The 60,349-nt window shown below is 39.3% G+C and overlaps 8 protein-coding genes across 11 annotated transcripts; 3 read left to right on the top strand and 5 right to left on the bottom strand.

Annotated features, from left to right (window-relative positions):
* Positions 1-272: 272 nt before the first annotated feature.
* LOC5522306 (echinoderm microtubule-associated protein-like 4) lies at positions 273-11,294 on the top strand. 2 transcript variants are annotated; one of them, XM_048725189.1, is made up of 19 exons: positions 273-1,630; positions 3,362-3,681; positions 4,074-4,217; positions 4,512-4,587; positions 4,822-4,923; positions 5,178-5,276; positions 5,795-5,929; positions 6,521-6,617; positions 6,730-6,770; positions 6,855-6,977; positions 7,151-7,291; positions 7,421-7,552; positions 7,860-7,927; positions 8,229-8,317; positions 8,382-8,479; positions 8,827-8,914; positions 9,212-9,307; positions 9,633-9,766; positions 10,113-11,294. In XM_048725189.1, the coding sequence occupies exons 1-19, from the start codon at positions 725-727 to the stop codon at positions 11,250-11,252; spliced, it is 4,029 nt and encodes a 1,342-aa protein (XP_048581146.1). In that variant the 5' UTR covers positions 273-724; the 3' UTR covers positions 11,253-11,294. The 2 variants fall into 2 exon arrangements, with proteins under 2 accessions (XP_048581146.1, XP_032223479.2); XM_032367588.2 differs by having other exon boundaries at positions 274-1,630; positions 6,518-6,617.
* Positions 11,295-11,787: 493 nt separating this feature from the next.
* LOC5522307 lies at positions 11,788-18,355 on the bottom strand. The gene is made up of 3 exons (XM_032367589.2): positions 18,204-18,355; positions 13,785-13,907; positions 11,788-13,530 (listed from the first exon to the last, which is right to left on the bottom strand). The coding sequence occupies exons 1-3, from the start codon at positions 18,274-18,276 to the stop codon at positions 12,290-12,292; spliced, it is 1,437 nt and encodes a 478-aa protein (XP_032223480.2). The 5' UTR covers positions 18,277-18,355; the 3' UTR covers positions 11,788-12,289.
* Positions 18,356-19,484: 1,129 nt separating this feature from the next.
* LOC5522189 (claudin domain-containing protein 2) lies at positions 19,485-24,507 on the bottom strand. Of its 2 annotated transcripts, none has more exons than XM_032367458.2 (3): positions 24,187-24,507; positions 21,212-21,352; positions 19,485-20,940 (listed from the first exon to the last, which is right to left on the bottom strand). In XM_032367458.2, the coding sequence occupies exons 1-3, from the start codon at positions 24,407-24,409 to the stop codon at positions 20,798-20,800; spliced, it is 507 nt and encodes a 168-aa protein (XP_032223349.2). In that variant the 5' UTR covers positions 24,410-24,507; the 3' UTR covers positions 19,485-20,797. The 2 variants fall into 2 exon arrangements, with proteins under 2 accessions (XP_032223349.2, XP_001642058.2); XM_001642008.3 differs by lacking the exon at positions 24,187-24,507 and adding an exon at positions 23,480-24,095.
* A 661-nt stretch (positions 24,508-25,168) lies between these two features.
* Positions 25,169-29,139, bottom strand: LOC116604715. The gene is made up of 3 exons (XM_032367456.2): positions 29,003-29,139; positions 26,895-27,283; positions 25,169-26,042 (listed from the first exon to the last, which is right to left on the bottom strand). The coding sequence occupies exons 1-3, from the start codon at positions 29,070-29,072 to the stop codon at positions 25,440-25,442; spliced, it is 1,062 nt and encodes a 353-aa protein (XP_032223347.2). The 5' UTR covers positions 29,073-29,139; the 3' UTR covers positions 25,169-25,439.
* Positions 29,140-29,542: 403 nt separating this feature from the next.
* LOC5522190 (membrane progestin receptor gamma-A) lies at positions 29,543-31,590 on the bottom strand. Its single transcript, XM_001642009.3, has 2 exons — positions 31,405-31,590; positions 29,543-30,892 (listed from the first exon to the last, which is right to left on the bottom strand). Exon 2 carries the CDS (start codon positions 30,866-30,868, stop codon positions 29,789-29,791), a length of 1,080 nt encoding a protein of 359 aa, XP_001642059.3. The 5' UTR covers positions 30,869-30,892; positions 31,405-31,590; the 3' UTR covers positions 29,543-29,788.
* A 134-nt stretch (positions 31,591-31,724) lies between these two features.
* On the top strand, positions 31,725-47,382 carry LOC5522191 (ubiquitin carboxyl-terminal hydrolase 5). 2 transcript variants are annotated; one of them, XR_004291204.2, is made up of 26 exons: positions 31,725-31,915; positions 32,316-32,441; positions 32,679-32,739; positions 32,817-32,848; positions 32,930-33,019; positions 33,369-33,463; positions 33,946-33,996; positions 34,468-34,559; positions 34,634-34,726; positions 35,302-35,396; positions 35,558-35,626; positions 35,751-35,818; positions 36,195-36,251; positions 36,735-36,806; positions 37,107-37,194; positions 37,636-37,770; positions 38,193-38,346; positions 38,722-38,779; positions 39,146-39,268; positions 40,020-40,108; positions 40,848-40,946; positions 42,473-42,619; positions 45,616-45,749; positions 46,312-46,426; positions 46,878-47,048; positions 47,132-47,382. XR_004291204.2 is itself a non-coding variant. In XM_032367455.2 (26 exons), the coding sequence occupies exons 1-26, from the start codon at positions 31,826-31,828 to the stop codon at positions 47,217-47,219; spliced, it is 2,406 nt and encodes an 801-aa protein (XP_032223346.2). In that variant the 5' UTR covers positions 31,726-31,825; the 3' UTR covers positions 47,220-47,382. The 2 variants fall into 2 exon arrangements, 1 of the variants encoding a protein (XP_032223346.2); XM_032367455.2 differs by having other exon boundaries at positions 31,726-31,915; positions 46,878-46,962.
* LOC116604716 (neuropeptide FF receptor 2) lies at positions 42,660-45,275 on the top strand. The gene has a single exon (XM_032367457.2). It carries the CDS (start codon positions 43,843-43,845, stop codon positions 44,797-44,799), a length of 957 nt encoding a protein of 318 aa, XP_032223348.2. The 5' UTR covers positions 42,660-43,842; the 3' UTR covers positions 44,800-45,275.
* Positions 47,383-51,475: 4,093 nt separating the features above from the next.
* LOC5522192 lies at positions 51,476-58,274 on the bottom strand. Its single transcript, XM_048725470.1, has 9 exons — positions 58,113-58,274; positions 57,624-58,034; positions 56,529-56,780; positions 55,487-55,672; positions 55,052-55,177; positions 54,633-54,787; positions 53,502-53,843; positions 52,630-52,794; positions 51,476-51,831 (listed from the first exon to the last, which is right to left on the bottom strand). The coding sequence occupies exons 1-9, from the start codon at positions 58,150-58,152 to the stop codon at positions 51,613-51,615; spliced, it is 1,896 nt and encodes a 631-aa protein (XP_048581427.1). The 5' UTR covers positions 58,153-58,274; the 3' UTR covers positions 51,476-51,612.
* Between the last annotated feature and the right edge of the window lie 2,075 nt (positions 58,275-60,349).

The raw sequence follows: 60,349 nt of genomic DNA, 5'->3' as shown, positions 1-60,349 counted from the left end.
TTTTTCGAGAAAAAAATATTTGCCCCTGTTTTTAATGCTTATTTTTATCTTTAAGGCTCGTTTCCATGATGGCAGCGAAAATTAAGAATTTCGAAATCGAAATATTATACATAAAGCTACCGATTCAGGATGGCTTTCATAACTTTTTCACATGGTATATTCTACAAATTGCACTAATTAAAATTTGTCCGCTCAAAGAGATAGTAAAAAATCGTTCGGCCCGTACTGCCGCCAAATGGAAACGGGAAGCCTGTGGTCTGACAACTACTTTTCAAAAACAAAGATGGCGGAGAGACTCGGCGCAAAATTTACAATTTAGATTTTCTCTCGTGAATCACCTGCTTAACGACAATCACGCTTAACGACCGGTCTATTGAATGAGTCTCGTGCTTATACCTGAAATATCTCATCCGATTGTCAGCAGCAAAACAATGAGTTAGCAGAGAAGAGTCTAAACGCCGAGAGATCATGGTTGGAAACGGATCCAAATGACATGGAAAACTCTTTGTTTACTATGGGCAACGTGAAATACTTAACCAGTTGCAGTATGCTGATGTAAATGGAGCAGCAAATAAAAGTTACTTGTGCCGCTGCTACTCATCGTGAAAATGGTACTTGAAAAGGATTTTAACATGCACTTTATCAACTTTATCAAATCGTCATTTGGTAAAAAGTCGTTTCGGCGTTGTTCACATTTGGTCAAATAGATTATTGGAATAATCTCATGATGTCATATCGAAGCAAAAGGTATGCGGGAAGTCAGGGACCCAAGCAAAAACAAAATAAAGAACCATTTCAGGATTTCAACTACAACGGTGCGTCCACTGACGACACTGAGCATGAAATGCCGAAAGACGAACTACCGCGAATAAATGGAGCCAGGGCAAACGACAAAAGAAATATAGAAAACAGGAGAGTTGATGAACCGTATAAAAGCAAGATTCCTGTAGGGCCTAGACGCATCCCTAATGCAAATAGAGAGTCCAAAAACGAAGAAGAAGTAAGATCTACTAGCCCGGTCAGGGATCGGGTTGGAGGGCGTAAACAGAATAGCTATGAAGTTAGCCCGCGGAAAAACGCAGCAAAATCGCGAAATATTTCCAAGAAAGTGTTTTTTTATCGTAATGGAGATAAGCACTTTAAAGGGAGTACATTAATTGTCACTAAACAGAAGTATGGGTCATTTGAAAGTCTTGAGGAAGATTTGTCTGCGAGGATACCTCTACCATATGGCGTGCGGTATGTGTTTGACATGGAGGGCCACTTGGTTACCGATATAAACCAACTTGAAGACGGAGGAGTGTACGTTTGTTCGTCTGGTGATCGACTGATACAAAATATAAATTACGGAGAAGAGAAACTAAGACAAGAGCAAACTATTGACACAAAACCAACTATGCCTTCTGATCACTCATCTAGTTCTGAAAGCCCTATGTCTAAGAGCAATGAAACGACAAAACCACGCGTGATTACCATTTATAATAGTAAGGAAAAGACATCAAAGTGTAAAATATTACTAAACAGTAAAACAACTAAGAGTTATGAAGATATTCTGAAAGACATATCAGAAATGATGAAGTTGAAGAGCCATACACGCATCAAAGATTTATTCACGAAAGATGGAACTAAGGTAAAAAAAATGATTATATAAGCCCATAAAAAAATCCCCTTTTTAATATTTTACGCACGCAATTTTGATGATTTTAAAATCAGCAATTATTACCTAAGATATATGATTCTTATCTTAATAATTGTGAAAGTTATATACATAGTATAAAAATATTACAGAAAAGTTTAAATGAAATAAAAAACAATGCATAAAAATATTTATCTTTATATTGATTGGCTAGTTTTCAAATACTAGTCTATCCCAGTCACATCAGTTGTCTCTAAAAAAGGTGGCCAACCTTGATGACTAAAGCTTGTTGGGACGATTGATATGAAGAAGCTGTTGGTTGTTTGACAGTCCTCTTAGAGAAAGTAAAAAGGTCGTCCTTTTTTACATATAGAATTAATACTGCAGAGGTGACTTAAACAACGTATATATGACTGGCTTAAATTTAGAAACTATAACTGCTGTAGTATCATGTTGCATAGTAATTATTTGGAAAGCTGTTTTAATAGCATCTTATGCAGTGCAAATATCAATGACATATGGAAGCAGAAAGAAACACATTTCTACAGAACCTTTTGGCAGTCTTCTTCACAGTGTCAACATGCTATGCACATCTGGGATTAAAACAAGTCTGATTGGGCCATTGTTGTATATTCTAAATTTTTAGTTTGTATACACATTGATATTCAAAGTAAACTAATTTTTTCATATCAAGAAAAAACGTCTACAACAGGAAACTGCAATTAAGACCTAATACACTTTAAAAAAAACCCCTAAAAAACTGGAATTAATGAATAACAATTTCGAAACTGGATCTATGCATAATTTTTATATTTTTAATAATTAATGAGTATAATTAGAATGACTCATCTGGTCTGATTTCATAGTTGCTCATCAACTACAACTTGTCTATTATTAAGATTAAACTAATGAAATATTATCTTTTTATGTTATCTTTATCGGGGTAAAGGTAAACAATTACAGAAATGAAAAAAAACGGTAGCGTTTTTGTTGTTCTTGGTTGCCGTAGTAACATTATAAGAAGCAATGGTCAGATGTGATCATTTTTACCTGGAGTCATGCTATGGATAAGAACAATATTTTCATATTTGCTTTCTGTGATGGTTTTACAGTTCAGAATCTCACTCTGTTGTGAAGTAGTGTCAACAATATTTTTTGTAAAGAATGTGTTGTTGATAGAAGAACACTGTCATACGCTTGTAAAATTCTGAATTTCTTTCTCAAATTTAATTGGATTTATTTTTCCTATGTTTTGTAAATGTCCTATAACTTTTAAAAGCTATGGAAAATCAACTACCCATCAAAAAGAGCTGACTTGCTAATTGTAATCCAACCAAAAAGTAATAGTCTAAAGGGGAGGTAGTATTAGTTCTTAAAGCTGCAATCACATCAGTTTATTTCCTGTCAATTACGTAACGATCTTCTATGACTTGTATGGAAAACGTGAACGTAACAATTTCCTATGACTATGGAAAACGCGAACAATATTTAAAAATTATAAAAGCAATGTTGGAAGTTTCTTTGAGGATTTGACTGATGATTAAGTGTGGATGACCTGTTAAATTGGGCAGATTCTTGAATATCCTTTTGTCAATTAAGTTTTTCATCAGCCTGCTAGAAAAAAAACTGGTGCGATTGCCACTTGAATAACCAGGGTTGTGTAGGTTGATGCAAACCTTCACATGCTAAGGGAGGGAAAATGATATCATTATTTTTTTCCACCAGGTTGGAGGAATGTCAGAATTGTTTCATGGCCCTCAGACATATTTTGCTGTGGTTGCTCCTGAGACTGTCCCCAAAAGGAACTTGTCCAACCCGTCATTGCAGAGTAGTGAAGGATTATCACCATCTCAAAGTAGAAAGATTCAGAGATCAAGAAAAAAACAGCGCAGAGACCAGCAGGGCAATCAACAGTCTATTACTGTCAGAGTCAAGGGCAAAAAGCTTACATATTACTCTCCTACAAACAATGACCGGCTAACAGTAGATGAAGATGATGATGAAGCATTTTCCCCTCCAGATGCAAAACCACAGCTAGATTGGGTGTATCCTCTTAAAAGATCACTCCCAGTTTGGTCCATTTATAGGTCCTTGACAAACTCCTTGTTTAAGCTTCATCTAGCTATTTAGTGTTCCAAGCGAAGGTTGCAACAGTAAACCTTTTTCGAGAAGGTAGAATTGTGTGGATGTGTTGTGTTTATAAAAAAAGGCTGTACCCACCAGGTACCCTGGAAGAATTTATAGCCACAGTGTTCAAAATCTACCAACAAAAGTACATTTTGCAATATTCAGACAATATGTACTTATCCTGACATTATCCCAATTCCAAAACAACTAAAAAATGCTTGGGTTGCTGTTTTTTCAATTTTGTCACATTTCTTTCTTGTGCAGATTTACTGGACTATGCCTGGGCATGTTCCTTGACATGTGTTTTTAGGTATGGCTACCAGGGAACACAGCACAATCTACATGTGCTGCCGTCAGGGGAAATCCTCTACTTCATTTCAAGAATAGTGGTGATCTACAACAAGAAAAGCAATATACAGCGGCATTACACTGGACATGCTGATGACATCAAATGGTACAACTAATAATAACATGATATGGATAATATCACAAATGTGGTTTAAGGCTAAAACATATTGCAGAAGGTGAATTCATGGACTTCAGCTCATATATATTTCTCTAAAGCATACAGCCAAATCTAGAACAAACAAACTTTACCTTTGGGGTAGATCTTACCCCCACCCAGGGTGAAAAGGAAATAAGCAAACTTAGTGAAAAGAGGGGGGGGGGGGGGAGCCAGTCATAATGCATTTATAGATTATTGTCCCTGTTAGTATAAAAAACTCATTATAACTATTCTTTTGTCTAGTATGGCTGTTCATCCCAACCAATGGTATATTGCAACAGGCCAAGCATCTGGACTGTCTTTAGACCAGAATGAAATGGTAGGTAAAAGGGGCATAGCCAGGATTTACTGGGGGGAGGGGTACAAGTCATATATATTATAATGTAAAAAGTAAGAGATATTATGATGCTTTGATAAAAACAGCAAGACAGCTTTTTTTCTGACTGGGAGGGGTCACCCCTAGCAATGCCCAGGTAAAGTTTCAGTGGGTGTTCAATTTTGAACATGTCGGGTGGATATGATAAGCTAAATGCCATGTATCCTTGTACTGTAGAGCCACATACGTCTGTGGGATGCAGAGACACTCATCACTCTCGTTGTGCTTCCACTAGATGACTACAGTCTCAGTGTTGAGACTTTGGCATTCTCAGTAGAGGTCAGTTTGGCTAAACCTTCTCCAAAGACCATATCTCCAGTGCTCCGACAAAGGACTCACACTTGACACATCAGAAAATCGACTTTGTTTTCACTGAGGCGTAAAAACATAGTAATTGAACCTTATGTTTAACTTTTTTGTCTAAATTTGATCAACCCTAGTGTTGTATTTATATGAGTATAGTATGGAGCTCTGACCTGCAATTCCAGACCCGGACCAGTGGTGGGCAATATTAACTTAATTTTCATTTATAGGACAATGGCAAACAGTTGGTGTGCATTGACAGCAATGATGATTCCTTCAGACTAAACCTTTGGGAATGGGAAGACAGAAGTCTGTTGACACAAAGCAAGGTAGGTATCCAAAGTATTAGAAACCACAAGTGCCTTCCCACCCCAACCCCTTGGTACCACCATCCATGGTGCTATCATCTACAGGTAACCCTAGTAATTTCCTGCGACCATTGAGGACAACTGTGACTCCCCTATTTGCTCATATGAGGATGCTAAGCCTTTAATTATCCTCTTTATTAGCCTCTTATTGTCCTTGGAAACCCAGGGGGTATTTTTCCCTAAAATTTCACTTTTTCTTTAGAATGAAACGTTAAAGAAAAATACCCTTTTTTTTCGTGGACGTTCCTTACTGATCCCAAAGCGTTATTTTTCTCGTAAGTGAAACGTTAGAGGGAAATACCCTAGAGTTACCGAGTATAGTCTCCTTTTCTATTTGTTAACCTGTTGGCCTCTGTTAACTGCCTGCAGTTATCCGTATCAATTCTGCTGATTTTGGATCAGTGCATGTGAAGTACTATCACTGTTAAATTGCGTTATACAAATTTTTAACATTTCATTACCACATTCCTGTGTTACAGGAGCTCTCAGCTCCTGTGCTGGACATAGCATTTGATCCTGATGATAGCAAGACGATCGTGTCATGCGGCAAAGAACATATCTACTTTTGGCGGTGGCACAATGGCAAGTTGGAGAGAAAGAATGGATACTTTGAGGTAAGGGCCAGTAGCTTTCTTAAGGGAGCGGTACCACCGTGCAACTGATTGAGTTTATTGACTTTTTTGTTAAAATGCAACCAAGTATGTGAAATGCATTATCCCAGAGAGAGCACGGGTGGCCTAGTGTGTTAGCGCGTCGGCCTCTCACCGCTGTGGCCCAGGTTCGAATCCTGGCTCAAACTGTTTTTTTCCGGGTTCCTGCCTTGATTCGAATTTGTGTCACAAGTGAGTTGAAGTTATTCTCCCGTGTTTCCAGTCTTATCGGATAAGGACACTAAACCAGAGGTCCCGTCTCTTCAAGCTGCACTACATTAATCTGAACCGAAGGGACGTAAAAGAACCACTCCACCCCCAGTGACAGTGCTTACTAACCGAGGGGCCATATGTATATTCGGTTAAATATGCTACCCTCGATAAACTAAGATTACAGCAACAACAACCACAACTCTGTGGAATAAAAAATAGGATTCTGCACGGTGCTAAATCCCACTCTTGACCGTCTTTTGACTGTGGATTCCCCAAGTCCTTACAGAAGTAAAGTGTGTTTTTATTCACAAATTTTAACATAGTGGAATTGTTTGTTAGAAGTACCCTGTACCTCAGTACTTGACATGCATGGACTTTGCACCAAATGGAGACATCTGTACTGGAGACTCTAGTGGGACTGTTACCGTCTGGGGTAAAGGTAAGTCGGGTCTATACGTCTGTCTGCCTTTCCGATAGTATTTTGGTCAGCAAGTAATCTATCCATCTTTATCTGGGCAGTTTATATGAACATCTTCTTTTATTTGTTATAGTGTCAAAAAAGATCAAGTTTGTTGTAAGAAATGCCCATGAGGTAAGCAGAATAAGGCATTTTGGATTCACAGGGTGTCCGTGTTTGGCAAAGTGTATTTACCTGGCGTGCATTATTCTTTTGTAGAAAAGCATTCTTTGTTTGCGCGTGCTCCCCAATGGTACACTGCTGACAGCGGGCGGAGTCGATGGCAGAGTCTGCGCATGGGACTCCAATAAATATTTCACTACCCCACTACACGAGGCACAGGTTAGACAACTCACTCAACAAATACGTCTTAAATTCCGTTTGGGCGTTGTCACGCACGTCAACCTTCTTGGATGCAAGCTGTAACCGGAAACGTTTGCCAACTTCGGCTCACTAACTTTTTTTTATTTGTATCTGATTGTTGGTGACTAAGCCTTTATTATACTTGTTTTTAGCTTACCGACGATATGACCGGTATAAATGCACTGGAGCCACTGCTAGTCGAAGACAGTGATGATGTGACGCTCTTGGTTGGGACGACGGCTAACAAAATACTCGAAGGTTCATTTACATCTGACTTCATCCCACTTGTCAAGGTATGTTCCTATTGTATAACAAACAGTTGATTGTTTATCACTAATTTGTTTGGGCAGTTATAATAGGTACTTTTTAACGTCTTTTTTATCACAGTGTATTATCACACTTTAATTCATTTCTGCCCCCAGGGCCACAGTGACGAGGTCCCGGCCCTTGCTGTTCATCCAAGTAAAGACTTGTTTATCTCCGCCTCCATGGACAAGTTCGCTTACTTGTGGTCCGCTAAAGATCACAAGACAGCCTGGAGCACTGATGTCGGGGTAGGGCTGTTTATGTTATGACCGGGTCTTAGAGTTGTATTGGGTGAGGCGATGAGTGTGGGAAAGTAGAGTTGTATTCGGTGAGGCGATGAGAGTGGGAAAGTAGAGATGAGGGAATGAAGGTGAGAGGAGCAAGTATAAACAACATAGGCGCATTCAAAATATAATCAGCCTAGTCAAGGGAGCCCTCCTCCCTCCCCCTAAAAGAATGGAGTGGTGTAGAAAGGATTTAACATAGAAGGTGGTCACTGATAACATGACATTTTGTATAAAATCCCCCCACAACTGTCTCTTTTTCGCGTCCTAGTTCTCCATCAAATGTGCCGCGTTTTACAACACCGGTAGCGTCGTAGCGCTTGGGTCTACAAAAGGAAGGTAGGCATGTCAAAAAGAGAGTATCTGACGGGCTTATTACGAAATCCCCCCCCCTAAAAAAAAAAAAAAACGGGAAAGCAAACCGTGGGTGAAGAATCATCAACATCCTGCCCCTTCCCCAGACATCAAGTTTCCGTTTACAAACTTCACGGCGCTTCTTTTTAAAAAACGGTTTTAACATAAGTGTAGATTCCGAATGTGCCGAAGCGACAACGTCCAGGATTCAATGCGCAGTATAGTCGGTAGTAGTATACAAGGCGCATGTAATATGGTACACAAATTCTGCTCTTTTAACTTTCAGGTGGATTGTTCTTGACGGGCAGACGGGAATGCATGTGTGCTCATTCCAAGATGGAACAGAACCCCTGACCGACATTGAATACTCACCAGGTAACCGGAATAATTTACTGGGAACGTGATTCCTCTCTTGTCTCTAATGCTGTGCTGTTATTAGAGGGTGAGCACGTGGCGATCGCGTCTAAGGACGGCAATATCTACGTACACTCGGTGTACGATGACGGGATGACGTACAGACGGGTTGGCTGCTGTTCGGTAAGTGACTTATAAGCATATGTGTTATATTATTAACTCCGCAGTTAAGCAGTTTATTTTATCACTATCAACGTCTTCATTTTTGTCGTTAAACTTCTTATTTTACCATTAAACCAGCTTACCATCGTCTTCGTTTTCATTATCGTTGCTTTCATTTTCGTCGACATCATCGTATTGCCATGATGAAGAGGGTTAAGGTGTATAGCAAATCGTTTGAAGGAAAACAGAAATCACTTCGAGGTAGCGGGCAAAAAGTGCGGTAGAGTTAGCGAGGGTTTGTGCTATTATCTACAGCAACAACAAGAACATGATATTAATATGTTAACTTTTTTTTATTCGCACGGTAGAACCACACGGCTCCCGTGATGTTTCTAGACTGGTCTGTTGACGGCTGTTTTATCCAAAGCATCTCCACCGAGTACGAGCACATCACTTGTAAGTAACCAAAAGCATGAGACCACTAAATACACCTTGGGCGCCTTTCTCTTCTAATCCCCTTTCACCACATATTCCTTATTCCCCGAAACTCAAGACATAAGTGGTCAACTTTACAGCCTCGCTCCCCTGCACAAACAAATCTTTAGAGAGGAAGCCAGCTTTTTGTCTCAATGTTAAAGAAAAGTCAGCTGAAGACTAGAAGGTAATATGTAGCCCTCCATCATCCCATCAAAACGTACCAGGTCACCTCTATACTACTTACCGTCATCCTTTCGTTTATGTTGTGGGTTGCAGGGGAGATCGGCGCCTTTCAGAGAGAGGAATCACAGAATGTGATCCGAGACACGGAGTGGAATACTCGTAACGTAGTGCTGGGCTACGACGTGGCAGGTATGAAGCTTTTATTTTTAGTCAACTCTCTCGCTTTCTCGTAAGCGGGCCTCTCAGTAGGAAATAAAAAGGTGACCGTAAAGGGAAGCTGCCCTTGCTGCTCGCTAAACTGTCTCGCCATCTAGAAATGGCCCATTCTCGTGTATTGCGAAACACTCGAAAATGTTTATAGAAGTTACACTATAACCGTAAACGTATCTGGGATTTTTAAAACCGTTTTGAATGCGGCATGCCGTCAGTGTAAATAAAATATATTCTCGCCTGAATAAGGTTTAGGGTTTAGGGTTATAAACGTAATCGATAACGTGATAGTTTACATCATAAGGGGTCTGGCAGTCCACGCCGACAGAGGAGAACCTGGTGACTAGTTCTGACCTGTCATGGTCACATGACCTCTTGGCCGTCGGAGATGAGCTTGGCTACATTCGCCTCTTCCGTTACCCATGCTGCATTGAGGGGGTAAGTTGGTTAACATAGTAATATCTATCAGTGCCTTGACTTCGATTTTACCTTATCTTTGTGTTGAGTGTGGCCTCACTTAGGGCGACTTTAGTCATCCTTGTTTGTGTTGGGGTTGTCAGTCGCCTCATCCGACTTTGGCTAGACCTTGACCTGGTTTAACTTCGGCTTTAACTAATCTGACTTTGGTAGGCCTTGACCTGGTCTACCTCAGGATAGACCTTGACCTGGTCTAACCTCGGGTTTAACTAATCTCACTTGGGCTGGCCTTCACGTTGTCTAGCTTCGGGTTTAACTCGTCTGACTTGGACAGGCCTTTACGTTGTCTCTACCTGTTCTTCCGCAGGCACAGTATCACCAAGTGCGTGCACATAGCATGTCCGTGGCACGTGTTCTGTTCCTCGCCTCGGATAAGTTTCTTTTGAGCACCGCTGGTCAAGATCGAGCCGTCCTACAGTGGATCATGGAGGGTAAAATGGCGCCGCTCGCTGAAGAGCGGGAAGACGAGCCAACAGACGAACAAACACCTGAACAGTCGGAACCGGACGATTATACATCAACGGAGGAGCGACAGAAAATTTCTTCCGAAAACTCGGACCATGATCGGCATTATTCCGATTACTCGGACGACTCTGAGTATATGTCACAGGAAGAGGAACTCCCAACAAGAGCCTTGCATGTAGGAGACAGTAGGCGACGTACTGACAAAGACAAGACTCCCCGAGTGCATTCTGAAGGCAACGTTCGTCAAGACACGAGAAAGACCCGTAACCCGACTTCGTACTCGGAAGGAGACGAACGGACACCCCGAAGGAAAAGGGAAGTAGACACAGATGAAGGGAGACGCAGAGATCGGGCTCCGAGGCCAAGGAAATCTTTTGAGGACATGTTCAGAAAGGAGAAAGATAAGAAGGAGAAACCTCTAGGGCGTGGTGAAGGTAGAGACTCCCCTCCTCGTCGACGCTCGGACTCGCAAGACGAGTACACAGACGATGAAGTGATGATTATCCCACCAAGGCGGCTGGTCCGCAAACAGGACTTGGCTGCTCAGAAAGGTGGCTATGCCTCGCAAATAGGGAGACGAAACGAGCCCGACCGTGAGCAGCCTAAGCAGAGGGTAGGTAGAAGAGACGAAAGGGACCCTGATGATGAGGGTACAGGAAGGCGTAGACGTGGAAGAGGACGGGATGACATTGATAGAGGAAGAGATGATGTTAATATAGGAAGAGTTGATAGAGGAAGGGATGGTGCTAATAGAGGTAGGGTTGATGCTGGTAGAGGTAGGGGTGATGCCGACAGTGGGAGGGGTGATGCCGACAGAGGGAGGGGTGATGTTGTCAGAGGGAGGGGTGATGCCGACAGAGGGAGGGGTGATGCCGACAGAGGGAGGGGTGATGTTGTCAGAGGTAGAGAGAATGGTAACACACATAGGGGTAATAGGGATGGGTATGCAACAAGACGGGGAGGTGGCTACGCCCGTAAATAAAGCAAATAGTAATGAGATATAAAATTAGATATATCCATGGACGACATTCTGTTTAATAAGATTGCAAACACATACAACACTTATATATAACACATAACACATACAACACTCATATATAACACATTACACATACAACACTTATATATAACACATTACACATACAACACTCATATATAACACATTACACATACAACACTCATATATAACACATTACACATACAACACTCATATATAACACATAACACATACAACACTTATATATAACACATTACACATACAACACTCATATATAACACATAACACATACAACACTTATATATGTTGTGGTTTGAAATGCTTCTTGGTTTGAAATTGTTAAAACCAGTTTGAAAAAAATTCAAACCAAGAAGCATTTCAAACCACAACAAATGTGGCATGGTTTGAATTTTTTTCAAACTGGTTTTAACAATTTCAAACCAAGAAGCATTTCAAACCACAACATATATAACACATAACACATACAACACTTATATATAAAATATACTTGGAGTCTAGCTTCAGATCCATTATATATAATACATAAGAAACACGTACTCAAATAACGTAAACCATCCCTAAATCAACCATAAATGAAATACAACCATTTCTCATCATGTGCTGTAGAAATAGCTTCAATATTTATGTTAAAAGTTGTAAAAAATACGTAAAAATATTTCTATTAAAATATATAAAATTATACCAATATTACTTGTTCAATGCTACTCGCTTTTAGAAGGGTTTGATGCTTTAGAAGGGTTTGAATGCTGACTTTTACACATATCTGTGATGCTATTTACATCACACATATCTCAATTATAAAACAATTATAAAACATGCACAAACCGAACTGTTATTAGCACGAAATTCCCAATCAAGCATACCCCTGATTAAATGGCTTTTAGGTCTCAACTACAGTATACAGGGCCCGTTTTGCTACGTAGTGGTACGCCAATATTCCAGTATGAACCTCTCCCAATAAAACAATGAAAATCTAGTGGTTCTCTTCAAGAACAATCCGATTAAAACTGTCCTCTGAGCTGTGATAGCAATTCCAATGTATCGTTCCCCTTTATAAACACGCTAATAACCTGGTTATTGGTCCAGAGTCTAAACTGAATTGCGGAGAATATAGCTATAGTTGAGAGCACGAATGCAAGCACGGCTTGCCAGGGGCGGTTACCAGGTTTCTGCTCCTGTAAGAACTGCATCACTTTGTTCCAAGACTCCTCCTCAGCGGTAATGCGTTCTCGGCTAATCTTGCGCAGGAGACGGTTCCATATGTAGTCACAGTCGACGTTGCCTATCGCCATGATAGGCATGAGTAAGAAGAAGATGAGCAGAACAGTGTGTTCGTACTGGAAAGGCGCAAGGGGCTCAGTATGCACGATCCATACGTGTAGCTCCAGTAAGATACAGACTGTACAGACTATTAAATACAACGCGATAAACCCTGAAGAAAACTCGCGGAAGGCATGGAAAGCGTCGAACGTCTCTGCAAGTCGTGCCCGGCATACATCAACATCATCGATATTCTGTCTTAAGAACTTTACGACGAGTTTCACTTCGGATTCATAACTACAACGTAATAGATAGACTATGTAAACGAGCCCCCCAAAGTTGATGTAGCCCTCAATGGTTAGAAACACGTCGAAGCAGAAAATAGCGGTGTTTGCCTTATGCGTGCAGTTAACTTGAATATCAGAGACAAGCGATTTGTCAAAGAATGGCGCAGCGAGTCGGACACACTCCACTGTCAAAAGGATGAGACTGATTGTGAAGATGAAGATGCCTGAATACATCTTACGCTTCATGTTGACACATCGCAGCCGTCCAATGATAAAATCAATGTCCACCGCATTAGCCCAGTTTCCTGGTAGTCCACGCGGCCACATGCTATGCAAGACGGATATGAAGCATGTCAGCGGTGCAATGAATAACAGAAGTTTTGAGCCAATCAGAGACAGGGTTGTCACGATGTCATTCGAAGAGTCTCTGTAGCGATGTGAGATGTATGCTATATCTAGGGCGGTGATGACTGTGATAATTAATAGCCAGAGTAAGGAGACAGGCCGACTCCCACACTGGTTGAACCATGAAGATGCTATATCAGAATCATGGATTTCAGTTGAAACTCCTAAGTGGTTCCAGCGTAAACTGTCACAGACTTTGCAGGGCTCTGTCTGAACATACATCAGGTGGCGTGAGCGGTGCTTGTGGGCGTAGGCACATCTACTGCATTTAGCAGGCTGGACAAGTACACCTATGGAGGCATTTAACAATTGTATCAACAAGACCAATTCAAATGAGAAATGTGTGAATCCAGAAAAAAAAATAGAACCCACAATCTCCAGAAAACGGTCCCATGAAAATTAGCAAAAAAAAAAAGCAGTGTTTGTATAAAACAATGGGTCCTCCCCCATACAAGATAATAATTTTTGGCTGTCAAGTATTTTAAAACTTTGCTCTACTTTCAAACAAGAATATTTTTGGAAATACAGCAGAGAGGAAGCTTACCTGAATTGAAAAGTCCAAGACTCTTTAAATAGAACCAAAATATGTATGGCCAATCTGAAGAATGTTTGGGAAGGATAGGTATTTTGATTGAATCATACATCCTGGGCATAATGCCAAGAAAACCTGAAAAATAAGTCAAGAATTAACATGATTCCAGAAAAAATAATCCACCCCCACCACCAACACTTCACATTGAAAGGGGGATTTATTTTTTTAAACGGCAACTTGCACAAAGAAGTCTTGTGACCTTTTTATGATAAATTCAAGCCAAAATAAAATGGAAATGGCTGCCTCCATTTTACCAGGGAGTGACAAAAAATATATCTTAATGAAAATATACCCTTTCTGACAAAGAAACTTCCTGGCTGATTTGCAAGTGCTATAAAATAAGTGACTTTTATGTTGTTATTTTTAAGCTAAAAGCAGGAGTGCACACAAATTTTCCAGCTAAAATCTCACATGATCTGTTAGTGCAAGTCATCTATTACCTGATATCTTATCAACATAAAAAAGACAATCAGGAATGAATCTAGCTTTTTGCTTAGGGGTGTCTCCTTATTTTGACACTTTGGCATACAAACCAAATAAAGCAGTCCATTATTGTGTATTCTTCTTTGTATCAACTATTTTGTGTAAGGAATAAAGGGTCGTTAAGGTAACGGAACAGTTTCGTATGGACAGAAATACCGCAAATACGATTTTTACATTAACTGAATCCCTAAATTAAGTAATACCATATAGTTCTGGAATAATATTAACGGCAGAAAATATAAGGGAAAAACATTTTTAGGAGTATTACAAGCATGACACATTTAGCGTTTTAATGTTTTAATCCTGTTATCATTAGCGAACGTTCATCGGGGAACTTACTCGAATTTGCCCATTACCGAGCAACGCGTCATGAGTGTTGTGATTTGTTTCATCGGCGCTCGCGCTCACACTTTGGTTACTCTGTTTTACAATTTTCGATCATTTTTAGTATTTTTAGTATATATAACAAGGAAAAAACATGCCTCGCAAAAAGAAGAATCCTTGGGAAGGTAGAAAAGCCAAGACTGGACCAAAGAAACGGATAAAAGAGAAGTCCCCAAGCCCCTAAAACAAACTTGTTGCCCGTGTTATAATCAAAAGAACGTGAAAGACGGAGTTTCTGTGAGTACGAGAAAGATACTCCGTGCAATGCTTGCTATGATAGCGATAGCGAAGATTACCCAGAGAAGTCTTAGTCTGAGTCTTCCCGCATGTTTGGCATTTTTCTTTGCCCATGTCTACGATTTCCTAGTTTGTTGCTCTTGTCAAAAGCGCATGTAACACTTGATAAGCGTTTGTTTTCTTCGGAAACGCAACACAGCAGCGGTCGAACCCTATTGGCTAACGTGCGTGTCCCGATAAGGTGTAACAAAAAACCGACCGAAACACGCTAAACTTTTGAATTTATGTACCATATAGATTACTCGGAATTGCATAAAATTTGGAAGGTCGGTAGAGCAATACCGCGCTAACAAAAGTGTGTTTACAGCCATAAAAATTCTAAATCCATCGAAAGTTATCGGAATTTGATCGCCGGATATGGCTGAAATTTGCATACTGTAACTTTGAAATATAATTACTTTTGAATTAAACTAGATATTTAAAATCGAAGACACACTATTGTTAACAAGCATGTGCTGATTGAAATAAGACATTTGGCGTCAGTTTTTACTCACGGGGTATGGTACCTAAATTCTTCCAAAGACACCTATATCGTTTTAGGTTCTACTGCCATTTTTAAAAAAATGTTTCCTTTAAAGCAATAAATAACAAACATAGGTAGATTCTTCATTTTATAATGATTAATTTGATACCTCGTTTGTATAGTTTGGATAAATTGTGCGCGCGTAACCATTTTTTCCGGGACCATGTCGCGAAACAGTTCCGTAACCTTAAGTTTATTCATCTGAAATTAGTTATGATGATATTCTCTTTATACTTTTCAGGAAGATAACCATTATGGGCTGAAGGAAGGGGGGGGGGGGTCACAGTCATTAGGTATTATATGGAAAAAGCATAGTATTTGAGGATTCCTTAATAAGAAATGACCCAACTTTTTGGCCGCCAAGGGGGATGCTCACGCTCAATCATATTGAAATATGTGTAAATAGTGTGACTAGCTATAGGCCTATGTTGAGGCCTTAAATGGCCATAGTCAAACCTTTTTAAATAAATTTCCCTACAAGTGATAACGAGAATCTTTTGAGAGTTTTATAGCTAGTGAAGAAATGATATGAACAACATTTGGAAATAAGAAATAGGGGTACCCAGATATTTTAATTCCCTAGTAATGCATGTGTATTAGACTTGAGCAAATAGAGTGTGCACTCATGTGCAGAACCTGGTGCACAATGAAATTCAGAGGAATAATTAATAATCTTGAAAGATGATGAAGCTGAGAAATGTGAAACTGCGCCTGTAAAGGAGATTGATCCAGGAGGACTATGATTCCTTTTTGGAAAATTTTGGAAATATAGAAGCACCAATTTGCTGGAAATCGCTACTTTTACTGCATTCAACATTATTCAGGGACATCTAGCCCTTTTCTTTTCTACACAATCAGTGCAATTCACAGTTATTTTGTTAGTCTAATTTTTCACTACAACAATTTATGTGTCAACATCTGTAATTTGACAAATTCCGCTCACCCCCTCCCCTGACTTGCTTGAGATAAAAGATTTATTGTATTTGACATATCAGTTTTGGATTTGCTGATTTCAGAAAACATCCTTTAAATGCAGACAATTTGACTTTGAAGGGTGGGGGGTAGACGTTTTTTTTTACTGAAGCAAGGTATTTATTTTATCAAATGGTCTGCCCCTGACAAAAAAAAACCTCCTAGTACTGGCGTTTTTCAAAATCCATTTTAGATGGCTGCTAAGTTGAATGTTTTCTGGTTCAAAAACTGCGACCATCCCCCAATCTAAAGCACAAAAATGGTGTGTAATAAAATATTATATAGGGGAATCTGGAGGCATGCTCCCCCGTGAAAATTTTGCCATTTTCAAATATATGAAATGCTAGTTATTATTAAAACTTAAATAGAAAACTGCATCATCAGCTCTCTCCCAACTAAAGCCAAAATGCAATGACGAGCGAAGCAAGGAGGCTCTGTGTGGGCAAGTAGCTTTTTCAGTTCCAGAAATACAGATTTTGTATTCTGCAGCTTATTAGTCAACGAGATTGTCATAGTAACACAATATAAAAATATACCTATATTAGCTTGTAAAAAGTTCAGCTGTTCGATCGCATTGTTGGTTTCCTTACACACACAAGTTTACATGGATATTAACACTAGTTTCGACAATAGACCTTGATTCTACTTATTGTTTTTGGGCTGGAGCTGCATGGATCTTGCAGTTTGTAAAGAAGGCAAAGTTGAAGATGGAGCTAAGCCTGCCCGCATTGGGGCAAGAACAGTGACTTTCCAAAGCTTTTCCAACCTATCGTTCTCGATTGCTCACATGTCCTTGCGTTTTTTCATTTGAATTTTGTTTGTTTCATTCGTTTGTTGATTTAAATTGAGTTCTCTATCAATGATTCCTTATATTCTCTAGCTTTTGAAGCTGCCTTACGCAGGCAGTTTCTTATTGTAATGTTTGCTAGTAAAAAATAATAAACAAACATTCTAAAAATCGCCCCTTCTTTGTATTAGAGCCATTAAACAAATTAAACTTCCCTAGAAGTTTAAGAAGTGCTGTTGCAGATATGACAGAAATTAGTGTAGGAAAATTTCTCCATGGGCCATTTGGCGATACCTTTAATTGCTCGAGTATAAAAGTGACAACAAAACGCTGAAAGCGTACAGCTCTTGTGTTGTGTGAGTGCATTATACATGCAAAACCGGTTTATGTATGTAATTCGTGACTGGAACTGAAAAAAGCTACTTGCTTGAACGTGAACGTGACACAGGAGTTAAGTATTATTCTCATTGGAATCAGCTCAATACAATGATCAAGATTCATAAGTAAAGTTCGACGCTCACGTTCAAATACATGCTAAGTATAAATAAACATGGAGAGTTATAGAGGCTTAGTTATCGTAATAAAGCGCCTTGGCAACACGGTTACGATTGTGCAAGAAAGTAAACTAGTAAAGCTTTTTTTAATAATCTTTGAAGGATATCATCACATACATAAGAATAACGCAAATCGTAATAAAAAAGTTTGAGTTGCATATAGTACTTAGATCTAAAAGCTCGAACTAGTAGGACATAAACATATAATAGATCCCAGACTGTGAGGTCAAATAGGGGAAAATATATAACTCATAAAGCTCATCTCCTTCGCGAGCAGTGAAGAAAGAGCTCCATGAAAATTATCCAAAGTGAATCACGAAAAATGACGACGTAGTGCAGTAATGCAAATGTTTAAAAATACTACAACCCACCTGGCGAAAAACAAACTCTTGCAGAAAAAGTCCCTTGAGTCCTTGCTTTTAATCTCCAAGACACTTTGAACATATGATTGCACAAGCAAAGTCTACGTGCGTCTTCTATGCTAAATCAATACCCACAGATAACAATGACCACGTGACTCTACTGCGCAACAACACTAAGAAGATGACGTATCTGTTCGAGATTTGTCACGCAATATGGGACTTGGTACTCGCGCTAAGAGATCACGTGACTGTTTGGGTGGCAAACTAGCGCGCGATCAGCCTTTTAGCGGCAAAATAACAGCCAAAAACAGCAACTTACTCGGCGCTTACGAAAATAAACCAGATATTTTTGGTGTAACGGGCGAAGTCATTTCTGATTATTTTGTTTGATAATTTTGTTTTGAATTTGCCGCATCAAAAAAGGTCACGTGATCTTCTAGCGCAAGTCCCCTATCAAGTAGCAGGCGACTTCACCCCCCGCCCCCCCACTTTTCTGAGCGGATGTTTCTTTATAAGCCAACGAGTTAACAGCGGTACATATATAATTTTAATGACAACATTTTACAAAAAAAAACAAAAACAAAAACGCTTTACTCGTCCCCTCTCAGAACAGCCGAATTCCGAGCCCGAACAAGCAACCATTGCCTGGGCTACCTGTGGCTTTTCGAATTTTCCGACGAGCATCCCTATCACTTTTACCTTGAAGAACTCCCCCCCCCCCCCCCCCCCCACGATTTTTGAAACATAAACAATATAGATACAACGGGATAGTAGCTCTGGTTACCAGTTCTAATCACGGAGAACGGGTCGCAAAACAAGGCACATTTCAGCCAAATAAGAGAGAATTTCAAAGTTTATTATCAGAATTGAGGCTACCAAAATCTGCTCCTCTTGCCCTTGCAACAAAGACTTTTACGTCATCTCACGCAGTCTTTCTCTGGTAATGGATGGAAAATCTCATTTTGCCATCTGAGGAAGAGCCGTCATATATATAAAGCATATAGCTAGCAAGGAAGTATTACTTCCAGCTCCCTTTTCTCTAGAATTTTTTGTCATCAGGAAGTGGTGATTGAGATGGGGCAAGAGGTTGAATAGCTGGATACCAAAAAACACTGTAGTAAGCTTTTCTCTTCCTTCTATGCCAATGGCTTTCAGAGTAATATAACTTTCAAAGTCTTTACAGATATTGAAAATAAGCAACAGATAAAAGCATGGAATAGGTCTGGTTCACATACCCAAAATCACCAGATGACCTGGCACTAAGAAAGAGGCAGATAAACTACACAGGGATACAAAGGTGATATTTTAATGTACACTAGAATGCCTATGAAGGCATTAGTTAATCGTTAACAACTGCAAGCTATAACCAGCTTTATTTATACCTCCATTCAGGGTTTTCTCTAGCATTCTGTGGTCTTTCAGTTTTTTAACTCCTACTGAGTAATAGATCTACATCTCTATCAACAAAGCCAAAAAAGCAAGCCCACTAGTTTTCTACTATATGCACTACCACTACATGATACATTGCTGATATACAGACATATAAAACATTGTTATTATTATAAATGATGACTTTCACAAAACAACTTTCACTTCTCTCCCTCTCTCCTCCTTCAACAGACATTACAGATCCCTGCAATGTCATTTTTTTAGATGCGCGGAAGATTTATTGTTAACCTTATCATACACAAAGGCTATCTAGAAAACATTATATCCTATATCCTTGCTATTTTATTTTATCTTAACACTGTTAGCTTTCAAAAAATATGTTTACCTGCTAATAAGTATAAATATAAATACTGGTGTAGTTGGACTAAATATTGAAAATCTCAATCACCCAGACCACATCTAATTTTTTTAAATGTATATGTATATCCAATTAAAAACTTCCAGAGTCCACACTACAATACAATGCAAAAGGTTGGACAGTAGACTCTTACTGAAAAACTCTATGGATGTTTAGTCTCGTTCTCACAAGGACACAAGCTCAAGAGCAACAGACAAGGATCAATCAGACACAAGTGCAAGAAAATCAAGCATTTGTGTTCTTTTGTTCTTGCGTTTGAATTCCAGTGTGAATTTGAAAATTACTGCCATTGTACTTGCACATCAGAGAGACCCAGCCTTTAGGGTGGAAAACGTCAAGTGTTCCAACTTATAATATGCATTATATATTGCATATGACTTCTAAGTCTGGGTAATTAAGATTCAATTCTACATGCCACCAGCATGATTACTGCTTCAGAAGGCACCCGTTTCTGAACAAAACTTCTATTTGCTACTATTACAAAGTTTCTTAAAATTTTGAGGAATAATTTGAGTTGAACAAAGCTACATTTAAATGCAGCACTAACAGCTCTCTATTACAGACACCCTGTTATCATAAAATAACCCCCTACAAAACAGAACTAAAAAGAAATGACTAACTTTCAACTAAACAATGTCCTCAAGAATGTCCATGATAAAGAGTGGACTGTTCATCCATTCAATTTTGCAGTCAACTGGAAAAGTCTTCGTGATAAGCCATCTTGTTAGGAAATATGCTGTACTAAAGATGGTGTAATTGTTAAAGGTACTGTTTGACCAAAGGAGCTGTGTTTCCATCAGCGATCTGCCATTATCAAAACAAAGGCTATAATGGATAATGCCACAGTTGACCATCCACCACCATATGACCAACTGAAGTACACGTCATTTTTCCAGTTAGAGAAGGTGTAGACAAGCAGACCAATGATGACAAAGATGGCTGGAGGATAAAGAGACAATTTAGAATTTCCTTAACATATGTAGAGCACTGTCCCACAAGAACCCCAAAAATTGTAAATCTATTCAAAATTTGTGCTTGCAAATATTATCAATAAACACACATAATTTATAATGTATGGATGACAACTTAAAGATGACAACTTGAAGAAGCAATGAGGGAGTTGATATTAGTTGATTCTCACAACAAGGAAAATACAATGGGAATAAAAGAAAGCAACTTTGATTTATACAATAATTTGATATAGACTTACCAGCAATCATGAAAAGTCCACACACCCAGAAGACAGGGAAGGGTTCACCCTTGCGACAAGCATTCACCATGGCAAGAACAAAGGCAACAAAGTGGCACAGGAGAGCAAGTACGAGGAAAGCAATGACAGCACCAGTCCAATCTGTAAGGAAACAAAGAGACAATATAGCTACTTTCAATTGAACACTTCTATCAAGGAAGGCAGGATACATATACAAAGAATATACAACCTTAGGTTTGTTCCCAGTCTCCTCAAACAAATATCTCAAATTGTTTAATAAATTTTTTTATCAAAATATTTGTCACATTTTCCTTTGAAAATTGACAAAGTGAAGAATTTTTCTGGATTGTGAAGAAACACAAATACAATGCATTTTGGGAAGGTATATTGAGGAGCAGCCAAAGCATTTTTTAATTCTTTTCACATTTTTTACACCCAGATTGGTGGTGATAATATGAAAATGAAATTAAAACCCCTAAGTTTTCAAGACCTAGAACAAGAGTAAAAAGAATTATAGCAAATACTTATGGTCAACTCCTTTAAACTTTAATCTTTACGGCTGACCGAAAACCTCAAGCGGCCACATGCCAAGGGCTTGCCGCCACATTTGCCGTTCAAAGTTTACATTTTGTACGGCTGGGACCCCTTCTAGAGGTAAGTCATTCACAGCAAGGTATTCTTTAACGTATTCTTGAACACTGAAATCTCATGTTTAACACAGAAAGCTAGCTTTTTCTATGTGTTAACTTATTGAAAAATACTTTTGAGAATGATTTCTTTAGTGCAAAGTCAAAGTGGTTGGCATGAATGAAAATGAACATGGCGCCTGAATTATTGCTTCTTGTTAAACCTGTTGCTCCAAAAAAATCTTAAGCTTGTCGATGGTAAGACCTTATTTTCTTACCAGTTTTGTTATAGCAATGTTATTTACACCTTTTAGATGGCTCCTTTTACATGGCCATTGCTATACAATGATTTGTACAGACAACCTTGAATCTTAATTCCAAAATCGGCATATGTCTAACTTAAAACCCGCAAACTGCGGCCTGGTACAGATAATATCAATAGAATCTAAGAATTTAAACTGTCAGTGAGTTATAGTGTTTTGAGTATATTATAGTGTGCTGACTTCCATGAGAACAAACTTTAGCGAATGATGAAAAAAAAGATGACAAGACTAGAACATGTATTTTGTGTCAGAGACATTTTTATGACTCTTGCAACCAATAGTAGTCATTCAAAATCATACTATGTGCTGCTTCATTGGTTAATTACCTTGCTGACCCTAAAGGGTTCCCATGACATAACTGCCAATATTATATGCTCCATGTCCCAAATACAAAACATACGGGTGATGGAAGCAATAAGTGCATGACATATACTCAACAAAAATGACTTATAGCTTTTCTAGAAACATCAAGATTGCAAAAAGTCAACCTTGAAATAAAAATTCTCACAGAAAAAATATTACAGATGCATAGATTTTTCTGACACAAAAATTATATATGAAAGAATTCCATGTAAGACTGAGCAATTTATTTTCAATTATCATCCTCGAATAAAAGATTTTTTCCTAAATTCAATCTTATCATGTTCTGGGTTTCCAATGTAGTAATCTATACAAATATGGAATAGTAAATAAAATAAATGCGGTAAAACCTGGAAAATATGAAGCTACACACTTTGTGAAATTAATATTTTTCTGTTTTTGTGTGTGTTTTGCTGTTTGGAGATTTGATTTCATTGGGTGTTCCACTAGAAGCATCTGATGTGAGGTTTGGAAATCACAGTCTTTATCTGTATTAGATAACAAAACCAAAATACCTTTAACAAATTAAGCATGTTTTCAACTTAAACTTTCAAGATTCTGTACACATTATAAACAAGGTGGTTGTGTTGGTTTAATCTATCAACTATCACCGCAATCTATCCCTGAAGCTGGAAAAGCTATTTCTTCTGTAAGAATCAATGTGGCAGTGGTTGTTAATTATTTCAAAACTTTAAATTATTCAAACAACGATGGTCTATAAATACTAAAACGTTTTACAATTCTGACCAAATCACCAGGGAACATGACCAATGACAATAAAAACAAACGCTATATTGCATTTAAACTCGAGTAAACCAACATGAATTCGTTAGGGACCTGTGTTGTATATGAAGTATTTTTCACTTTAGCGTGTCAACATTCCATTAGCCATCATCACGCGTTATAAGTACATAATAGAACCCCAGTTATGAAAAAAGCATCCTTTTAAAGGAACCTACCAAATCTCGTTCCCATTTCGGCACACTGGTGGTTCACAACAGTGTAAGTTACACCGCTTGTCGCATTTCTTATCACGCCTTCATTGCATGTGAAAAACAGGCCTTCGTTGTTAAATCGCTGTAGATTTGCAGCTGTGTTTTGCTCCCACCAAACTTTCCAATAGTCGGTGGCAAGACACAGACATCCCATCAACATGGCCGTCAAGGCGTTCATGAACGTTGTGATAATCTTAATCATGGCGGCTCAGAACTTGTTTGCGCTGAAATGACTCGGCAATGCGTGCTTTGAACTTATGGGGAAGAGTATCTATGCCGTGTTGGCTCTCGAATGTGCTTTTATTTCGTGGTTCCAACCAAGCGAAGAGAAATATTCAAATCGTGCGAGGCTTGACAACACCCTAACTTTAGAGACGTCAGACTCGCCATAGGCAATATGTAACGATGCTATGCTCCGCTAAACAACGATTCCTAGCAGCATAACAAATCAAGGAACCACTGAATAGAGAACAATTAGCGTACCATACGAAGTAACAGCACAAAGCTGTTCGGATGCAAAATTTCTCATGTACGGCACGATTTCGAAGGTGAACATTCCACAAACGACCGCTAGGCCTATCTAGGTAGAAGGATTTGCGAATTCTTGATTGAAAAGATTGTTAAGCTATCAAAATAAGAGTTAACTGTTTAGACACAAGAGTTCTACCTACCAGGAAAACCGCCTTCAAACCAGTCTCCGCAGTTTTCTTTAATCAAAGCATCAGTTTCGTTGTGCCTAACTTCAAAACACTGTCTTGCGAGGCCACGAAAATGGGTGATGTTGACTCCTTCGCTCGGGATGACCCATTGTAGCCAGTACGTTGTAGCCATCGACACAATCAGCATTAGCATTGCCGCAAAGGCACAAACTAGAGCTGTGATAATTTTGATCATCGTTAAAGGTTTACTATTAGCGTTTATAGAATTCCGTGTGACAGCTTCTTTCAAAATCCCGAACCAAGATGTCCACACGCTGAAAACAACGGTTGCATTGAGCTATGGGTAATTTCCAGAGCGTTGTGTTACATTGGATTTCGTTACTGCGTCACACCTCGGTGGTAGAACGTATCTTGCATTCCGTGTAGTTCGTGACACTGCTTTCGTAAGCGAATAAATCCAACTCTTTATTATTAAGAATAGCTAGTCACGAACGTTCATTTTAACCCACATTTATTATTGTAGTCACGCAAATCATTGCATTCGCCGTACTCCCAGTCTCATGAATGAGACTCTTGGCTTTCTATTGCTCCTGGGGTGAGGTGAGAAGGGTGTCGTGGGATTTATTAAAAAAAAAAAAAAAAAAAAGATTTAGTTCGAGAGGAGGAAACCTTACAGGTGTTTGGAGTAGCTCGGTCATCAGTTTAATTTTTTTGCTAAGTCAGCATTTTCTATATACCTCATTACATTTAATTTTCGCGACGTCAAAATTTCGCGATATATATATATATATATATATATATATATATATATGTTCTTGGCTGTTCTTTACTTTCTTTTTCATGCCCCCCCCCCCCCCCCCCCCACCACCACCACCACTAGCAACGGTCCTGTGTCTAAAACAGCTTCTGATCATTGGTGGCTCTAAGCTGGTTAAACCAGTGTCTGTTTGTTGTTGTGGGTATATTTTTTTCCGAATGTTACACATGAGCGTTGTTGGCGTACACTATTTTACTAGAGGATGAAATCTCTGCTTCTCTCTGCTTTTCTTCTGTTGGTAAAAACTTTACAAATACTGACCAGCATCTATATGATTCATGCGTTAATAAGGCGAGTATCTCTATAGAAATATAACCAGGCAAGTACCCAGATTGTCCGATTGTCCGAGTCATAAGTATTATATGGAAAAAGCATAGTATTTGAGGATTCCTTAATAAGCAAATGACCAGTTTTCTGCGCACGCACTCCCTGTGTACGCGCCTGATAACTATGTGTATTGTTGCGAGCCAGTCACTGCCCTATTTATAGGAGTCATCTCGTTACCATTCCTCCTACGCGCCAATTGCTGTTGGCTGCTACCGCTGGCACGGTTATTGCTAACCGAAATCGTCATATCATCATTACTGGATCGCGAACTGTGTTGTTCGCCTCCCGTCGCGCTCACATTCCATCCTGCATTTTTCTTTGCTACGTAGCAACGGTATATGGCAAATATGACGATACCGCTGGCCATTACCGACAGTATAACCACAGACACAATGAAAGTAGAGTCTGTCTTGGCTTGAACTTTCACGTGCTGGACACGTGCTGTTACAAACTCAGGCCATGTCTCCTTTTTGTTCGGAACCAGATTTGGTGGAAATGATTGGACAACGCTATACCACGTGACCATGAATCCACGCCCCTCTTTGCTATTGCTGTTTATTTTGACGGTCATTGTTAGCCATGTTGCTGGGTGTGTCTCGCTGTTTTGGGGACCCTGTGGACCACGGGGGCCTGGTAATTGTGATTTTAGGATCGGGGGCTTCGTGGAACCGCAAAACCCCCCGCCAATGGTACGACCATTGTCTATAACTGGTAGAAGTCCTGTCTAAAAAGGAAAATCAAAATGCGAAAAATCACAATGCACTGAATACTGTAACTATAGGTTAACTATCACTATATCAACCTGATTACTAATCGGGATACCGTCAAAAACCTCCCATTCCAAGAGAGAAGCGTATCTGCCAGATTTGTAACACTTTAGAGGATGAAAAACATTTCATGCTTTTCTGCGTCTCATCCCACTCTGAACGAAAGCAATTATTTTCTGATATCCAATCCCACTACATTTTCTTTGACAATCTAAGTAATGATGATAAAATTCTGTTTCTTTTTAATAATGTTGACCCTTTTGTGAATAAGAAAGTAGCCCACTTTATATGCAAAACATTTAAATCAAGACCGAATACTCTCATTTAAGCCATATTATGTTATGCAATACCATAAATGCAAATGGAAGGAAAATAAATAAATAAATGTAAAAAAAAATGTATATCCGTCGCCCCCCCCCAAACGGAATTCTATCTTTTTCCGTCCACCCTCATAACACTGGAATGACTATTCGGTAATAGTAGAAGTATACAGAGGAGTGGCGCATACCTAAAACAGAGGGATAGACGGGTCGCATCGCATAACACTCCCCCAAATAAGGGCGTTATCTTGTTATGTGACTCCTCTATGAAAACACCGGCCAAGACTTATTAGATTGTGAAAAATATAACAACAACAATAACAACCGAGGAAAAGGGTAGGGGCATAGAGTATCAGGGTTGTAATGAACAGACATAATAGAAACAATAAAAAAGGCAGCCCAAGGGGGGGGGGGGGGGGGGGGGTTAAAACCCCTATCCCGCTAGTAGATCCGCTACTGAGTATACCACCTAGATTTTAGAATACTTACACTACCAATGTATTCCACGTTTTCAAACATGATGTAGTTATCAACGCAAGTGACATCTTTAGGGACGGGCAAATCAAAATCGCCGAACACCAGCTTGATGTATTTTCCAATATGATTTGTACTAATATTGTACGTGCAGAGCATTGTGAGATTTGTCGCCCGTGGATACCAGAAACTCGTGAGGGTACCAATCACGTGATCATTGTCTGCATTGACGTCGACGTGCACGTGACCACAATCTTTCTCGTCGCTCCCGTCCTCGCAATTGATCATGCAGTCACAGCGTTCGGAGGCCGGGATGCATGGCGGGAAGGCATTCGGTCTTGCGGGGTTTGAGGTGCAGTTGAAGGTTGACGGGGAGCAGGTGATGGCTGGCCTTCGTGGAAATGCTTAATAACAAAGTTGTAAAAATAAGCTCGTAAGACACACGCCAGAAAGGCTTTTTAGCCCTGGGGAAGGGGGACTTCCATAAAAACAGACAGGCGTGATGATCGTCGGCAAAATCAATTTAAGCGCTGGTCAACAACCATTATTTTAGCCAAATTCGTTGTTGCGCGACCTCCAAGAATCGAAAATTCCTTTTTTCGTTTGGGAATAGCGCGTAGTCAATCAAAGCAAACAATCAAAACCAGACAAACCGCCCCCAAAACTTGTATCTGACTACGCGCTTATCCCAAACGAGACAAGGGTTTTGGATTCGCCGAGTTCGCGCAACAACGAATTTGGCTGTAATCTCTTGTCACTCGAAACAAACATGTTTTCAGTTTTCCTAAATAGTCCAGTTTCGAATTCGAAAATGACCGCTAGACAGATTAATTGAGGGCTCATTTTACAGTGTTAGCCTCGAGTGACGGAAATTATCATAAATTTTCGCAAGAAAAGTATTCACAAGTACAATCATTGTATGATTTTCAGGATCGGTAGTTTCCCGTTGGAGTTTGTGAATAATTAACTTCACTGTAGAATGCCCCCTCACTCAATTAATGTCTAGCGGTCATTTTCGAATCTGAAGCTGGACTATTAATTGCGGTCCAGACGCCACCATTCAAGAGCACAAAACGGATCTGTTTCAGCAACCGATGGCTCTAACATCTTCCTAGCCAGCAAAAAAACGGGCTGCGGAACACATATTTTGCGGAACAGATCCGTTTTGTGCCCGTTTTGTGTCCTCGGTTGCTGGGGAAAAAAACCGTCCCCAATAGTTCTGCTGGCAAATTTGTGGAGTCGAATTAGCTGTGCTGGGAATATTTTTTTTGGGATACTTGAGCGTTTTGCTTGGAAAAAATCGTCCTGATCGGTTATACGGGCAATTATTCATGTGCTAAAATGCCTAACCACTCCTGGCTGTGAAAATGGAACAAATAATTTTTCCCCAGCAACTTTTGAAATTAATATTTTTGGCATCAGAACATTTTCAAACAACGAAATATGCCATTTTTACATGTCCCCCCCCCCCCCCCCCCCGGGAATATGAGTATGGAATAAGAGACAGGTAGAATTGCCGTCCTCTATCCAGCGGCCACTTTATATATTCCCAAAATATTGCTTTTCACTTTAATGCTTCTTTTGTATCGTTCTTGAGGGTAGCCTTGTAATATTCTGAGTTGAGTCACAAACGCATAAGGGTTGATGGCGTTGTCTTTCTCTTGTTACTAGTTATATTTAGTAAAAGAACAGCCTTTTACTCTACTCGTTTAAAACGTCATGCGCATTTTTTGTTCTCATAGAGCAGAACGCGGAAATGATGATGCTTTTACAGCCAATGCGTAACGTTAATCAGGCAAAAGGTTATTTGCATGATATGAAATTCAATGTATATATACGTATAAAGTTCAGCTGTTAGTGTTTTGTTTCCACTAAATAAATATAATTTCATAAATTTAAACAATAACCAATTTTCTGTGGCTGCTATATGTATACGGTTTTAACTCATGACCATATCTAAGAGAAAGCCTGCTATGCCAAAACGCTTATGAGACAAGAAATTGCACTTTCGAGCCTCGCAAATCTCATGTATTTTAGGGGTTTCAAGACTATTCAAAATAGATGACGCTGGGTCAATATAAATCAATGCCCACCATCCGAGGCACAATTTGCTATGTTGTTACCTGTGCATAGGTGAAGAAGCGCCGCGAGCAACGCAAACCCTCGGTAATGCACCAGAGGAAACACAGCCATACTTCCGTTGTTATTTGTAGTCTGAAGCCCACATACCTTACGTCTCGTGATGACACGCGAGAGTTCTGGAATAGGATAGTCCTGCTTGGGTTCCCTGTGGTTCGATGGCCTTGGTTTGAGTCGCACGTGGTGACACAGGGGTTGATCCTGGATTTCCTGAAGGGAGGTGGGCACTGACCCAAAGGAGGGGGTACCGATATAAAAACATTGCAGGAGAGAATTTGTGGATTCTATAGAAGCTCCTATACTTTTTTCCCCCTAAAGTTTCGGTCTGAAGGTGATTTTAACCCCTTCAACCCCCCCCACCCCACCCAGGAACTGCCATGCAACATATGAGAAAAAAGGAAAAGTGAGAACAAGGAAAGATGGGAAAGGTTTCCCATCGTAGTGATTAGATGAGGTAGTTTAGGTAAAAATTAAAAAAACAGGGAACACACATCTTGAGTACATGCATTATAATTAGAGCCAAGTAAAAATTTTCAAGTGCATTTTATTAAAATTAGATATCCATTATACTTAGAAAAGACTAAAATAAATATTTGATAATATATGGGCAATAAATAAGTGAAAATATAATTGATAATATAAAATTAAATACAAGTAGTTTTAAATTGTTAGCATTTTATATTACTGTATTTATGTCAACTGGTGTATCAGCATAACTTTTCCTGTAATAACACTGATCTGTACTCAAACACAAGTCTTAATTCAGTGAATTATTCCTGGACATTCCTGAGTTTTTGAAGTCTTCTTTTCAGTGATCTACTAAACCAGAAAACCACCCCAATGTTTATCACCACGGTGGTCAAAGTAAAAACAGCACACAGCTCAAGCCACGAATAAGGCTTTGTCATCAATGACTCTTTCCTATCCATCATGTCAATATGGACTGCCGTGAACATCTCAGAGAGCGCCATAGCCGAAAGAACATGAAGAATATGATGGCTTTGTCCCAAAAGGTCAAACATCTTAGGAAACAATCTCTCTGGGATACGATTAGCATATGTGACGCCTGCAATTGTGAAGTAGAGACAGTACCGCTTGAAATGGATATATGATGGGGTGGTGCATTCCACTGAGGCTGTGTAACTACAAAAGGCTAGTCGGCCTAAGTAGGGAAGCACTGTGAACAGTCCAAGTGATAAATATGCACTAGTGCGGACAAATGCATGATACCAGGGTCTACGTACAAGTACAGCGCAACATGTGAAAGTGGAAAGAAGTGAATTCATGACAGCAAGAGCTAAAAATGCAATTGGTGAGTTAAACATCCTCCAGGAAGTGCTGATAGGTCTGGAGTAGAAAAACATGGCTTGAGCAGTGGTGAATGTACAGATACTTATGGCAGCGTAATCACAAAAGTAGCACACATGGTATGCCAACAAGGACATGGAATTAAATAAATGAGTACAGGCACTTACAAAAAATAGAACAACAATTCCAACAGCACAGCATGCTAAGGGTGCAACAAGGGGGTCATCAAAGTTACGGTACTCTCTTAGCAAATCAGAATTGTGAATTAGAAAGACAAATGCAGCTATGAAATGTGACCAGATGTTAACCATCTCATTGTGCGGCTGGAACATACTCTCGATGCACTGTTCTACTGAAAGGCATGGCCGACGATATCTTGTGTGAATATATGGTACCCTCATTTTTTCTGGGAGCTCTTTATCAGTGAAGCCATATGCAGGCATTATCTTTGGCTTGAAATCTGTCAGAGTTGGGGTAGCTTTAGGTTCTGCTTTTTGATAAGTTTTCTGTTCCACTTTTCGCTTTGATGTTCTGTTTACCATTTTGGCTTTAGTTTTACTTATTATCTGAAAAAGAATTAAAAAAATAGCAAAATTAAATAACCTTTAGAAATTGTCAATTTCCCATGGGTTGCACAAGCCATTTTTAACTTTATATCTTGTGAATAACCTTTATAAGTAGCTTATACAACTATTTTACCCTTTTAATTTGTATTCCCCCTCAGAATTATAGCATTTTTTCCGCTTTCTCTGGTTGGTTTGATAGGTGTGTATACCCATGTGCAATCTATTGTCTTCAAGAAGTTGAATAAAACTCCCCTCTTTTACTATTAAGTAAAATATTAGCTAGGTTAGAGAAAATAATAAATATCAAACAAAATTCATTCAATTAAGTAAATACATTTCAAATATTCTAACAGAAATTAGAAACTCCCTAAACTAGGTGGGGTCTTGGATAGGAAATTATCTGTGGCGATTGAAGGCAAAGTATGATGGATAAACTGTAATAATAGTAGCTAAAATTCCTCGTCTCTACCCTGTACCTACAGCGACAACAAGATTATAATAAAAACTCTCACCTTGATGGCAAATTAGCAATATTTCGAGTCGAGCGTCAAACATTTGGCCATTACGTGAGCGTATCTTTATTTTTGAGCCGACGGTTATCGTACCCAGCGGCACTTGCTTGTATCCAGTCTTCCGATTACACGTCTGCGTTTTCTGTTGAAAATTGATATAAATATAAAATAATATAATTTTATGAGAGGAAAAAAAATCTGTTTTATGTTTTGGAAGTGATAATGCTTCAATGAGTTTCATACAGTTATAAAACAATGCGAATATTTTAGTAGTACAAGTCCCAATACCCGCACACGCCTGCGTTTTGTGGTCAGCGTACATTACCATTTCAAAATTATTTCTTGCTCTGACTTTTTGGACTTGTCATTTCTATTTTCTGTTTATTTTATTCATTAATTGCCTAAACTATCTAAAGTAAGTATGGAACAGCTAGCATCAGCGAATATACGTGTTCCTGGTGGTGGAGACAAAGTGTATAAGGACGAATGCGTCTATTGTTTTGACTCGCCGGTAAGTGAAAATCGAAACTAGATGATAATGACTGGACAAATTTCTCCATGTGACTTTAAATAAAACATTTCCAAAGGCATAAGCAACAAACCCCTTCAATATTGTAATTACTCCTGTCTTAGTAATTTTCTTACTATGTAAGTGTCTGTATAATGTAAATAAGCATTTTTTGATTTAGTCATGTCAAAAAACCAATTGCGTTCACTGATGCTATAGCTAAAGTGTTCAAACGGTGTCACAGAAAGCCATACTCTGAAATTCTGGTTAATATAGTGCTTTAGAGCAACTTCTTACTTTATGTCAATTTACAGATTTATTAGCCTAAAAATTTACCCATTTCTATAAATATACATAAGCAAATTCACTGTCCCTAGTGAGCCAGGTTTTTATATTTCTCCAGGAGTCTGAAAGTGGTCTGTATGTTTGTTTGTCTACCTTTCTCGGCTGCTGTCTTCGGCATGTCACCTTACACATCAGCAAAACAAATAAGAATGTGTTCATGCACTTCAAGAAGATAAGGAAAGAGGTAAAGTAATGGCCTCTTAATGTGCGGTTCCAGAAAAGATCCATACACCTGACCAAATCTAGGGGATGGGAAAAAATTGTCTACAGTTCATGGTGTGTGTGAGGGGGTGGGGGGTGAGGGGTCTTTTCTGGGACACACAATTTAATTTATTTTTTATTGTTGCTGTATCTTCTTTGAAAACAAAACAAAAAATTGTTTGTAGTTATCTTCATACTCCAAAATTCTTTGTACTTCCAGCCAACACAAGAGGAGTCTAAAGATGCCCCACCCAAGAAAAAGCCTACAAGACTGGGAATTGGTCAGTCTGACATTTGAGAGTTACTGACTAACATTGAACATATGATCTAATATACAGTATCTATATTGTTGGTATAGGTGTTGAGGGTGGATTTGATGGTGAAAGACAGGTAATGACTTTTTATAGTTTTCAATGCTGTTCGTCTACCACCTCATTACATATCTAGTCAACATGTACATTTGTCTTTCAGATTGAATATGATGAGATGAACTCTGTGGCGATCTTTAGTGGTGCAGAGCCGCTTATGATTCCTCTTCCTTGTGCTGAGTTACCTTTGCAGGTACATTTTTAAAATGATTGTTTAGTCGTATTTGGCTGAGTAGCCAATGGACGGATACAAGGTGGTGTTCGGGGTGTTTATATCCATAACAAATCCCCTTTCTTTGCTATGAATAACAAATCAAGTCTCAAACTCATGTCCACACCCTAATAAAATTCTGGAGCCATTCCTGCATGCTTCTATGATTTATGAGTTTGTGATAAACAAATCAATACAAAGAATTTCAGGCCTCTAACAGATGAAAAATCAATACTGGAGAATTGTATCATGTTGTACTTTAATGTACAATGTGTTTATTGTCATTCCATGCAAGTATTTTGCAATATATTTTGATTTTCTGTCGTTACAGGTGCAGTTATCCCTAGCGGGTGTTCTAGCAGCAGACACATCAGCTTACAAAGAACAAGTAGCTTCATGGGATGGAGAAAAACGAAATGTATCAAAGTATGTTATCACAATCAAATTCCAACAGGATATTGAGAAATATCTATAGATTGGCATTGCAAATCTTGTAGCAGGAAAATCTTCAGCTTTGTTGTCTTTGTCTTTGTGAACATCATAGTTTTTCCATTAAAGGCTTTGATTTTTAATTCCCCTTTGTTAAAGGCACTAGCCCCACTAGGATTTCCTGTGTATATTTTAGGTTTAAAAAAAACAGTATTAGCAGCTATAGTATACCCTACAACTATATAAAATATGAAATTATCTTACACAACTTCTGGCCATGGGCTGCTTGAAGTTCTAAGCTTGGGAAACTTAAAGGCTCAGATTTACTTTTTTACCTCTCACCCCCTCTCTGCTTTATCTACTGAGTTTTTATAACTAATGTGCAGCTGAAAGTTATCGTATATGATAGAAATATTATAACTTTGAGAGAAATTTTATTGTTTTCATTACCGACTGTTTCTTACTGATATTATTTATAGACATGCTGAATCCTTATTGCAACTGGATAATGGGGTACGCATTCCACCCAGGTAAGTTCCACTAGTCTAAAGTTTATCCAAAGCATCTCAGCAACACTGAGGCCTTTATTGTATCTGTGAAGCTTTCAAAGGACTTATCCTTTTTTATGAAAAATATATATGCAGTAGCTTGACACTTGAAAATGTTTGATTCCCCCCGTATCTTGATTTTTATATGTTTAAAAACAGCAAAATTGCTTCTTCAGCATTGCAAACAAGCATAACTAGCATAACAAGCCTATCATCTCTGGAACATAATAAAGGATATGAAGCACACAGGGGGGAAGGGGGAGTTACAGCAACAGGCATGGACCATGATTTGTGTGTGAGAAAACCCGAGTCATACAAACTGCTTTTTGAATAAGGTCTTGCTGTGTGGCGTAGAGGCCTGTTGCTAGTTCTATGATAGCTGTTTTAATTCACTTTGCTGTGCATGATATTGGTTTATGAAAGTAAGACATCAGCATTTTTCTGTTCCGCTAGTGGCTGGAAGTGCGCCCTTTGTGACAAGACAGACAACCTCTGGCTCAACCTGACTGATGGTTCAATCCTCTGTGGCAGGAAATATTTTGATGGTAAGGAAATAGCACATTGAGCTTTCTTACACATTATTTGTTTTTTGATGCATTTTTATTTCTTTATTTTGTAGGAAGTGGTGGCAATAACCATGCGCTTGAATCATACAAGAACACAAAGTATCCACTTGCTGTAAAACTTGGAACCATCACCCCTGATGGCGGAGGTAATTCATATTTACAATGTGATACAGGGTTATGGGTAGTAGCTTACGGGGATGAAGGACAGTGGAATCTACATGAATTATGGGGTGGCATCTACATGAATTTAGGGGTGACATCTACATGAATTCTGGGGTGGTATCTACATGAATTCTAGGGTGATATCTACATGAATTCTGGGGTGGTATCTACATGAATTCTGGGGTGATATCTACATGAATTCTGGGGTGGCATCTACATGAATTCTGGGGTGGCATCTACATGAATTCAGGGGTGATATCTACATGAATTTAGGGGTGATATCATGAATTCTGGGGTGGTATCTTTTCAAGGGCAATATATAATATGAGTAAATTTTCAATAATTATGTTTTTATGAACTGAAATGCCTTAAAGAATGCAACCTTTTCTCCCCCAAAAATATTTCATCATCTGCAAGCCAGAATTAGTGCTAAATTAGTACTAAGCAAAATATCAAAATTAGCAAGCAGTTGTTAAGGTGAATTTTACAAGAACTTGTTATTTATTATCATCAATACTTCTTCACTGAAGGAGACTAATTTTGGTATTTTATATTGCAGATGTGTTCTCGTATGATGAAGATGATATGGTTGAGGATCCCCATCTTGCAAAGCATCTCTCTCACTTTGGCATCAACATAACTCAAATGGAAAAAGTAAGCCTCATGAAAATTAATAACAGCCTCCCTTTAGTGTTACATAGTAAAACGTTCATCTACCATCATTCTATATTATTTAACAAAACTATGCAGAAAAAAGTACCCATCATAGGTTTTGGAATTCCTTGATGTGCTAACATTGCCTTCCTGTATGTTAGACTGACAAGACAATGGCTGAGCTTGAAATTGACATCAACATGAGAGTACGGGAATGGGATGTCATTCAGGTAAGCAATCATATTTGCATACTGTCTCTCAATGCTTGGTAGAAATAGTGATTGGACATTAATGGATCGATTGATTGCAATGAACTTGCTATAGATTACCTTACTTGTTTAATCTGTGGTTTAGGAAGCTGGGAAGAAGCTAACCCCAATGTATGGCCCAGGTTTCACAGGTCTTCGCAACCTTGGAAACACGTAAGATTATTTGGAAATATCTATGCTGGGCTTTAGCCGTGTTCCCAGGATTGGCTAAGGGCTGTGTGCAGTCATAGGTATCATATGGAAAAAGCACATCATTTGAAGATTCCTTAAAAAGAAATGACCCTTTTTTGGCTGCAATGGGGGTGCACGCACCCCCTTGTGTATGCGCCTGGGCTTAATGGGGAGACTTACAGTACAGTGTGTCAATAATGACAGGTCCAGTATTGTGCCTGTTAATGGGACTTCCCCTGAAGCCAATTGGTATTATTAGAAGCAAACATAAATAAACCAGATACAACTCAGTAAATGAGGGTTTACTCTAGTTTGTAGATATGCAATACAGGTTTTTTTGGTTTTTCCTTTTTTTCAGGTGTTACATGAACTCAGTTTTGCAAGTGCTGATGACATTACCTGAGTTCAAACAGAGGTAAAGCTCCTAACAAGGTGTTTGCAATAAAAATGTAACATGTTGGTCACTTGAAGACTGATATAAACAGACATCAAGGAGACGTGCTCTAATTATTTTCATCACGCCATTCACTTATATCTGAGTGATATTAGAGAGTTTATTTTTTTAGAGACAGCAGTATTTTTGTATTGATTTAAAACAATCTAAATTTGCTCTGAACATTTTATGGAAGACTACATAGGGAACTTTATTATCTCAGAGAGTCAGAATAATGTGGATTTCAGATTTTCCCTCAAATTATGTTATTTGTAAGTTTCCATGATCAGTTTTAATTGGGTGTGTCTAGCTTGCGTAATGGTTACTATGGATTTTGCAGTCTTCAATATGATTAAAATATCACTATAATAGCATCTAATGTTTAAAATATATAAAATTTAAAAATCAACATTTTCAAGTTTTTCATGAGAGATCTGAGATATGTTCTTACATTTTTCCCATCAGATATGCAGATTTAAGGGATACCATTTTATCAAACTCACCAAGTGACCCAACACAAGACTTTGATACACAAATGTAAGTTCTGTTGAGTGTCTAGATGAAACCAGGGCCATAGCTAGGGGAAGGGGAAGGGGGGTCTAACAACCTTGCAACGGCATATCTAGTAAAAACGGGAAGGAAACACTTATATCAGTTCTAGAAAACATACCAGAAATAAATATGTTCTTCAAATCATAGTAGTCCCAAAAGTCGTTCAGCTTTAGAAGAAAGATTGTTCTGCTAGTCAGAAAATTTTATATTGGAAGCAAAAAATGAAAAATCCCTGTTTTGGCTGTTGTAGCCCAGCAGATAATTCTGAGTGTTAATGTGATTCAGGGCAAAGATTGCAGATGGACTCCTCTCAGGAAGATACTCACAAGCTCCAACCCAGGAGGAAAAGCCAGCTGATGATTCATATGACAAGGTAGGAAGGAGGAAAAGCCAGCTGATGATTAATATGACAAGGTAAGAAGGAGGAAAAGCCAGCTGATGATTCATATGACAAGGTAAGAAGAAGGAAAAAACAGCTGATGATTCATATGACGAGGTAAGAAGGATGAAAAGCCAGCTGATGATTCATATGACAAGGTAAGAAGGAGGAAAAGCCAGCTGATGATTCATATGACAAGGTGAGAGCATCAAAAGTCATTTCTGGGATATATAGTAAATTATGAAAACTATGTATTGTATTTTATGAACACAAGCCAAGTCATCTTGCAGGGGTCAGAGAGTATAGCTGCTCTATGTTGCTAAAGCAATTTTTAAAAATGAAGTTATTGGTGCGTGGTTATTATGGAAGAGCACTTTATACTCATACAACTACATAATTAAAAGATCTGTTGGCTGTGTCATTTTATTCTATCAGTCCGAACAAGATGGCATCTCTCCACACATGTTCAAGTCGTTAATAGGGCGTGGTCACCCAGAGTTCTCCACCAATCGGCAGCAGGATGCACAGGAATTCTTCGCCCATCTACTAGAGACAATTGACAGGGCTGAGGTTTGTGAGCCCTTGTGAGCTAGAAACAGTCAGTTATCATATGATTATTTGTTGAAGTAGAGTTTGAAAGTAGCTCTAGCATGGAAAACAAGTAGTTCCGTGGGTTTAAGCAGAAAGTTCAACCAAGTAAAAAGTTCTTTAGACCCCGTGTCTAACTGTAACATACCCGTGGAAATGCTTTAGGTAACACAGATGTTGGCTATCGTTCATTATTTGTTTACAGCTGAAGAAGTATTTTTAGTATGTATTTTCGAATTGTGTATTTGATTTTGAATGAATGTTATGCTCATCTTAAGCCCTATCTGTTATACTATTTCGAATGCGATCCAACGTTGCTAGTCTAGCTGTAGCAGTTGCTTTCCAGCGTATCTCCCAAAACTGTTTGTACACATCTTCAACAAGCGCCTCTTTCATAATCTCAGAGAGCGAGGAAGGGGCCTTTGAATCCTGTTGATTCATTCCGATACAAGGTAGAGGAGCGGATTGAATGCATGCGATCACACAAAGTTCGTTATACTAATAGAGATGATAACCTGCTCTCACTGACTATACCTATGGATGCTGTGCTCAATAAAGGTATGTCATCACCCCTAAAAGCTGGTACTCATTAGTATGCAAGCGCAGGCGCAAACGCAAGTGCAACACAAATGAGCATATGCCAAACACAAGTGTATGCCTAGAAAATCAAGCAGCGTTTGTGGTGTAGTAAGAGTCGGAAAATTACGTGCGTTGCGCTCGCGTCCTAGCAAGAACAAATCTTTTGCTGGATGTAGTATATCTTTGGGCTGCCAGGAAGACATATAAAACAAAATATAATTACCTCCCCCTTTATCACTGAGCCCCCCCCCCCCCCCCTTCCCCCCTTCAGAGAAAAGCTAGATCCGCCTCTTGGATTAAATGACAAAATGCATTGAGAATAGTACATGAACGTACGAATTTATCTTTTCACAGAGGAATATGCAGAGTATGAAGCTAAACAAAAACAAGCAGAAGAAACCAAGGAGCGGTTGTGAGTATTGTAGGTAGTTAGTAGATTGTGTGTAGGAATTTAACCCCTTTTATGTACTAAAATATTCTAATCACATTGGCTGTAAAACAGGAATTGCAACCATGCAGGAATTTCATTTTGCGTAGAATTTCCCCTGGAATCGGAAACATATTCTCATCTTTATAAAGTTATGTGAAAAAAAAGATTAAAAGATGATTAAATGAAGATGATTTATCGTACATTCAAAATTTTGTTCTGTCACCCCGCCTGTACCTATAAATAACAGCGATAACTCTGGTTTGCATCTAATAAAAATGTCAGGAGATGTTTGTCAGGCGTGGTTGGGAAATAAAATCTATATAATATCTCTGTGTTCTGTGATCTTAGGGACCCTAGTGCGGTTGTGCGGCCACGGATTTCTATGTCAGAATGTATAGAGGCCTTCGCGTCCCCTGAAATAGTGCAAGACTTCTACAGCTCGGCAGTACAGGGCAAGACTACAGCTAAAAAGTAATGCAGTATAGGATAAGCGTACATGAGATAAATAAATGAGAGATAGTAACTATACATTCTTACCCCTTCCCCATCTTCCCTTTTTCTTTGATTTTGATTTTAGAGAATTGGAACATCACGTGACATGTTCACATCTCTTCTCAATCCATCTCTTCCAACCTCCACTTAAAAGTTTTTTTTAGGTCTTTGGTTCTTACCAGGAATGATACATATATAACTTGTTGTTGTTGTTTAACAATATTTGTTCTTCTATGCCATTATTTAGGATATAATATCACACGAATTACTTGTGGATTTTTTCCTACTCTTTGTTCTTTTACCGCCCTTGTATACACAACACTTGAATAGTCATTATCCAGATCGAGAAGCACAGATAAATATTATGCATATTGGGGGTGGTCTTCATGAAAAACAAAAACAAAGCCATCTTGTTGCAACTCTAAGCCTGCCTCTACTAACTTGTGTACTAACTCAACCTACCCCTTCCATGTATGCTCCTAAGAAGACTTTATTCGTGACACTTTCAAACTATCTAAGGCTTAGTTCGGACGCTGTTCATTTGCCGTTCCAAATGTAAAAAAAAAGATAAAACGATCAACTTGTTCATTTGCATGCATTTGCATTTGGAACGATACATGAAAGGAACGACGTCTAAACTAGGCCTTAATCTGCTACTTTATCAGTACGACTAAATTCCAGACATTCCTAAGCTGTCTCATTTCGTCTCTTTTTCATACATTGTCATCAGGACGACCAGATTTGTAACCTTTCCGGACTATCTCATGGTGCAGATGAAAAAGTTTACCATTGGCGAGGACTGGGTCCCAAAGAAACTTGGTGAGCCTACAAACATACTTCCCGGCGTGTCATTATATTGACATCTGTGGCAGACGTGTTATGTGTCAAGCGCCATCTGTTGGTCTCCGTAACCCAAAACGAACCTTCTATACAATCGTGATTGATTGGTGGACGCAGCCTACTAGTAGGCGTTTGTTGTGTTTCCGCGACGAAAACCCCGCTGTCTCGTGTTTTGGGCGCCATCTTGGATCTTTGGCCGCGCGCGAGCTGGATGCGAGAGCAAAAGGCAAAAGTTAGGGGAGGGGGCTTAGCCTACTAGCAGGCTATGGTGGAGGTTGCTAGAAGCTGTTATATATGTATAGCGTACTGTGACATATATATTTTGTAATTTTTTATGAGAGACACTTGACCCAAGATTCGGGTTGACAGACACGTGACCCATGATTTGGGTTGACAGACACGTGACCCATGATTTGGGTTAACAGACACGTGACCCATGATTTGGGTTGACAGACATGTGACCCATGATTTTGATTGACAGACACTTGACCCGTGACTTCGGTTCACAGGCATGTGATCTGGATTGACAGACACGTGACCCGTGATTTCGGTTTACAAGCATGTGATCTTGAATGACAGACACGTGACCAATGATTTTGATTGACAGACACATGACTCACGATGATATGTCGGATGATATGTCTTTGGAATTATGATAGAATAACCTATATAGGCCAAATTCATTGACAAGCACGTGACCCGTGATTATGATTGACAGATGTTGCATTAGAGATATTGGAGGAGCTTGACCTGACGGCGCTGAGAGGGACTGGGCTCCAACCTGGAGAAGAACAGCTCCCTGAAGAGCAAGCGCAAGGTATATATGGTCATGTGACTGCCTAGAAAATCCGACAGGAGCTGAATTGTATTTGAGTCTTCTTTAGTTATTACCGTAAGAACTGAGTCGGACAAAATGGGAGGTTTTAAATTAAACGCAGTGGCTATATGCCTGACAGTCGTGAAAGGTTCTTCAATGGACTGAATACCCGACAGTTATCAATTTTTTTAAACAACTCAGTAAATTGTCGACCTAGTGAGTTGAAGTATTCTAGATTTCTTGAGAAAGGGCAAGCAAATCTTAGTTGTTGAGCTTTGTTGTCGACATTGGATGTTTTCCGTCGTCTATGTACACCATAACATCGTACTTTAACATGCTGCTAAATGTCGGTAGTTGTCAATTTACGAAAATATCACAAAAATTGTCGACCTAGTGAGTTAAAAGTATTGTATATTTTTGGAAAAAGGGCAAGCGAATCTTGTTTGAGCTTTGTAGTCGGGATTAATCGTTTTTCCGTATTTGTTTAGAAAAGGCAAGCGACTCTGAATTGAAATTTGTTGTCGGAATTGAATGTTTCTCCTTACTCTTATACACCATAAAGTCGTTATTTTAATGACATTTTTTCTGCTACAATAACACAGTCAGGAAAGGTGTTTGTGGTGTATACTAGCAAAAAAAAAACTTTATTTTTCTACAACAAAGCGCAATTCAGATTCGCTTGCCCTTTCCAAACAAATATATAATACTTTGAGCTCACAAGCTTGACAATTTACAGTGATATTTTAGCAAATTGAGAACTGTCGGCATTTAGAAGTATATTTTAGTGCCACTAAAATTACGATTCTATAGTGTACATAGTCAACAGAAAACGCTTAATACCAATAACAAATCTCAATTCAAATTTCCCTTTCTCAACAAATATACTTTGAACTCACAAGGTCGACGATTTACTGGATTGTTTGAAAAAATTGAAAACTGTAGGGCCTTTATTGCATCGAGGATAGTCGGGCATATAGCCAGTGCATAAATTAAAAAGCTTCTTGGAAGCTTTTGCGCCTTTTTTCATTATATTGAATTTGGTAAATGAAGTGTGAAATGATTTTTTTTAAGATTTCATCACATATTTGTCTTCCAATATTTAATGAACACATAACATAGGCTATACTGACTAAGCCTGGTCAATTTTCCATTAAAAACCCCCATTCAAATTGTAATCGGCGCTTATTTAAAATTACTTTAAATGTTCATTTACTAAAGCATCTGGTCATTCCCCAAAGTGATCAGCCCTGAATGTCTTATCTGCTTCGGATGTAACTACTCGCACTTGATTTCTGTAGACAAAATTACCGACTCAGCGCAACTCGGAAGACTCACAATGAACTTTTAAGATAAACAGTTTATGTTTTACTTAAAGAGAGAAAATTTCCGACTCGGGCAAACTCACAAGACTCACAATAAACTTTTAAGATAAACAGTTTTTGCTTCTCTTACTTAGAGAAAATTACCATCCCACTTAGAAGACTTCGCAATAAACCTTTAAAATTAATAGTTTGTTTTTCTTGCAGAGCCAGAGATTAACGAGAGCCTAGTCCAGCAGTTGGAAGATATGGGATTTGATCTGCAGGGTTGTCGCAAAGCTGTCTATCACACCAGGGGGGTAGGGACCACAGAGGCCGCCATGAACTGGGTTCTAGAACATATGGCTGATCCTGGTAAGCAATGTACCTCACTAGGGGAGGGAAGGGGAGGGGTAACAGAGGTCTGCATGAAAGAGCATATGGCTGATCAAGGCAAGCAATATACCACACTAGGGGTAGGGGTACAGGCCGCCATGAAAAATATTCTCAGGCACATTTCTGACCCATGTAGGGAATCCACCACACAGGGTAGGGGTACAGGCCGCAATGGTTGTAAGGCATATTTCTGACCCAGTTATGGAATCTTGTAAGGCATATTTCTGACCCAGTTATAGAATCTTGTAAGGCATATTTCTGAGCCAGTTATGGAATCTTGTAAGGCATATTTCTGACCCAGTTATGGAATCTTGTAAGGCATATTTCTGACCCAGTTATGGAATCTTGTAAGGCATATTTCTGAGCCAGTTATGGAATCTTGTAAGGCATATTTCTGACCCAGTTATGGAATCTTGTAAGGCATATTTCTGACCCAGTTATGGAATCTTGTAAGGCATATTTCTGACCCAGTTATGGAATCTTGTAAGGCATATTTCTGACCCAGTTATGGAATCTTGTAAGGCATATTTCTGACCCAGTTATGGAATCTTGTAAGGCATATTTCTGACCCAGTTATAGAATCTTGTAAGGCATATTTCTGAGCCAGTTATGGAATCTTGTAAGGCATATTTCTGACCCAGTTATAGAATCTACCACGCAAGGGGTAGTTTTTTTAGTGTATATCGATTATTTTATGTGTGAAAAAGGTTATTAGTTTTATATACTAGCTTAAAACCCATTTTTTGCATAACAAACGGAAAGTAATAAATTTCAGCGGCGTGCGCAAAGTGTTTTTTTATTGTACTATCTAAACTCTTTTTTTTTAATTAAAGAGTCAATAAATTAGTTACCAGAAGCGCACGGGGACAGCTGGTTTATTGCAAAAGATTGATTGTAAAAATGAATTATTACTTAGTTTGTTTAGTTTTAAACTTTTAAATTACAACTTTTGATTATAACTCATAATCCACTTTTTGTTAAGGAGTCGTTAATGAAAAATAAAAAAATTACTGTACATCCCATATCCCATCAGTCATTTGACAGCCTTAATGTTAAATTTAATGCTAAACGTTTCCAGATAGGAAAGGACGCGAACGCGAATCCTGGATGAAATCATTGTTTTTCTTTTAGTAGTCCATATAGTCCAGCACTGCTTGAGTTGTGATCTGTGAATCGTGTTCCATGACGAAAAATGTTTTGAGATGGAAAACATCACTGGATCAAATGGCGAAATTTCTGGATTTGTCTTAGCAATCTATCTAAGTGAGACGTGTGTGATCGTGGTGTTGAACCTATTGGCGCTCTGTGTTTTTCTAACCAAGACGTTTTGCATCAAGAAGTCAAACTTCCTTCTCCTCAACCTGACCGTGACTGATCTGCTGGTTGGGCTGTCTCTGGGAGCCAAAACACTTAACGAAATTTTTAAGCCTTCTGAATATGACCTACTTGCTCGCATTTTTGACTTCTTCAGCACTTTATCTGTAAATGTCTCTATATGCTCATTCACTGCCATGGCAATGGAGAGGTCGTATGCGATCGTTGTGCCAATGAGACACCGTCTTCTTGGAAACAAGACTTATGCCATTGGTATTGTTCTAATATGGGTTGCTGCTATCTTCGTAGAAATCATAAAATACCTTTTGTATCGAAGGATCGTGGTCATAATCAAAATGTTACTTGGTGCTTCGTTTCTGGTGGTTGTCTTTGTCTGTTATTTGGCTATTTGGATCAAAGTGAAGTTCGCGAAACCTCTTCCAAACAGAAGCAGGACGAACAGGAACAACATTAAACTCACAATTACCCTGTTTATCGTGACGCTTATGTCTACGAGCTGTTTTCTCCCCAGTATAGTGTTAATACTCGTGTCTGATTATTATGATTTTACTGTGCAACTCTTGCCATTCGTTTTGGTCTACGCCAACTCATTCATCAACTTTCTCATTTACTCAGTTCGAATGCCTGAGTTCAGGAAAGAGTTGTGCAAAGTCCTCAGAAAGTGTCTATCACCAAGCCAAGTGTTAAGCTGTTCGTTGAGAAGTACCTCGTCATCCTCTAAAGAAGGCATCCCCATTATCTCACCTCACTCGGAGAGAAGAGGGAAACCCTCGCTGATCATAAAATCTCAAGAAGGATTTTACAGCTACTTACAGCGAGAATAGAGCGAAGGTCAACCTTCGCTGATTATGATGAATAGCCTACCATCACATTAAAACGAAATTCCCAATTATTTACAGCAGACAGAAAGCAACAACAATGGCATAGCGATGGCAGGTCAACCCTCGCTGATTATGATGAATAGCTTGCCATCGCCTTAAGAAGAAATACCAAGTGACTTAAAACACCATTCAGAAGGCAGAGATCAACTTCCGATGAATACATTCAACACTCGGGAACCAATAGCTCAGAAAGAAAATCCAGTTTCTCATAACAACCACCGGGCTTCGTGTATAAAAAAAAAACGGAACAGAAAATTTGAAAATAATTATTTATACGCTCCTGCACAATACAAAGTGACTCAAAGAATCCATTTTCATCGGCTTATTCAAGCAGGTGAAAAATATTCAATGAAATATCATTAATAAAGTATCAGGCTTCAATCGTGGATGGTTAATTTTAAAACACGCATACAACAAATGAGACAATAAGAAATAGATTCAAAGGCATTGCCGAGATTAAAAAGCAATGTGAATCTACTCTGAAGTAAATACACAAATGAAGTCTCGAAGTTATTTGAACAGTCGAAGTTCATGCGAAAGTTACCATTGACATGGAATTGTTGGAAGGCTGCTTAGGTAAAGCCATCCGGACCATTATTAGGGTTATAAAAAATTGGGGCACTTTCCGACTCCCCATCATTTTGATAACCAAGCAGCCCCTATTTTGAGACATGGGTGTTGAGAAATATACTGTATATTGCACCAGTTGGGTGGTAAAATCAAGTTTTTTGATACTAACTTTGCGACTTTTATTCTCAGATTTCACGGCGCCTCTACGGCTTGCCGGAGCATCTAAAGGCGCCCAGGCTGCAGCTGTTAATGAAGAGGCTGTATCTATGATTATATCGATGGGGTTCACTCGTGACCAAGCCATCAAAGCCCTCAAAGCCACTGTAAGTGAAAATTGGAAAGAATTAATGAAATTGAAATCCTGTTAACTTTAAAGAAGGCAAAACACGACGCCATTTATACGCTCCTGCACAAAACCAAGTGACTCAAAGAATCCATTTTCATCGGCTTATTCCAGCAAGTAACTGAGAAATATTCAGTCAAGTATCAGGCTTCAATCGTGGATGGTTATTTTGAAGTTTTCTTGTCAATGAACCGCTGTATTTTCAATTAAAAATCAGGAGTGCTCGATCGACAGCCTTTAAGAGTTGGGATAGCGCAATAGATGATCAATGATCAATAGATCTAAATCCAATTCTTCTGTTAAAAATCAAGATAAGCTCAGGTTAAAACTAGTCTAAACAATTGCATTGTGGCGAATGCAGATATCAGATCTTCCCTACTGAAGACTTCCAGGAAAACCAGAGATAAGACATTGCAGTAGTGGACCGCGCTACTTCTAGACGAAATAAAGGGACTCAGAGTCACCACGTTTGAGGAAGTGCCGCTCAAGGGGCTCGGCCAAGTCTTCAGTTATAATTCCTTTTGTTTTTTTTATTTTTTCAGGACAACAACCTAGAAAGGGCAGCGGACTGGATATTTAGCCATGCGCACGAGCTGGACGCAATGGACGTTGACATGAATGAGGAGACTGGTCCGCAATACAAGGATGGGTCGGGACGTAAGTCTTGAAGGAGCTAAACCGACTAAGTTTCCTTTGTGTGTGTGTTGAAGGGTAGGGGGGGGGATACTATATTGTCCGCGAAGCATATGGAGATATTCTACTACGCAGCAACTCTGACAGGCATAGCTCAAGCGCCTTACATAATAGATGTCGGAGACAAGGAGTGTTAAGGAGCATCCCTTACTTGAAAACGTCAATAATGTGTGCGCACTACGTCTTCGATTAATACTTGTTTAAAAATATATTTATTGAGAGTATACGCTTTTTACTCGCCCCTTTATGTTCACGTCTACTTTACCGTGCTCGCTGGATCACTCGTGTTCACAGGCACGATACGTTACAATGTACAATACCCTGATCTCTCGCTGGTTCGCTCATGTTCACGGAGATGATATCATGCTCGCTCTTTCGCTGGATCACTCTTGATGTTGTCTTCTCGCTGTTTCAGGGTACCGACTGGTTGCGTTCGTCAGTCACATGGGAACCTCCACAATGTGCGGCCACTACGTCTGTCATATTCTCAAAGACGGAAGGTGACGTAATGGTTCTACGGTCATACCATGCTATTAGGAAAGCCCTCTTGGCCGCGATTTGTTGTCCGTCCGAAAAGCGAGAGTCCGTAATAGAATGATAAAAAAGATATCATAATCTGTTTTAGATGGTTTCTTTTTACTTTTTACTAAATAATTGTATTTTCCGCAGATGGGTGATCTTCAACGACAGGAAGGTTGCTCTCTCCGAATGTCCACCCCGGGAATTGGGCTATCTGTACCTGTACCAGAGAATATGATATTCTGCATGCACCTTGCTGCCATGTGGTTGACACGTGAAGGTCACGTTTTGACGCGTGGTAATCACGTGGTAGTGAAAGTGGCTATAGATTGATCGCTTACCTACCAAGCATTTCTCAGAGGTTACAAATGCAGGAAAAAATAAAGATTTTCAGTTGAGAAGTGTTGATGCTGTCATTTATTAAAAGAAGTCAGGAATTATTTTTCATGTTGGGCCTTCTTTGTTCCACTATCCAAGGCTTTTTTCAAGAATAAAGAATTCTATAAATTAGGAAAATGTATTTCTAGAAGACTTAGAAAACAAGTAAGCGTTTTTTTTCGATGTTTGATAGTGATGAAAGAATAACAAAGGAGTTTATTTATAATAGATTTTAGTATAAATCCACTCACAAACTATCACGAGTCTCACAATTTGATTGGCTCCCGTACTCACTATCTATTGAGCCATAGATAGTGTGTAACGAAAAAGCCGGCAAAAGAGACAAAAAACCTTGATTAAAATTCAAGAAAATTGGTTCACAATCTTTTCTAGTAAATGTATTTTCCATCCTTACAAAAGGACACTAAAAGTAACGAAGACTGCAAGGTTTTGAAGCTAAAGTTTTCAATTTTCGTTTATCTGCTCGCACTGCAAACACCGGTTGCATGCGCTCGCGAAAACACGAACGTGCGCGAGCTGTTTTGATTTTGTAAAATACTTTTTTCGTTGTGTTATTTATTACTGAGAATTGTTAAAATCGTCATTTATTTGAAGGAAGTATGTGAGTGGATTTATACTAAAACAATTGACTATCTATTGATTCACAGAAAACTCGAACTAACAAAAAAATAGACAGTTTAGGGAAAGGTCATTATTTATCGGGGCCTCCCCTCAAAAGGCGGCCAAAAATTAAGGCCCTCCCACAGAACCAGAAAAAGCTAAAAAAAGCGTATTATTGGTTAGATTATTGGAATTATACTCTAGTTGTGAGATGCTATACGTACGGTACGTTCTTCCAGAAGCACCACAAAATCTTATAACCGTATGAGTGCAGAGTACAATATACACAATTTTTATAACGAGCAATCTGTGCAGTTACAAACAAAGGTTACTGGGCACTTTGCCCAGAAGAAGAAAAATATGGCCTAAATGTTGCTGTTTCAAATTGTGAGAAGACACGCACAGCCCCCTCCCTCCGCACGCCAAATTGGGGGAGGGGAGGGGGGGCACAGACTTTAGTATGCCCATGAAGGGACGTGAGCTGGGGCTCGTTTTTCAAAACACCCGAGAATTCTCGGACCCGAAAACGATTTATTCCTAAAATTTGAAATGCTGGCTAATTTCTATAAAATTTATGGTATCTAAATGTGTTGAAATACCGTCAAACATCTTATTTTACCACAAAGATTTATGTAAAGAATGATTCTCTTTTATAGATTTATAGATTTTGATCTTTCCCGAACTTCTCGGGCCCGAAATTCACATGGCTTAAATATTAAGAAAGTTCTCGGGACCTCGCAGTCAACCGAGACTTTTCGGGTAACTTTCTGGCTTATGCAAAACTTCGAAAATAGCCCTTTAGAGCGTAATCATTTGAAATATGAACCAAGAGGAATTTCAAACTGTTCTAAAACATGAAAAGCGGTTCTTAAAAAGGAAAACATGCTAAATTTTGGGCAAAAATGCAAGATAAAGTTTTCGGGCCCGAGAATTCTCGGGTGTTTCGAGAAACGGGCGCTTGGCCTTAAACACCACTAAGCCAGGAGAAGTGTTGATTTCGAGCCCATTTTTCAGGGGTGTAAATTCTTTTGTTATAGGCGGGTCTGGGGACATGCTTCCCCATGAAAATTTTGCCATTTTTAAATTTATGAAATTCTCATTATTGTTAAAACCTTAATAGAAAATAGCATCATTAGCTCCTTCCCAACTAAAATCTTATTTGCATATTTTTTCATACCACCAATCTGAATAGTTAGTAGGGGGGTGGGACTTTGACATCAATTTAAATTCGCAAATTCAGTGATGGAAGTAAATAAAACCAAAACTGCAGTAGAAGTAGAAGCCACACTTTAGGGGATAATGGTTTTCAATGCCAACGAAACGCAAGTGAAGTGCAAGCAGAAGGCGCCTAACACTCATTAAACTATTTAGTAGGGGGTCTTGGGTTCGCCCCAGAAAAAAATGTGAAATTCCAGACTTTTAGGAGGCCCGGAAATTGTTTAGAATACCTGTTCATAAAAGGACCTCTCCTAAACGCTGTATCAAAGTTTGAGGCCCTCCCCCAAATCGACGCTCAAAAAATCGCAACCCTCCCCCCAAACATAAGCAGTCCTCTCCCCCTCCCGTTAAATAATGACCCTTAATGACCCTAATTTGCACTTCTGTTTCTTTCCTAATTTAAAATGTATTTAAATCAATTAGAAAAAATAGAAATCCAAAGCCAAGAAGGAGTAGAATATACTTTTGTTGGTGATTTTATCTCAATTGCTCAAATAAGCGTCTCCCTTATCCTCCCCCGAATAAGCGCCGCGCATAAAACGTGTTGTACAATGGACTAATTCGTTGACGAATGGACTTGTGATATCAGTGGACTTATGATATAGTGCTTTTCATCTAGAGATGGCAACATAAAAACATCGCGGAGATTTGAAAAGAAAAATGGCGAATATAAATCAAATCTTTAAAATATGAAAGGGTTAATTAGCTTTACTTTCAGATACTTTTAAGACCTTTAGAGGCATACTGATCAGGTGTCATGAGTATTCGAATAATAATAGCAGTCATGTGAGTGAGTTAATTTTGAGGAAGTTGGGGCATCTCACTTCGGTATTCCTCTACAATCGTCAACGTTGCGTGACATCAATTTATGACGAAGGTCGCGTGACTGTCATGTTCGACGTCACGCCTGCTGAGCCGACCTTCACTATGTCTCTTTCTGACGAGGATAGCTTCGCAATTATCGGTACTCCCTCACTCACTAAAACATTACCTACTCTTTCACAAGACAATCAGAATGTAAACACGGCCATTCAATCTCTTATTGTGAGAAGTCGGGCAGAAAGCGACCCAATTCCTGCACCAGCGGGCAAAGTTATTGATCCCGGAAATAGAAGCACTGTAGGTAGCTCATGGGAGCATTTGGAAGATCTTGGATCCTCTGTTCGATTTGACCCGTGTTTAACATTTATTAACCCTACTATGAATCATCATTCAAGCGAAGAACTCAAAGGTGCTCCTTGGGGGAAAACGCCGCCAAAGACACCCGAAGAAGGTGGCGCAAACGGAGAGCAAAATCATTACGAAGCTAATTCAAACATCATCAGCAGCTTTGATGAGATGTTTCCACATCAATCCAGCCACTATTCTCTCACCTCGAATGAGGAATCGGTTGAAGAACAACCTCAAGTTTATTCATGCGAATGTCTGGCTCAGAGCAGTAACAGCCGCCTATCCAAGCAATTATCCATCGACCCCGAGGTCCAAGTTCATTTGAGCGAGAAGCAAGACCAAGAGAAGACGTGTACCGTCAACCTCTGGCAGTCTATCAGGGCACTGAGTGCCCTAGCAACCTTAACGGGCCTGTGGAATCCAGGAAGAGGTTTCCGGGTCATATTCTCGTTAGTTATACTTCTAGTCTCGCTATACGTGTTGGTTGGCTTTGTCTTCACGACCTGGATTTGCTTTCATTCAAATTCAACCCTGGGTGCAGTTTATTGTCCAAAGAAACAAGTTCCCAACGTCACCGCTCCTGAAGTGCCGAATAAGGCTATAAATTACTTAGGACAGTTTTTCGAAGTTGGGTTATGTTGTATTCAATTGGTCACATACTTGATCTTGCTGGGTTGCCTGTGTCGGTTGAAGCGTGCCGTCGACACGTTCAGCTTCCTCCAATACCCACAATGCCTAACTAAAAGCGACTGCGTGGCGCTCAACATACAAATAATTGTCGTCTTTGCCGTGTTAATCTTTGCAAACTTTGACCCCACCCAAACTGAATCAATTGCTGAGGGCTACAAACCTAGCGTCTACACAATCTTCCTTATGTACCCCGGCCCAAACCTGACGTGGATATGCCTGGTCAGCGGCTGCTGGGTGTTTGCCGTCATCGCATGCGCACTGGTCAATATAATCGAAAAATGCCTTACCGCCATCCGGGACCTCAAGAGTGGGACACTTGATGACGTCATTGATATTCATGAGCATTTGTGTGGTCACGTGCTAGGGACGGTGGGAGTGCTTAAATACTGGTTCATTGTTCATTGGTTCTCATTCGCGTTTTTGACGGTCATCGGGATTTCTCTGTTGCTTGTAAAACTACAAGATCTAGCTTCCCGGCAGTATTCTATCGGATCCTTGGCTCTAGTGCTCTACACTTTTCTCTGCCCTTGTCTGTACGCAACTCGAGTCACTTCTCAGAGCAAACAGATCGCCATGAAGTTGAACTGCTCGCGGGCGCGTGACTGGTCAGAGGGACACCCGTTGCGCAGGCGCGAGAATCTGAGCCTGTTTCTTGAGTATGTCGATCGCGCGCAATGCGGCTTCAAGATAGCTGGCATTACTATTAATAGTAGCGTCACGTGGGTGTCGATGCTGATCGCCGTATGCGGGATGACAATTTGGCTTATCGCGGCCTGAAAATCGCATCAAAAAGACGTTTGGTGATTGTTTACTGGACAGCTAGAAGACAATGCTACATAGGAAGATACCTCATATAAGTATAGTATTCTTAACAATTGGATATACTCTAGCATCTGTTGAAACTGAGGGATTTCTAACCACCCCCTCCCCCCAAAAAAGGGGGCACTATAGACCGACTACGTCCCTATATTTTATTGATTTTCTCCGTGAAATGGTTATGCACGAACGAATCAAAACATTAAATATTAAACTGATTTAACCATTTTGATTCTTTAATAATAATTTTTATGACGTTAAAAAAAGTGGTCGACTTATATCAGGTAAAAGTCTAAAATAAACTATTATTAGACTTGATTGAGAATGTTTATAAGTAGTTCAAGATGCTATTTTATTGTTCTTTAATTATTTTTCTTGGAAATTGAATTTTTTCGGACAGGTTTCAAAATAGGCTATTTGAATGGACCAGACTACGATGATCAACCATAATATTTGTCGATTAAAACTAGTTGGTTTTGATCGCCCATATCTTTTGGTCATTCAAAAATACAAGAAAAACATCTCACTTCTAGTTACTTTTTTTCACTTTCCTGATTTTGATATATAAATGCGCTTTCTTCAACACACAAATCATTCACTCTTGTAATTCGCTACAAAAATAACTCTTAAACAGGTGTGGCGCGCAGTGCGTTATGGGTGTTTTTTTGTTTTCTTTATAAGTATCCGTCAAAAATATCCACCCTATCTCGGTAACAAAGCAATGGATGTCAGCTTTTTTCCCTGAGTTTACGTACAAACATCTCAATAGCCGTCTCGGCGGGAAAGAACACTCGGTCTTCGTAATGCACGTAGTCCACCGTCCCATTTCCGAACGAAGCGGTCAGCGGATACACATCTAACACAGGTATTCCAGCCGTACACATTGTACTTAGGGCATACTTGTGGAACAATTGGTTGCGCTGGGAACAAAAATAAGTCAAATGTTAAAATAGGACTCAATAGGTCCGTTACTACCCGGTGGTGTGACACGGTACACTTACGGGGGGGGGGGGGGGGGGGGGGCAGGAGTTATGACTCTGAATGATGACTGGTGTACGGTACAAATATGGGACCAACTACCACTTCGCATTGAAGGGATACCACTAGCCAGTTGTAGTGAACATTTGGTTTCGTTGCGGTACTGCGTGAAAATAACTGAAGTATAAGACATTAGAAAAACTTGCTACTCACAAAAGTTTCCTTGTCTCCTTTGGTAATATCGCGTAGTGAATCAAACTTTTGTGGCAGTTTTGATTGTTTGATGTGGATGATTGCACGCTTTTCCCAAAAAAGATAAGGATTTCGAATATTGGTCGCTCATGCAACGACGACTTCGGTTATAACGCTGATATTTTAGCAGTGCATCGATTTTTTATAATAGCGCAATGGCAAATCAACCTAAAAAGATCGAGCATAAACAGATAAACGTTTCAAAGCTTATAGATAACTCGACCACTTAAATAGCTATACTTAACACGAGAAGGTAATTTCTCGGGATTCGCTAATAATCCGGCGGAGAATCGGTAATCCCTCGACACCACTCATTGGTTACTCAGTTGTAAAAGTCCGATTGCAATCGTGCTCAACTATATTCGTAACTTATGTCGTCATGCATATAAATTCCTACCTGTGTGGTCATAAACCTAAGCATTGTGGAGTTTAGTTGCTTGCCGGGCCAAGGGACCATTGTGACCTTCTGTTTCTCGAACGCCGCCGTACTTTTCCATATTACAGTCGCAGGGAATCCTGGGCTACCCGCAAGCCTAGTGAACATTACCGCAGCTGAGTCCACTAGATCTTTGTACTCGGCAAATGTCAGAGAAATGGGGAAATGGATCCCCAAGCTGAAGACCAGTATACTGTCAGGGCTACGCATCTCCGGTAATTCCAGGATACTGCGGAGCTTTTCCAGGACCACAGTCTTGTTAAAAGGCGTTGGGATTCGACGAGGGTGGCGCTTATCCTTCACCTGTCAAAAGCGGAACAACAACTTAATATTCTAATTGCGATTTTGAATGACATAGCTTGACATAGATGATAACGACGGAACAAAAATTGAGTATGAAATGCAACTATAGGGGGGACGCTGGGGTCTAATAATCGCAATACGGCACAAAATTTTCGAAATTACCGCAATACCGCAGAAAAAAACGGAAATATCGCATACCGCGATGTTTTGAAACATTTCCCATGTTTCCCGCTAGATCATCCCGTACCACGGGCAAAACGCCGTTTAAAAAGCAAGATATTGCATCTCTAAGTTTTTTGAAATATCACATCACCTCATGTATTTTGCTCTTTTAACGCAATATCGTACAAAAGAGGCCAATACCATAAACTCCAACGTCCCCTACAACTACCCTTGATACTTATACGTCTGCATAAAGGTACTTCTGTAGTCTGCCTGTCTGTCCTTCCGCCGCAGGCCCGTACGCAGAAATCCGAAAAGTGGACCTAATTTTGTGTGGGGGGGGGGAGGGGGGGACAAAAAGGGATTTCTTATGCCTCAGCAGTACCTCTAAAAGACGTTTATTGTCGGATTTGTCTACAATAAAGTCTGACTTATAAATTGATGACATACAGAGTGATCTAACTTATACTTTATAGTTTTGTCTAAAAAAAACGCGTCTATCGAGAACCGAAAATGGACTTTCGTCCGTTGTGTGTGTGGGGGGGGGGGGGGGTGCGTTCGCACCCCCTGCACCCCCCTGGGTACGGGCCTGCGCCTGCGTGCATCTAGGTACTATAGTCTTCTCACCTCATATATCCAATTGTAGCTATAGTTGCAATGTTTAAACATTCGTGTACAAATGGGATGCGTGCGCATTGCTTCTGAGAATCGCATGGCTAGTGAGTCGCCATAGATCCAAAGCGTTCCCGACCGTTTACATTTGGTTGTGCTGCCAAGAATTTCTGTGTTTTTTTTTTTAACAAAAGTAAGAAAAAAAATCAATTGGTGACAGTGTATGTTAAACTTGAAACTATTTATCAACCATTGGTAGACTGACAGTTAGGGTCCTAACAGTAGAGAAATCGTTTTATGCAAAATACAATCCATGATATCGTAATCATTTCAAGCAAAGTGCAGGCAAAACAACAGACAAAAATCATTTGATACTGTAATCACATCACTTGAACAAAACATACTTTAACTTTTCTTATCATAAGAGTACTTGCCGTTTGGCTGATATGGGAGCCATTTGTCCCCCCTCCAGTATCCATTCCCGTCCCATACCCAACGGCAGCCATTTGGACCTGTTTGACCGCACTGGATGTTATCACCTGATGGGAATCGCCACCGACCTATCACAACAAAGAAGAGAATGATGGAGTAGGATGTAACTCTTACATGTTAGAAGCGTTCTATGCGCATTGGTTTGTCTCATGCCGACTTACATCCATACAGCCAGGTGCAGCTACCTTTCTGCCATTACGGTATGGCGCACTTTAGAAGACACATGAACCAGTTACTTTAATTTTACAATCTTTAATTGTAATTGGCTTTCCTCTTTGGAATACCGCATGATTAAAAACAGAAACAAAATTGTTAAGGTGAAAGCGTGGTTACCTTGGTTACTTGTGGTACAGTAAACATGTGGTTGCCTTGGTTACCTGTGTTAGGATTATGGTGTGGTACAACGGTGAACATGTGGTTGCCTTGGTTACCAGGGTTAGGAGTCTTGGGTGGTACGGTGAAGTTGTGGCTGTCTTGGTCCTTTAACTTCTTCATAATGTGGTCGTCACCGATGTAACCAAGAAAGTTATTATTGAAGTTATTATAAGTGCCAAATCCTGTTCCTGAAATTATCATTATGCTTAACATTATCATCCATAATCGCCCTCATAATCACCACCGGCAACAACACACCTCTCAATCACCATTACAGATCAACATCCACATCCTCATCATAACTATCACCAACGCGGACATCATCATCACCACCGCCATCAGATCACTATCATCTTCATCACTACCGCCATCATCATCGTCATCACTCCCGCCATCATCATCGCCACATCACTTACATTCTAGTCTCACTTAGTGGCATCATTATAATAATCGCCATGATCATCACTTTCATCACCGCAGCCATCATCATCATCGTCACCATAATCGTCATCATCATCACCATCTTCAACATAATCATCACCATCGTCATCACCACCTTATTAAGAAAATTTAGCCAAAAATTGTCGTTTTTGACAAACGCGGTCACTTCCATATAAGGAAACTAACATATTCCTTATTTGGAAAAACTGCATGATTCTTGTTACTTTTAAGGTTGCCGTACCACAGGTGCTCCGTAAACTTTATTCAATTGTAATCAGAAGAGAAAAACAGTGACTGTGACCATCCTTGGTCAATGGAGAAAGTATCTGACAAAAAAACTAAGATTCCTCGGTACCAGTCCCTCAAAACGACAACGTTTTCGTCATATGCATCGCCATCATTATCACCATCATCGTCACCAGCACCAGCACCATCACTATCTCCATTACCACTATTATTATCACCATCACCATCACCGTATCACCATCACCATCACCATCACTATCTTCATTACAATCACCATCACTATCTCGATCATCATCACCATCGTCATCATCATCACCATCATATGCAAATCGTCATCACCACCATCGCCATCATTACCATTGCCGAACCAATGTTGCGGTGGCTCCCTTATCCCGTCGCACAGCGTGTAGTCAAGGAACACTTCTGCCGAGTACGTCCCAGGCTCCGGGACAAGCACCAGTACCTCGTACAGCCCGTTATCGTGGTCAAAGACCAAAGGCGCAAGGGATGCTGGTCCTTGTCTGATGCATACCCTCCAGGAGTCCCCTCCGAAGGATTTGCGCCGCCCGTCCATATCTACCGATTGAATCCAAAGGCGGCTGAAGTGTCCTGAATACAAAGTCAATCAATGATTGGAAATTTTCAATATCATAAAATTGCCGGCAACTTTTTATGAATTTACTAATTTATTAGAAATGCTTGAATTATTTTCAAATATTTGATAGGGCAGTATAAAATTGTTAAATTTTAAGTTTTTAAACTTCAATACTTAAAAGCATTCCTTCCTTATTTCTAATATGATCACACCGCCAAAAAGGGGTTATTGAATTTTCTTCTTTTCTTTTTATATACCACGAAAGCGCCCTAAAACGATTACTTAATTTTAGAGCCAGCGATGGGTACCTCCAAATTTCGTAAGTCTCGCAAAAAAAAAAACGCAAAGTCTCGGAATCTCGGCGTTTCTTACACAAGTCTCGAAGCCTCGTTTTTTTTTTTTTTTCAAAATTTAGAGGTCTGTTTCACGATCTGTTTTATGTTGTTAACATGCTACGGGTTTCCGGGTTACTTTTTCGTAGTGTAGCAAGAATGTATTGTAACTCTACTTATTATTTTTTAAACTGATGTTTATGACATACCTCGAGCAGGTTATCCGAAGAATTCCGAAATTTGACTAAAGTCTCGGGCTCGGATTCTAAAACACGGGTCTCGGGGCCTCGGCAAGTCTCGGATTTACCCATCGCTACCCTTAATTTTCCAAAAGTTTACTCATTATGATGCACCAAGTCGAGTTAACTACCATTGCAGCTAGAACGGGTTATCAGACGAGTTGTGTTGCAATTAATATTGGTCGAGAATTGACCCAAGCGGCTCTACCCATGTTTTACTTGCAGGGTTTATTGGGTGATGATGATGTGAGTTATATGATATCAATACAGTAATGCCGTGGATCACCTGCGGGTTGAATGTCGCTTCGACTGATATAACTCCTTCTCGCGCTTGTCCTATCACGTGATCCCACCACTCTCTGGTCCCAGGCCATCTTGCCCTTGCACGGCCTTGTCACGTTTTGCCAGTCAACCCGCCAACCCTGCACACGACACCAATCTCTCGCCAAGCGCCATTTACTGTATCCTTTATAAATCCACTGCTTATATCCGAGTCGATCCTCTACAGGCTCATAAACTACTTTGAAATTATAAAACGTTTTGTCGAAACATCCTGTCCAGTAGTACGAAACACATAAAAGTGATGTAAAGACGAAAGAAAAAAAGAAGACTGATTTTCTCGAAGGTTTTATGAAAAGCATTTCGCACTTAAGTCTTGCGGTTGAATCAATTGATGGATAGCCGGCATGATGAAAATCTGAAATATAAGCATAGTACAAAGAATAATTAAAAGAAACTGCACTCCAGCCTTTAAGGAAAATAAAAAAAATCTTACCATCCTCGGAACATCTATAACGATGTATCATTGTTTCCATTTTCCGTGGAACTCCGTGGGTAATCTTTAGACTTTTTTTTCCAAGCTCATCATAATACGTTGCTTGGTGATTAGAGCTCCTTGCTAGCAATTCGTACCCAGACTCCGAGCGGTCATTGTATTTTAAACAAACAAAGACTTAAAGTCATGTGTAAAAGAAACAGAACGATTTCAATTAGAAGATGCTTTTTAACAATATTATTGAATATAAGATTAGTATTTTTCATCAAATTCAAAATCCTTTTTTGGATTGATAGTTTTAAAAATTTTACCTAAATTTTGCCCGTTAGTTTTTAACTCGTGAATGCTTGCAAAGCATTTACGAGTTATTGGAGTGAAAAAGTTTTAAAAATTTTACCTAAATTTTGCCCGTTGGAGTGACTTCTGTGTCACTCGATCATCAGATCGCTGGGTCGTTGGATCGATCATCCGTAAACTTTTTGTGGTCTTTCTGTGCTTTCGGCAACACAGCAATTTTTAGATCTCCCTGTAAACTCCCGGTATCGACCTGTGACCTTGTGCCGGCTACGGTCATTACCTAGTATAACCATAAAGTATATATAAGCTAGTTTTTACAGAAAAGTCTTCGATGTGGGTTAAGCGTGCGCATGCGCCTTCGTCACTGACGTCAATCGATCTTCTACGGTTTAGTCCAATTCAAGTTGTTAGTTTACAAAACAAGTAAAATCCTAGCAAAGCTTTTAATTCTCCTCCTTCTAGTACTTGAAGATTCGCGTCTCTGGGTTTTCGCATTATTTGTTTAAATATTTGCTGAAAGATTGATTTTGTGCTGAAAGAGCAGATAGCCAAAGCTACGACTTTTAAAGTCAGAGAAACACAAGGGGAAAGCCTCTGTTAGCAAGGCTTTTCTTAGCAGGGTGATAAAAGAAAGCCTCTGTTTGGAGGTCAAGAAAAATAGTATGCACTTTCATAAGTGTTTTTTTCCATAATTCTTTTTTATAAATTAAGTGCTAAATATCAAACAAAACTCGTTCAAACACGCTTATTCATCAAGAAACGATCAATAACGATTTCTAGAATGTTGACAAGCTTCAAATACATATGACTGTAGCTTGATTAATTATGTCGGGTATTTAACTTCTGTTTCCGAAGAAAATAGGGCGAAATTCGACATGCTAGCAAAAGCAGTTCAAACGGTGAGATACCAATTACGTTAAAAACTAATTTTACTCAGAGGTTACTTCGGCAATGCCTCGGTGGTATAGTGGTTCTGTCGCTTGTCTAAGACCTCAGAGACCGGAGGTTCGATCCCTACTTGCGGCGTCTATTTTTTTCTTTCTTTACTTTTTATGATAATAATAAATAATCAAACTGTTCTTGGTGTTTCATCACATCGAAAAGAAAGGACACTCCCAGCATCTTGGATGTGTTCATCCTTTGTTCAAAATTAATCCTGTATATGTTTTTTTTGTACACAAGAAAATAACTAGAAAAGCAAATTTGCATTCACGAGTTGGCTCACAGAGACCTTTGATTTCCCTTGAGCCGTATCGAAAAACAATCAATACCATGCAAATGCAATCTTCCAACGATAGTGTGTTTTTTGACGCATATATTCCCTGAATGTCTTATTTGTTTAATAGATTAGCCTTTAATTTAATTCAAAATTCTTTTTCGTTTTTTTTTCAACCTCTCCCAAGAGATCTATTTTAGATTGATAGTTTTAAAAATAAAATAAAATTTTTTCTTGGTTCTTTCCCTGAAAATGCAATCTTCCAACGATAGTGTGTCTTTTTATCGCAATTATTCCACGCATTTCCTAATACCAATCACTCACAAAAACAACAGCAGAGCACCACTCTTATCATTGGTCCCTAATTTTCGTAAATCTTAATTTTTATTTTTACGTAAATCTTTATTTTTATTCCAAATATTTCACCTGCTTCCTTTTACTAATAGCGCAAGACGCAATGAACAGCCTCCATATTATTGGCGCTTTTGTTACTTTTGGTTGGATTTGAAACATTATAATCAATATCTCTGTTTGGGGTATGAGGGAAGTGTGTGTGTTTGCGCGGGGAATGGGGATGCTACTCTTAACGGCTCATATGTATGAGTCCGGGAGCATATTTCCCGAGGAAATTTTGGATATTTCGAAGCGGCGATAAGCTAAGCTGGGAGGCACCGGTTTCCTTTCTCTTATTCCTTCATTTTCATATTACCTTGCTTTACATCAG

Source organism: Nematostella vectensis, chromosome 3 (assembly GCF_932526225.1).
Source record: "Nematostella vectensis chromosome 3, jaNemVect1.1, whole genome shotgun sequence".
NCBI classification, from domain to species: Eukaryota; Metazoa; Cnidaria; class Anthozoa; order Actiniaria; family Edwardsiidae; genus Nematostella; species Nematostella vectensis.
Note: the sequence above shows the minus strand (reverse complement) of the source record. Positions and strands in the feature narration are given on the sequence as shown.

Bases quoted from the DNA above. Each gene is read 5' to 3' on its own strand.
- LOC116604716 (XM_032367457.2), top strand. From the start codon at position 43,843: ATGGAAAACATCACTGGATCAAATGGCGAAATTTCTGGATTTGTCTTA.
- LOC116604715 (XM_032367456.2), bottom strand. From the start codon at position 29,072: ATGGCTGTGTTTCCTCTGGTGCATTACCGAGGGTTTGCGTTGCTCGCG. The intron at 27,284-29,002 runs GTAACAACATAG...TTTGTTATTAAG, and splicing joins GCTTCTTCACCTATGCACAG to CATTTCCACGAAGGCCAGCC. The intron at 26,043-26,894 runs GTAAGTATTCTA...TTTCCTTTTTAG, and splicing joins ACGTGGAATACATTGGTAGT to ACAGGACTTCTACCAGTTAT.
- LOC5522307 (XM_032367589.2), bottom strand. From the start codon at position 18,276: ATGTTCAAAGTGTCTTGGAGATTAAAAGCAAGGACTCAAGGGACTTTT. The intron at 13,908-18,203 runs GTGGGTTGTAGT...CTTATTTTTCAG, and splicing joins AAGAGTTTGTTTTTCGCCAG to GTTTTCTTGGCATTATGCCC. The intron at 13,531-13,784 runs GTAAGCTTCCTC...ATGCCTCCATAG, and splicing joins TCTTGGACTTTTCAATTCAG to GTGTACTTGTCCAGCCTGCT.
- LOC5522191 (XM_032367455.2), top strand. From the start codon at position 31,826: ATGGAACAGCTAGCATCAGCGAATATACGTGTTCCTGGTGGTGGAGAC. The intron at 31,916-32,315 runs GTAAGTGAAAAT...ATATTTCTCCAG, and splicing joins TCTATTGTTTTGACTCGCCG to GAGTCTGAAAGTGGTCTGTA. The intron at 35,627-35,750 runs GTAAGCAATCAT...TCTGTGGTTTAG, and splicing joins GGGAATGGGATGTCATTCAG to GAAGCTGGGAAGAAGCTAAC.
- LOC5522190 (XM_001642009.3), bottom strand. From the start codon at position 30,868: ATGGTAAACAGAACATCAAAGCGAAAAGTGGAACAGAAAACTTATCAA.
- LOC5522189 (XM_001642008.3), bottom strand. From the start codon at position 23,717: ATGATTAAGATTATCACAACGTTCATGAACGCCTTGACGGCCATGTTG. The intron at 21,353-23,479 runs GTAGGTTCCTTT...GTTTCCTTACAG, and splicing joins CGAAATGGGAACGAGATTTG to ATTGGACTGGTGCTGTCATT. The intron at 20,941-21,211 runs GTAAGTCTATAT...TTTATCCTCCAG, and splicing joins TGGACTTTTCATGATTGCTG to CCATCTTTGTCATCATTGGT.
- LOC5522306 (XM_032367588.2), top strand. From the start codon at position 725: ATGATGTCATATCGAAGCAAAAGGTATGCGGGAAGTCAGGGACCCAAG. The intron at 3,682-4,073 runs GTATCCTCTTAA...ATGTGTTTTTAG, and splicing joins AAACCACAGCTAGATTGGGT to GTATGGCTACCAGGGAACAC. The intron at 7,292-7,420 runs GTATGTTCCTAT...TTCTGCCCCCAG, and splicing joins ACTTCATCCCACTTGTCAAG to GGCCACAGTGACGAGGTCCC.
- LOC5522192 (XM_048725470.1), bottom strand. From the start codon at position 58,152: ATGGAAACAATGATACATCGTTATAGATGTTCCGAGGATG. The intron at 55,178-55,486 runs GTAACCAAGGCA...TTGTTGTGATAG, and splicing joins ACACCATAATCCTAACACAG to GTCGGTGGCGATTCCCATCA. The intron at 54,788-55,051 runs GCAAGTACTCTT...AAAAAAACACAG, and splicing joins GCTCCCATATCAGCCAAACG to AAATTCTTGGCAGCACAACC.